This window comes from Watersipora subatra, chromosome 10 (assembly GCF_963576615.1).
Source record: "Watersipora subatra chromosome 10, tzWatSuba1.1, whole genome shotgun sequence".
Taxonomy (NCBI): domain Eukaryota; kingdom Metazoa; phylum Bryozoa; class Gymnolaemata; order Cheilostomatida; family Watersiporidae; genus Watersipora; species Watersipora subatra.
The window spans coordinates 17,920,947-17,993,035 of NC_088717.1; the positions used below are offsets into that span (position 1 = coordinate 17,920,947).

Sequence of the window (72,089 nt, forward strand, 5' to 3'; positions counted from 1 at the left end):
TGAATATGAACACTATTGCTGAATGTTCTGTACATAACTACTCTCATCATCCAATATTAACCAAAACCAGAGTACAAACTAATATGACATGTCCACCATATAGGGCCTACTTAGATTTTAGCAAGGCACTAGATGAAATATGAAAAATGTGTAAATTGGGATTTACATCAATACTGAATATGTAGAATGTAAATTATCTATAACATGCCATAGCTCAGCTATACTCTGTTTCTTTTTAGTGAATCTTTACTCAATCAGGTAAAAACCTAATATATGTAATACTGCACAATATATAGATTCTGTGAAGTGTGGCTATTTTTGGCAAAACAGGATGCATAATCTAACACCTAATACACTTTCATCTTGTCTACGTATGTGAAATTGGAAAAACCTCTAAACATGGCCTAAGCTGGACTGGTGTCCTTCTAAACAATAAAAAATTGATGATTGTTTCCTTGGTGGAGGAGCACCTTCTTATGAATTACAGTACATGCTATCTGAACATAATGTTACATGGGAATCTATCGCGACAAACAGTACCATATGCACTTGTAATGTTTTACTTAATTTTTTTAGTAACCTGGAGACACGAGTCAGCCCTACCTTCTGCCGAGAAGTGATCACTTATTGATTAGTCACCATGAAGCAGATCTTATCAATGACCCAGTTAAGAGAGCTCCACAATAAGTATGATGATGCCCTGATATCGAGAGGTATATATGATCAATACATAGCACCAGTAATGGATTGTTCATTAGTTTATTCGGAAAGATGTTCCCTTTGTGAAAAAGACAAAAATGATTTGACTTGCAGCCAATAATATTTTAAATTGATCAAAGAACTGTTGGTTTGCCAATAATAGGTAATTTACAAGCTGATCATCATACTTATTGTCTAGGTGCTCTGCAAAGATGGTATCTCACACAGAGTGAGGAAGTACTCAAAGATGCCTTTTGCTCATGTAAGGCTAGTAAATGTCAGTCTGGACAATGTGGCTGCTATATGCAGAACCTGAAATGCACTGAGTTCTGTCGGTGTTGCCACTGTGAGAATAAAGCTGGAGGAGATGACAACGACGAATGAGAAATCCAAGAGGACGACGACTTTGATACGGTAGTTTCAGTTAATACAGTAGTTTCAGTTAATACGGTAGTTTCAGTTAATACGGTAGTTTCAGTTAATACGGTAGTTTCAGTTAATACGGTAGTTTCAGTTAATACGGTAGTTTCAGTTAATACGGTAGTTTCAGTTAATACGGTAGTTTCAGTTAATACGGTAGTTTCAGTTAATACGGTAGTTTCAGTTAATACGGTAGTTTCAGTTAATACGGTAGTTTCAGTTAATACGGTAGTTTCAGTTAATACGGTAGTTTCAGTTAATACGGTAGTTTCAGTTAATACGGTAGTTTCAGTTAATACGGTAGTTTCAGTTAATACGGTAGTTTCAGTTAATACGGTAGTTTCAGTTAATACGGTAGTTTCAGTTCAGCTAATTTCAGTTTTGGTTTTTAAAATTTAGGTTTTTTGACCCAGAAACCACTTAAATTGTGTATATCCATGTAACTGGAGTGCAACTCAATTTTTAGGCCACTTTTTAGACAGTGGCTTAATTACTGACTACAGGGTTTATTTCATTATATATCAAGTCACACAACTAGTAAAAGGTATGTTTGCTGATTTACATGCGGTGTATAAGCTGCTGGTATAAACAAGGTACCAATAGTGTTATAGTAATATGTTAGATCTAGCAGTTGTATTGTTCTGTAAAATATAGCAAAACATGGTACTTTAGGAGTTGTCCCATTCCTCCTCATTAGTTGGTTGCATCGGTATGTCACCAGTCAACGCTCTGGTTTCTGCTGACTCAGTAGCGCTGGTTACTTTAGTAGAGTCTGATTGGCTGGTACTCGTACGAGGTTTCAAACGTTTAGCAGCAGATTGCAAGCATTTCCATCCAATTAAAGTACTTAAAACAATCAGGACTCCTTGAAGCTCAACAAAGGCTTGCATAGTTTTCCAAAGTACAGAAGAATTCCGTGACTGAAGTTTGTCATATAACGTAACGAAAAACAGCAAGACCCAACCTAAACCTAATGACACAGACAACTTGAAGCTTGAAATTATTTGTTTTTTCACGCGATTTTTATCCCGGCTTGAACCAACATTTCCACTTTTTGACACTTTTACTATAGCGATGGCTCCTAACACAAAATTTAGCAGAAGTAACAGGTACACGGGGGCTAAAAACAATGCGTATAAAACAATGGTTTCTCCAATGAAACAAAGAACTTCTGTTTCATAGACTCTTTTTGTAAATGTTTGAATGTCTGCAGTTGAAAGAATGTATGTAATAGATGTACAAGCGAGTGGTAAACCAAAGGAGTAGATGGTGTAACACAGAAACTCGAGGCGTGACTGTCTGTGTAAAAGGAAGGTATGAAGAGTTCTCACTATACTTATGGCCATAGAGCTACTCCAGGTCAGCGAAGATAGAAAGAAGAACTGTGTCAGAGCAGCAAGGAGTTGACAACCAATCAGATCATTAGCTGGAGGTGTGGTTATAAAAGCAAAACAAATCAGTGCTCCGAAAAGAGAACCAAGTAGAACCATCATCATTTTATCAGCAGTGGTGAGTCGTTTCCTCTTGAAAATCAACAAGTAGATGAGGTAAAAGACGATCGCTGAGAGAGACAGGGCAATGAGAATAAAGTCATCAAGGTGAAGTTTACTCCTTTTCTTCATCTTTGTTTCTGTTATGTTCTTGTAAGTGCGCAGCTACAAAAATTCACGAATACTTTCAGATCAGGTATCTGATTGGATAAACAGGTTAAACTTAACAAACAGTGATAAATAGTCTTTCTGACATCTTTATGCTACTAAATTCTTTAATACCTTTTGATGATTTGCTCTAAATCTCGTATGTGAAGAGCGAAATATATTACAAGGCAAATTTAGTTAATTTAGTCTGGATGAGCACGTGAATTTATGACATATGACCTATCGCCTATGTATATACACAACTCTTGCATGTAAATTAATTACTTTGATTTCAATTTTATAGATTACGAAGAGATGATTACAAATCAATCTTTTGGAGCTGAGTACACTTGCCTTCATACTTATGTTCACACCAGTTTTCACACTCATGTTCATACCTTTACTCACACCATTTTTTCCATTTGTGTTCACACCCGTGTTCACACTTATGTTAACATGTGTGTTTGCACTTGTGTTCACACTTGTTTTCATACCTTCACTCATACCATTATTCACACCTTTGTTCACACTTTGATCACACCTGTGTTCACATTCCTGCTCATACCTGTGTTGACACTTGTAATCACATCCGTGTTCACACTTTTTTTCACACCTGTGTTCATACTCATGTTCATATTTGCATTAGCACTATTGTTCACACCCATATTCACACTGAAGTTCACACTTGCATTCACATGCCAATTTTTAGCAAATTTACTGGGATGAAAATTATGAACAAATTTGAAAAACAAACAGATTGAATATGTTAAACCTACCTGGACATCACCGGAACCTAGCAATATTTTGTAGAAGTGGTCATCACTGCTGTTGGTAACAACCATTCTGTCAGGACAGAACCAGTAAGTTTCATTTGAGACCGATAGCCATTGCTCTTTAGTCTGCACCGCAAATGCTTGGTCACTAGCTGCAACTTTATCAGAGAAAACTCCAGCAATGACAACTGGAGTAGGCTCAGTTGAGATGTAAACATGTGGTTCGGTGTACAAATCGTCAATGCCATCGATATGGCCAATAAATGAATCAGTAACATATTCACTGATTAAAGGATACCATGTCAGTGTAGATAGTGTTGGAACTGCTGCCGTTGTTGTAGTTGTTACAAAACAGTTGACAGACACTCCGGGACAAAGATAGTTAAAGGTCATTGAATTGACTACAACATTCATTCCTACTTCATTTACTTCTGGACAATTTATATGAAAGGGAACTCTCGTGCAACCTTGATAAAATGGCAGCATCGTGCTGCCCCACTCAGAGTTGGTCAGGTTTGTAATTGGCTGGCACTGTTCACTGACGTCTGTTTTACATTTGCTACAGCAGCTTTTCGAATCATACGAAAATTGGACTCTATGGATAAGGTACCCGACTTCTCCAATGTCTGCTGGAAAAGATGTGCCAAATCTTGTGCGGCTCGGGTATGCCTCTGCAGGAGAAATCGTGGATAAATAGAGAGTGTCTCCAAGATTGCAAATGGCACAATAAGAATTTCGGTAAGTAGAATACCCAAAGTAAACAAATGACGCTGGCTTCTTCCGACAGTCTTGGTCTAGTCTCCATCCTTTGAACATATCTGGACAAGAAGATATGAACGTGGTGCCCAAAATGCATGGACAGAAAATATCCGCATGCTGGGTTGGTAAAATGTACATATGGAAAGAGCATTCACCTCTAAAACAAAAAAAGTTTATAGTAAGGTCTGCTGGATGATGGTTATTAGTGTTTTAGAGTTGTAATAACTTGCTTAATGAAATTTTGCATATATTTTAATAGTTGAAGTTGTTTCCAAAAATTTTTTTGCACCACTGAGTATTTTTATATGGCACTTCCTTTAAAGGTCTACTTGCAACAAAATTCACATTACAGTTATTTGGTATCAAAAAATTCACCATGTTTTACACTGCTGTGTTGTAGGTGCAAAATATGTGGAAATATGATTACAAGCTTTTAAAAGCTCAAAAACGAACAATTAATCGCAGCCATCATGAAAACGCCGTAGATTGGAATCCCTTTTCATAACGGTTCAAGTGGGACATAGTTGAAAACGATGGTTTCTGTTTAAACTTTTTAGAAACTTCATTTGTCAAAGTATTTTTACAAATACACTTCACGCATTCAATAAAATCATGTCTATTGTCTTTACGCGTCTATTTCATCATCATTGTAATGCTGTAACTTTGAGGACTGATATCTCAAAACCTACTGTAAAAATTTGTTTAACTTCGTAACCTTAGCTCGAAAGAGTGTATATCTGTTCAACATGACGAGCATGTTGATCTTGATCACCTGTGATAGTCGAAAATTGCTGCAGAAATTGTTTGCACCATTTGGCAAAAAGTATGGGTCACATGATCAGATTACAAATAGACGATTACACCAGGCTAAAACGAAACTGTAAAGTAGCTAGCGTTTATATTTAATATGGGCTTTCCGGTAGAACCCGAAGTGTTTGTCATAAACTAGTGCTACAAGATGTTATATATTGAGCCTTTTATTTCACATGATTACAGTCTCAAAACAATAACCACAATGTTTCAGTACGTCATCGAGATAAAGAGATTCCAAACTCTTGCATTTTTGTGATGGCTGTGATTAACTGTTCGTGTTTGAGCTTTCAAAAGCTTGTAAACATGATCAAATTTAATCTTGAAATATCCTAGCAGTCAGATCACCTAAAACATCAAAAACAATCACAAATGATGAAAAAAATACGGATGCTTTCTGATAGAATCTATTAAAATTTTGTGTAGATTTATCTTTAAAGGTCTCAATAAATTTCAAATAAAAGTTAGTTATTTCAAAGTGATTAGTAACTGGTAGTTATTACTACTTGTAGATATGAGTCATAATACTTACTAGTCACTGGTAGTTACTACTACTAGTGGATATGAGTCATAATACTTACTAGTCACTGGTAGTTACTACTAGTAGATATGAGTCATAATACTTACTAGTCACTGGTAGTCACTACTACTAGTAGATATGAGTCATAATACTTACTAGTCACTGGTAGTTACTACTGCTAGTGGATTTGAGTCATAATACTTACTAGTCACTGGTAGTTACTACTACTAGTAGATATGAGTCATAATACTTACTAGTCACTGGTAGGTAATACTACTATTAGTAGATATGAGTCATAATACTTACTAGTTACTGGTAGTTACTACTACTAGTAGATATGAGTCATAATACTTACTAGTTACTGGTAGTTACTACTACTAGTAGATATGAGTCATAATACTTACTAGTCACTGGTAGTTACTACTACTAGTGGATATGAGTCATAATACTTACTAGTCACTGGTAGTTACTACTACTAGTAGATATGAGTCATAATACTTACTAGTCACTGGTAGTTACTACTACTAGTGGATATGAGTCATAATACTTACTAGTCACTGGTAGTTACTACTACTAGTAGATATGAGTCATAATACTTACTAGTCACTGGTAGTCACTACTACTAGTGGATATGAGTCATAATACTTACTAGTCACTGGTAGTTACTACTACTAGTAGATATGAGTCATAATACTTACTAGTCACTGGTAGTCACTACTACTAGCAGATATGAGTCATAATACTTACTAGTTACTGGTAGTCACTACTCCTAGCAGATGTGAGTCATAGTACTTACTAGTCAGTGGTAGTTACTACTACTAGTGGATATGAGTCATAATACTTACTAGTCACTGGTAGTTACTACTACTGGTAGATATGAGTCATAATACTTACTAGTCACTTGTAGTCTCTACTACTAGTAGATATGAGTCATAATACTTACTAGTCAGTGGTAGTTACTACTACTAGTGGATATGAGTCATAATATTTACTAGTCACTGGTAGTTACTACTACTAGTAGATATGAGTCATAATACTTACTAGTTACTGGTGGTTACTACTACTAGTAGATATGAGTCATAATACTTGCTAGTCATTGGTAGTCACTACTACTGGTAGATATGAGTCATAATACTTACTAGTCACTGGTAGTTACTACTACTAGTAGATATGAGTCATAATACTTACGTAACTTTCCCATTAGAAGTAGAACAATCCATCAAAACATCCCAGAAGATGATATCTGATGCTCCATTGCAGCTAGCGCAGTAGATATTCTTGTACCTAAAGATGAGAGTAGCGTGTCATTGCTATAGTCTGGTTCCTAAGACTTGGCTAAATGTATTCTGCATAAAGGTACGTACAGTACTTTATGTATTGAGTCCATTTATGTCTTATTTATGGATTGGTATAGATGACAGGAAATAATCCCCAAACAGAAAAAGTTGCCAGTAGCACTGAAGCCTTGACAAAGAAATGCAAAGAAGCTAATCAGGTAAGGATATTCAAAGTTCAGTAACGAGCATAGAGTTAGAGAATACAGAGTAACTTACGAAGACATTGAATGTATGTGTGTATAAGCACAGAACAAGCCTGATGACAAACGCTTTGGGTAGTTTTTTGTAAATGTTGGTTGGGACTTAAAAATTATTTTTCAAGTTGCATGCTATGAACTTTTCTTTCATTAAATGTTGTTTTACTTTTTTAAACTTTGATTGCCATTTGAGCATTACCACAGTCCTTGATCTTACTAGTTAAACAAGCTGAGTGAAGTTGTATAAAATAGGTTGGTAAGGTGAAAGCAGCTGAAAGCTCAGTGATTTTGCTATTAATGAAAGGAATTGTGGGAGTAATCTGAGAAACCTATTGTCACTCCTTCATCTGACATTCAGTAGCATCATGTGTCTGTCAATCAATTGTCTGTTTTTTTTATAAATGGCCGCTCTACGCTTGACAATTATTTTTAAAGTTGCACCATATAGACTGTTCCTTCATTAAATGTCTCTTGCTGTTTTAAATGTTGATTATCGGTTCTTGATCTCACGAGTCAAACATATTGAGCAAATCACACGATAGATTGCTGAGCTGATAGCAGCATTCTCAGTGATTTTGCTATTAATGAAACAAATTGTATGGAATTGTCTGAAAAACTATTTTAAAACATATGACCACTTTTCACTCGGCGTTCAGTAGCATCACGTGTTTGTAAATCGATTGTTATTCAAGTTTTGAAGGAGGTCATAATGAGTAGCTTATTTTATGGATCCTGCCAGTTGATGAGTTTTAACCTTTAGCTTTGTAGGTTTACAAAAAAACTAGGAAAAGTTTTTCTTTCCTGAACGATTTAATTATTCACTAGCTTCATTTAAGGAAAAATTTATCATTTATGCCGCTCTGTACTGCATCACATGTCTGCAGAGACAACAATTTGTAAGAGTGCCGTGTTTAAAACAAAAAAACAAAACCATAACAACTACAAAAAGGCAAGAATCACTACCAGTGAATTTCCTGCTGGCAGTTAATAAATAGAAATACCGCATTTAGTTAGTGTTTAAATATATATAATATTAAATATATATCCTGTATGAGTTATCACAAAAAAGTAAAAATAAAAAATTATTATTTACAAGAAATGATGTGATGCGTTTACACCCAACACTTTGGCTGCATTGATAATTAAAAAATTCTTAGAAGATATGGGCCACAGTTGAGTTTAATATGTTGCTATTCTTAATGTAGGCTAATGGTTATGAATCCTCTGGGAGATCAAAAAATTAGCATAATTATTCCATATTTTTTTGGGAACCAGAAAGATGGTGTTTCAATCTTAATTACAAACAAAAAAATGAAATGCTCTTAAGTAAAAAATCTTTTTATAATGAGCCTGAGGTCATCACTATTTTAACATATTGATGGGCTGAGATCTTTACACCCACTTTGGTGTGTTCCAGTTGGCCAGTACATACTAGAAAATTCTAGAATAATTATATTTTACTTGGTACATTCAGTAAAAACTGTAAGAATGTATCAATTACCTCTCCTTGTCTGTAGTAGCTTATATGTAACTTTATATTCTTGTTTTCTGAAGTTAATAGTAGTTCCAGTATAATGGGGGTACTTGCTACTTGATGTCAATTATAGTTCTAGGACCATGGTAGCCACTTGCTACTAGATGTCAAGTGCAGTTCTGCTATCATAGAAATACTCGCAACTTCATTACAATAGTAGTTTAGTTATAATAGGAGATACATCTAATAGCACAAAAATGTGAAATTATATATATACAGTTTTCATTCAGCTCGACATTATGCTGCCACTAAAATAGAAAATGCTTACATTAGTTTAACTGTCTAAACTTTCCAGATACAGCTTACTTAGTTCTCTGACAAATAGCAAATAACTTACATCAATATTCCAACTAATGAAGTTTCAACTTATACTCAGTCCATATGTGTGAACATAATTCTCATTCAAGAGTATTCTTACGTTAGCTTAGTTTCCTTGTCTGATACGAGCCATCCATGTAGATCCCAGGCTCCTAGCACACCACTCTCACAAAAAGAGGCAGTCTCTGTCATGTTATCAGGACATGAGTCAATCACAATGAGGCCTTCATAGTATGAATGGTAAACATTGTAGCAGGTCCAGTCTGATTGGTCAAATGGTGTAATTGTTAGGTAAGCAGGAAGTGGAGGGGCATCTAAACAACAGTCTCCAAAGTAGTGACATCTTTGGTCACACCTATTGTAAAAATAAAACATACATTTGAGATTTCTTATGTTTACGAACATGATATAAAAAGTATAGTAAACAATTAAGATGTGTAAAATAATATAATAATATATTATTATACACAATTGTTGTACATTTTGTTGCGACAGTCAAATCTGACAAAAGTTTTGTACTGCTTTATTAAAGAATCTAATAATATAAAATACTTTAACATAATGTGTAACAGATAATAATAATAACATAACAAAATATTTTATTATTATATAGAAGTAATTTAAAGTATTTTAAAATAGATAAAAATAATATAATACAATATTATTCACTTGTATTATAGACAATTTTATGATAAAGTAATATACATTTAACACATATTATTATGTGATTTAGATAACATGATATAATGACATAAATAATAATATAAAAATGCTAGCTTGGAGTGTTCTACAGCAGGCAGTCCTTCTTGTCATGATCTTCGCTAACTGCTTTGAGTTTTTTTAGGAGGCTACTGAGGTGGGTTACCATTGCCTACCTCAGGGTTTTAGTCAGGGTTGTCTACCCTCACACAAAAGCAATTTAAAACCAGTTGCCCTCTTTGACATCCTGTAGCTGGGTTCAAACTGCTGATCACAGACCTGACAGTCCAGAGTAACCACTACTTACTGGCCACTTCTTTTTAAAAACATAGCAAGTAGGGAAACACCTTAGATGGTTCTTATAAACAATGTTAGCTAAAATTACCAACGGTAGCTATTCTAGTTAGAATCTTTATTATTGCAGCAAAATGATTCTGTCAGATTTGACTGCAACAACTAAATCTACAACAGTAACCACTACAATGATGATACCAATAACTACAATCAAGATCACAATCAATCACTTCAACAACTACAGAAAAGGAACATCAACAACAACAACACCAACAACCACAGCAACAAGTCAGTTTGGAATTATCTACTTTCTAAGGAAAGGACAAGTGATAGCAGCTAGCAGTGCAGACAACTACATACAGAGTTGAATTTTATAACACAATTGTAATCTGTTCTATCCGACAAGTGTGTGAGAGCATTTAAAAAAAATTAAATTTGGCCAAATTTCACCCAAAACACAAACTTTTTCAATATGACAGTTAATAATGTTAGTATGCAGGTTACTTTAAATTCTTTTTACAAACTCAACTTCTGGGCAAATGTCAAAAATGCTGAAACGAGAGTGCAACATTGAAACTACATAGACTATAGTTTATTTTAAAAGCAGGATGTAGAAGAGTGACCTAAAGCCCTAGTTGGCTCATATTTGGGTTAAACAATTGGTTATTACCTGCTTTTTAGCAGAGTCTCTTAAACAGAGTTTTTAACCTTCAGGGTATTGAAAGGTGTTATTGTAACTAGCTAAACTTCATATGCGTATCTGGTGACGGTTCAAAACAACTGTGGCCTGACTAGCAAAAACAATATACTGAAAGCTGTTAGGCAAGTGAAAGATAAAAACAGATTATAACAATTTAATGTTGCTATTAATTAATGGGTTCTGTCAAAAGTTGATTAAGTGTTTTGTTAGGCGCACAAACAATAGCTCTGTGCTCTTGGCTGAACATATCTGAGTCGGGTAGCAAAGGAACCTCGACTACTGGAGACATGACCAGTTGCTGAGAGCAATCATGGTTTGATGTCATTCCTGTCACTACTAGTGACCTTTTTTGAAAATTGAAACAGCTTGCGGTTTGCAGGTCTAGTAATCTAGACCAATAGATCTTTGCTAACCTATAACCAAATACCAAACATAGAAAATAATTTGTCAAAAATAAGTTTGAAATTGAGATTTTAATGTTAGCGAATAGCGGGTAATAAAAAGTTTGCATTTGTAAGCAAAAATCATAAATATACAGATAGATCTGCTGAAAACAGATTACTGTCCGCGATGTTGATAAGTTGAAAAGAAGCGATGAGTTAATACGAAAGTTTTAACAACTACCTGCAGTTTTTAAACTCAACGCCATTTTCACAGGTGCTGAGGCTTTTAGCCAACAGTGAGTCTGCCCACAGGAAACTTCTATTAAATGTACTCTCAGGATTGTAAGCGTAGCTGTCAACTTTGGCACATTTGTTGAGTAGGTCCTGTACCCTCCCCTCACCACAGCCAGGAAGAGAACACTCCCCTTCCTCAGGATACACAATAAACTCTCCACATATTCTACTGTAGTTACTCTGACATAAAATACTCCCCAAGTTCCAGAAAGCTTCATCAGCACCTGTTCATGAGATAACATATAAACAGTTTTAGGAAATGCACCAATGAATAAATTCCTTCTGTTATAATAATATATTTTATTATTATATACTATTATATGTTAAAGCCTTACATACGTGAGAAAGTTTCAAATAAAATTGGCAAATGTTACTAGCTTGTCAAAGGCTTGTTTGAACGAATGCAACTTCTTCATCATCTGAGCTGTTATTGAAACTACAGAAAGAAGTAAGAAACCTGTGATATGAACTCAAGCAGCAAACCTATTTCAAAAAATCTTTGCTTAACATTTGAACAGAAATGTGCTATTATGACTCAACTTTGTCATTTACCAAGGGTAGTGTTCTGCTAGGCCTCAACTTTGTCATATATCAAGGTTAGTGTTGTGCTAGCACTCACCTTTGTTATATACTAAGGGTAGTGTTCTGCTAGGACTCACCTTTCTCATATATTAAGGTTAGTGTTCTGCTAGGACTCACCTTTGTCATATACTAAGGGTAGTGTTCTGCTAGCACTTACATGTACCTTTGTCATATACCAGGGATAGTGTTGTGCTAGCACTCACCTCTTTCATATACCAGGGGTAATGTGTTGAGATCGTCATTATTATGTAGACTTATAAAATATCTAGGAAGATTTGGAAGAATGCTGAAGCTGTCACTTCTGAACTCAGTTACATTAGGTAGCCGCCAGCTGATTGGCTGAGCCCTCAATAGAAGGGTTCCTGAAAGCAAGATTTCAAAAATAAATTATGTAAATAAATTCAGTGTAATATGGTCCTTTTGGATGCATTATTAATTAAAGATCAGGTGATTGATTGCCACTGTGACAGCTTGTCTTAATGCCTGGTTGCGCTAAGAAGTATTTTTTACCAGTGTGAACACAGATGTTTTTGTATCACACTTCTGATGAGATAGGAAACATGGGAAACATGTTAAAAACATGATAAAATAGAAACCATACTTTGGATGACATAGGTGGGATAAGAATTACCCTACTGATAAAATAGGCAATGCAGAAAACACTCGTCTAATGATATGGGTAACACACTTCTGCTTACATATGCAGTAGTCAAGATGTGACAAAATTAGAAAACTTATTTGACGAAACTTGACTAAACCTATTTGACGAAACTTGGCAAAACTTACTTGAAGTAAACTTGCATTGCTTATTTTTTACAAGGATATTTTAACATTGAACTTTGAAAATTTATCAATGCTGATGAGTGTGCTGTGTATTTCAAAGAATTTTTCTCCTCATGCGAAAAGCTGTATAAACAAAATTTGAATGCATCACTTAGTTGATTTACTGAAACACTCATTATAATAAAAGATCGATTTGGTGAGAATAATTTGGACATGCATGCTTGGCTGATTCAGCTCGTCTACAGCCACAAATTGTTTGCTCACCTACTGACTCAGCTGTCTCTTTTTTGAGAATGTTTGGTGTTCGATTTTTCCAGCAGATCTGACAAAATACGTTTTTGTATGATTCGCTCTGACAGAAGTAGAGATCACTGCTGTTTACACAGACTTCATTGGTAGGCCCTTTGTCACACAAGTCTTTGAGATCACCTTTAGGATAGTCGTCAGGGCAGTGAGTAATGTAGTTGCCACAACCCTCGCGATAAATGCCAAGATTTGTTGGATGAAGGGTTGTCCAACATGACCTGAAGGTATAGAGTCATCAGCTGGCAGAATTATAAAGTATTGCGCCTATAGACGTTTGCAGCTATTATGGTTAGATGGCTTCATTGTAATGTGTAATATTTATCTGTTAAATATAGATAGCTTTTTAGAGTGTTACTTGCAAAATCATATATATATGAATATATATATAAATATATATATATTTACAATTTTTATATGATATTGCAAATAACAGCCAATATAGGCCTATATATATTTATTTACATATATATTTCTCAAAGTTGGTCCAGTGTGTATTTGTTCATCATTGTGATTGTCCGGCTATAATAGCTATTATAATCTTGGAGTAAAGAATCGGTATTGCAGTAGATTTGATCTCAGAACCTCTTATTGACCAGTCCAACAGTTTACTAATTAAGCCACACGAGCTTGATAAACTTTGCTAAGCATTATATTGTGCTATATGGGAGCAAATACGCTACTGCATTCCGTCACGACGCAAAGGGATGGTGCAACGTCATTAAAAGCGATAGCTTTTAGCTTTTAGCGATAGCGCTAGCTCTATTAAGCGTACTCAAATTATCCATTGGCAATGTGCCAGGCTAATAGACAGTGGCAGGCAACTCTCAACACCTCTCATTGTTTATAAGCTGATTTTTAATACCCAGGCAACGCCGGAAATCTGTCTAGTATATATATATATATATATATATATATATATATATATATAGGAAATATATACATGTATATAAATTTTTATTTATATACGAAATACATGTATATACGCATAATTTTCACCTTAATAAGAAATATATCTGCCTGTGTGTCTGTTCAAGGTCAAGCTAAGAATGCTAGGAAAAAAGATTGCAGCACATAGAAATCACACCCGGATACGGTATTTTGGTCCACTGTCTGAAAGCCAAGCCCATCGCTATGTTTCCGTGACTCGCATGATGCACAAGTTTAAGTCACTTCGCAAGAGATCCGCCTCGTGGAAATGGCAAAAATGTGCAAGTTTAGCAAAAATATTTTATTCCCAAATATTTATGGAATGTTTCACACTTGAGAATGATAGAAGCGGCATTTGAGAATGATGCGCATTAAAATATTGCGCAGACTAGTCAACTCTGAAGATTTTTACATTTCAGCCATTTTTATTTTTACTTGAGCCCTTCTGAACAAGCTAAGGTTCCAAATGTCACGTATTGACCTATAGGGTCAATAACTAGCAACACTGACAGTGTTGCTAGTTATTGACCTATAGGGTCAATAACTAGCAACACTATCCTGCCTTTTACCAACGCTCTGGCATTACATGAGATGTTCATGGAAATACTTAATTGCATAGTAACTCAACTTTCGCAGAACTCTAAATGTGAATCATGCGCGCCATGGAAACATACTGTATTACCACTAGAGTCCAAGGGTCGGCAACCTGCAGCTCCGGAGCCGCATGCGGCTCTTTCATTCCCTCGCTGCGGCTCCCTCTGACTTTGGAATTTTCTCCTTTTATTACCATATGCCAAGTAATTCATGAAAATATAGAAATTTTATTACTAGATTTTGTAATACAATTTTAAAAATGGTAAGAAGGTAAGTATGGTAATAAATCAAACATTGACACTTGCTAACTGTCGTTATTTACATTATGTTGTATTATTAGTACCGTCTCACATGATCGTCACGTGACTGTGACATAAAAGTACCCAAAAACGTACCTACTAATGATTCGCGTGGAAGGTCAGATCGCAATGAGATACCTCCTGATATTATGTCAACGAACTGGATTAATTAAACAGAAATCTAGTAAGGTTGGCCAGCCACTTAAGTCTGCAATATCTCAACAACACTACTTTCAAACAACAACAAAACTAATACAGGTACATGTAGTGCACTTCATAACAATTCATGCTCCAATAAAACCACCGAAATTATTTTATTGTTCTTTGCAAAAGTGTAACTTTGTTTTCTCAGCAATTAAATCATTATATATGCCACAACTTTACGTTTTATGGTGTAAAAATGGTATAAAAACATTAAAAGCTAAACAAAAAGTTACATGTGGTATTTATTTTTTAATTTGAAATATGAAAAGGGGGTTTGTGGCTCCCACTGCGTTCTTTCCTGTGGAAAACGGGTCCATATGGCTCTTTGAGTGGAAAAAGTTGCCGACCCTGCACTAGACCATACGTCCACCTTCCCAAATTCTGAACTGATTGTGCATATAAACATTACACTTGAACAACTTGATTTCTCACGGCGCACGGCACTGCATGCCTTTTAACACAAATGAGATGATGAGTCTGCTGCGCATGAATAAATATACCGCTGGAGCTCTTCAACTACACTCTCATCTAGAACACAACATTAAATAGTTTATTTTCTGTAATAAACTATTAATTTAGATTATTAATAGATTATAACAAATTTTATAACAAATAATAACATTAGACTGTTTAGTATAAGCAAACAAGACATGCGCAAGCCCACCTTTGTCGTAAGTGTTTCTGAAGCTCTTCTGCGGTGACAAAATATCTCTCATCACTCTCGATGAGCTCTATTGTAGCATTGTCACAATACACCTCAATAGTCCAGTACTCTAAAGCTTTCTGTGAGTCAAATACTTCAGAGATATTATTGTTTGTGACAGGAGACAGAGCTCCGTTACAAATTGCACAGTACATGTTACTGTAGGTTATCCCTGTGTAAGTTCCAGTCACCGGCCATCTAGATATACTCAAGTCTAAAAATAGAAACATCTTAAGGAATTATAGAAAATGGTTCTCAGCCAATCTCACTTCAACTAATGAAACCTCCTTTAAAAAGGATACTTGGGATCTTGTTTGATTTATTAAAACTACCATGTTCTTTTGTACTGCTCTCTAGCGCACAGAGTCGACTAACTTCTTCCTCTGTCTCTTGTGGGCAGCTATTAACCACATACCCTACAAAGCATTTGGTATATCATTAGATTATCAGCTGAAATGGTGATTGCCCAAAATATATTTTAATATTATAGACTATAAAGTGCACACTATGCAGCACTGCAGATATATCAGCAAAGTTTTCTTCAGGCTTCGCTGTAGGCCTACTCTGTGTGAAAGTGCACAAGTGTTAGCTATATAAATTGTTCAATGAAGCCTATGTGCCAACATAAAACATTAAGTTATGACCACTTGTTATTATAAATGCCCATTGAGTTGAGGGCAATAATTACAGCTAAGTTAGATTCCCAACTGGACCGAGTCGCAGACTGGCTGGTATCTAGGTTCAATAATGCCAAAAATAATAAAAATGAATTAAACAATATCAGGCACTGTTGAGCAGTTTATTTATACTTACTCTGATGATATTAACCATCTAAAACTGGAGTAAGTTTTTATTCTCAGGGGTCAATAAACTTGGTCAATCATGTTACCAGCTTTCACTCTCTAACCAATAATGGACACAGGTAAGAGTGATGAATATTACCTTGCGTAGTTCCAATATTCTGGCACTGATATGTTCCTGGCTCTAGCACTTCTCTGATTCTCACTGGATCATAGCAGCACTCCTCATAATATTTGCACTCCTCTCTGCCACTCCGCGACAGAAGTGAACAGGACATAGCGCTGTCATATCTTTCATAGATGACCACCACTGTGCCACTTTCAGTTTCTACTGGTACATGTAATACTTCTTGTTGCCAGCTAATTTGAAGTAGGTTCACCAGTAGAACCAATCGTATGTTACCCATCTGTGAGAACCAGGAGTTATATGATCAGCAACTTTCTGTAATAGTCATTAAATGTTTCCACCAATAATATAATTCAACAACAACAATTCAAAGTATCTTATGGCTACTAAAGGAATGCAAAAAGTATGTTCCTTGTGCATAGGAAACATCTGGGTTAACTGTAATAACACTATGAAGCCTACTCTTGTATACACAAGCAGGTCTCCCGATCCTAGACTGCTAACAATTGTCCATCAGCTGTGAAAGCACTTAGGAGAGCGCAACTCCTTTTAAACTCAGTATCATTATGAAGCTTCAAACTTCAAAATGTGAGCTTCAAAAGTTTCAAAGCTTTAACCAATCAGAGTAATTTTTTTCTCCCTTTTCTAAAGGACCGTTGTTTCAGAAGTAACTGAAGAAACATATTGATTACAGTATATCGAGTTTGATAGAATTATATATGAGCTGAAACCAAAAATAGTTTTGCTGAAAAACTCTTGTTGCTGACAACAAGCTTTCTCGCTTTGTCTATTTTTAAAACTTTTTCACCAAGAAGTTTCATCAAGGTGCTATAAAAAACTTATGTTCTGTCAGCAGACATTTTTCATCTCTCAGTTGATTAAAACTTGAGATATTTTTCGCAATATCTCAAGAATTAATAGAGCAAACAGTTTGAGACTTTTAAATTATACTGTTAAAATATTCCAAGAAATAGAGTCGGTAAAATATCCTAATCCCTCATGAAACGGAAGTGCGAAAAAACAAATGAAAGCTAAGCAGCAGAATTTACTCGAGTGCAGGATCAGGTGAAAAAAACAACTACTCAACTCTTTTTGGCCTCAAACTTCAAAGTGTTAGCGAGGAGATATCATGTTCTCCATATGTGTTTAGGTGTTTACTGTATCTGCAGGAGCAACCGATAGTGTAGTTCATCATATCATCATATATGATGATATGATGAACTATATCATATATCATCATATATGATGATATATCGTATATCATCATATATCATAAGTTCATCATATCAGCAAATAGTAAACATCTGTTTGAGGTTACAGTAGACGTTTAATATATCTCCATGGAGACACTGTAGGTGTAAAATTACATGTTTACTGTATCTTCATAAACAACCCCTTGCTGTGAGACTAGCCGTTTACTGCTAGTCTCACAGCCCCTGCTGTGAGACTAGCCGTTTACTTTATCTGCAGGAGCAACCTATAGTGTTAGACTAGATGTTAATTGTAATGGCATGTAATCTGTTGGAGATTATAGTATGTATTTAAAGATTGTTTGCAACATAATTCCCATTACAGTTATTTGGTATCAAAAGGTTCACCATGTTTTACTCTGCTGTGTTGTAAGTGCAAAATATATGGATATGTGATTACAAGCTCTTAAAAGCTAAAAAAAATGAACATTTAATCGCCGCCATCACAAAAAAGTCGTAGTTTGGAATCTCTTTATTTCGATGACATACTTAAACATTGTGGTTATTGTTTTGACAAATGATGCTATCATGTAAAATTAAAGGCCAATAAAAGACTTAATATAAAACGTCTCGTAGCACTAGTTTATGGCAAACACCGGGTTCTACCGGAAAGCCAGTATCAAATATAGATGCTACTACTTTACAGTTTCGTTTTAGTCTGGTCTAATCATCTAGTTGTAATTTGATCATGTGACCCATACTTTCTGCCAAATGACGCGAACAAGTTCTGCAGCATTTTCGACTATCACAGGTGACCAACAGGCCCGTCATGTTTACCAAAGGATGATATGCACTTCTTTGAGCTAAGATTAAAAAATTAAACACGTTTTTATGGTAGGTTTTGAGATATCAGTGCTCAAAGTGACAGCATTACAATGACAATGAAATGGACGCTTAAGAACAATAGACTTGGTTTTATTGAAAGCGTGAAGTATATTTGTGAAAATGTTTCAATGATTGAGGTTGCTTGAAAGTGTAAACAGAAATCATCGTGTTCAACTACGTCCCATTTGAGCCGTTTTAGAAAGGGATTCCAATCGACATCGTTTTTGTGACGGCTGCAATTAACTGTTCGTTTTTGAACTTTTAGGAGCTTTTAATCACATATCCACATATTTTGCACCTACAGCACAGCAAAGTAGGACATGGCGAACCTTTGATACCAAATAACTTTAATGTGACTTTTGTTGCAAGTCAACCTTTAATATATTTCCATGTTGACACTATTAGTGTGAAATTAGATGTTTGCTGTATTATCATATGAAACCCCTTGCTATGAAAGCATATGGACTGTAACTGTTGCATTGTATTGTCACCAGAAATATTGTATTGCAGAGGACACAGCTATCTGCTGAGCTGCCGATAGAGCTGCCGACAGTTAAAAGGAACTGACTTAGTTAGTAAGCCCATAGCTATAGGTCATTAGACAATTATGCAATTATAGCACAACTAAAAGAAAGCGTGATTGCACAGCTAATATGTAACACACGTTCCTCACTATTCTGAGTTTAGGGTTAGTCATGACCTTGCTAGAACTTAGAACTGTCAAAGTAATCAGGTCCTCTTCTCTTACGAGTAGGATATCTAGGACTTTGTACCGGTCTCTCATCAGGTACAGATTGGGCAGGTTGGATATTAAGATCGTTTGAAGCTGTGATGATATTGTCATTGGTCGATGTATCATTAACTTGAAGTCTAGCTTGTAGCTGATTGGCATGTCGTCTCCATACACCACAGTCTGTTTGCACAGCATACAGTATGTTACCCAGCTTGTTAATCATCGTTCCAGGTATCCACTTTGGTCCGGAACTATAGTTCCTTGCATAAACCGAAGAGTCTATTTCATACCGTGATGATGTAGAAGATGCTTGACCTGGTGAAAGAGTTTTCTTGTTCGGAATTGGTTTTAGCAAGGTCAGAGTATTTCTTGGTGGTCGTCCATGTAGAACTGCAGCAGGTGATTTCCAGTTCAAAGAGGGATGAGGCAAACATCTGTATGTGGCTAAAACAGTTGTAGGGCAGTCTTCACTTTCTCTCCTTCTGCACAATTCTTCTCTACAGACTGCTTAAGAGTTTGGACAAACCTCTCTGCTTCTCCATTTGATGCAGGATGGAATGCTGGTGATTTTATATGTTTAATGCCATGCATGGTGCAGAACTGGTCAAATTCATTTGACACAAATTATGGGCCGTTATCCGTAACAATAGTCCGAGGAAGACCTTCATGTACAAAGATCTGTTGTAGGACATCAATTGTGTCCTTAGAAGTAGTTTTTCCTACATCTAGCATAGCAACGTATGGATATCGGGAATGTGCATCCACACAAACCAACCACATCTGACTTTTACAAGGTCCTGCATAATCCAAATGAATTCGTTCTCATGGTAGTTGGGTGGACGGCCAACTTTGGTAAGTCTTGGCTGGGTCATTAGCACAGATTTGGCAGGGTTCACAAGCTTTGATTAGCTGTTCTATGTCTGCATTGATGCTAGGCCACCATGTGTATCGACGAGCAAGCTGTTTTACTCTTTCTACACCCCAGTGTGATGTATGCAGCAAGTCTAACACTTTACTCCTCAGAGCCTGTGGAATGACAACTCTGGTAGTGTCATAACACTGCAAAAGCACAGCCTCCCCATGAACAAAAAGAGACTCCCTCATATTCCAATATGGCTGAAAATGTTCATAGCTTGCTTTAAGCTAATTGGGGCAAAGGCCATTCCGTATCCACTCTTTCACGATCTGTAGTGAAGTGTCTTTCATGGTTTCTCGTTTAACAGCCTCATCATCAAGGGAACCATGATCGAGCTCCTCCTGTATAGTGTGTGAGACCTCAATGCTTTCCTTCTCTTTATCATGGTCAAACTTTGGGTCTGCTCCTATAGGTAGCCTGAACAAGTAGGTTTGTACCTGATGTCATACTGATAAGCCATCAGTGTGAGGGCCCATCTCTGTAGTCGCTGAGCTATTAAAACGGGAACATTCTTTTCTTGTGAAAACATGGCAACCAGGGATTTATGATCAGTAATGAGCGTAAAACGTCTCCGATATAGATGCTGTCTAAACTTAGTCACTCCATAGATGATAGAAAGCACTTCTTTCTCTATATGTGAGTAATTCTTTTGATGCACGCTTAATGTCTTTGATGCATGTGCTAGTGGTCTTTCAGCTCCATTTTCCTTTTGTAGGAATACTGCCCCAATTTCATAGTTAGATGCGTCTGTTGCTAGAACCAGCGGTTTACTCTGGTCAAATTGGGAAGTTTAGTAGCTTTAATGACACTTTCTTTAAGAACATGGAAGGCCTTCTCATACTCATCAATTCAGTCAAACTCGACATTTTTGCGAAGAAACTTGTAGAGGGCGTGGGGCTGCTTTGCTAGACAGGTCAGCAATGTATGAGCCATAGTAGTTGATCTTGCCCAAAAATGCCTGTAGGTGTTGTAAGTTGTGTGGTTGTGAAAGCTGTTCAATAGCCTCTATTACAGAGGTCGAGAGAGTCTTGCCGTTCTTGTCTGTTATGTGACCTAGGTATTCGACAGCATTCTTAAAGAAGTTACATTTCTCTCTCTGTATGCGGAGCCCGTACTCCTGTAGTCTAGCTAAGAGTTTGTCGAGATTAGACCAGTGCTCACTCTCACTGCTATCAGTGACAATCAGATCATCCAAGTATGCTATAACTCTAGGTAAGTCAGCAATCATTGAGTTCATGCATCGCTGAAACTGTGCAGGGCTTGATGCCAATCCAAAACATCCTGTTGTAGCAAAACAAACCACATTGAGTGCTGATGACACACAACTTCTTTGCATTATGATCTAACTCTAGTTGCAAGTAGGCATCTGCCAGGTCTATCTTAAAAAAGTGTACCCCGCCTCTTTACTTCTCTAGCAACTCTTCAAGGCTTGGTAATGGGTGTTGATCAATCGATATTTGTTGGTTCAACATCTTGAAATCACCACATATACGCACTCATCCATTTGGTTTGGAAACTGCTACTATTGGAGCAGCATAATCACTAAAGTCCACATTTTCCAGAATACCAGCTTCAACTAATCAATCTAGCTCTTCTTTTACAGCTTGGCATCTAGAGAATACTACACAAGGTTTAAAAAAGCTTGATGTGCTTCCTGGTTTCAAGCGTACTGATACTTTTAGCTTTTTACATCGACCAAGACCTTCCTTAAAGACATCAGAGTACTTAGAAGAGAGTGCAGCGATTTTGTCACTTAATCCATTAAGGTTACTTCCTGTGACGGTACAGGTAACATCACAACTACCCTGTGTCAATTTAGCCAGTCCTTGCTGCGAGAGACCAAATTTGTCACTCCAATCTAGACCAAAAAAGTTTGAACATTGTGTTGTGTTTACAAGAAGTTTGAGATTTTGTTTTTCCACATCCCCTACCTTCACACTAACTGATCATTGTCCTTTAATCTGTAACTCACTCTGCCCATATGCTTTAAGATGGGTACTGACAGGTAAAAAGGGGAGGGGTGATCCAAGACTTTGGTAGCCTTGCAAATCAACTATAGAGCAAGTAGCCCCTGTGTTCCATTGAAACATTGCATCATGACCATTGACAACAGTTTTGATTTAAACCTTTCTATTGACTCGTTGGAAAAGATTATTTGAAACTGCATGTACTGAATGATAAGGTTCACTTGCATCAGTGAGCACACTTAACACAGAGTTTACAACTGTCCTAGCAGACTGTTCTGTCTGACTTTGTGCTGCTGTCTTAGCTGTAACAGACAGCCTCAATGTGACCTTTGACCTCACATTTCCTGCAGACAAATGCTCTGCAGGGACAATTTTTTCTGTCATGTTTAATGTAACAGCTAGGGCAAGACTTCAACATACCTGTGTTCTGTACATTAGCTTGTTGCTTTCCCTCGGTTCGTTGACCTCGGCGTGATCTTTGCTTGTACTGACCTGACATTTTGTTTACTGTGTCTTTAATAACTGGAGAAGTTGTCTTCCCCTTGATAATTTTATTGGTCTCTGTTGTCTTGATGAATGCTGCAGCCTTCTTAAGAACATTATTAAGAGAGGGATTAGCATCAAGTAGACACTGGCGACGTACATCAGCATGTGGCGCCTCTTTAATGATTATGTCACGAATTTGTTCGTCAACATAATTAGTGCCACAGCCTGCGTTTTTGCATGTGAAAGCACGGTGCCGTGCAAGTCCACGCAGCTCTGCAGACCAATCAGCATAGGACTGACCAGTCTTCATCTTACATTGAAAAAATTCAAATCTACCTGAACATGTATGATATCTGCCTTGTGTTCATTAAGTTTCTCCGACAACTCAATAAATGACTTGCTTGTAATATCCTCTGCGCTAAATAAGTGTGACAACAAGTCGTATGTCTCAGCTCCTACCTAAGATAAAAAGCATACTTGTTTCTGACTGTCATCTACCACCCGATACACATTAAAGTGCTGATTAAAACGTTGAAAGTACTGGTTCCATTTTTCTTTACCCCTGTCGTATGCTTCAAACTCGAGTATGGCGACAGCTACTGGTGCTGAAACAGCACTATCACTCTTGGTAGCTTCAAACAAGGAGATAAACAGCTTCTGTAGATCAGCGTTTTGCTGTTGGAATTGTTGTTGCTGTTTCTGCATAGCATCAATCAAAGCTTTTATGTTGGGATCCATAGCAAGACAATAGAAAAATGCTGGCTGTGAGTTCACAATGTTCGTTCCTGACACCAGTTGTTGTATTGTATTGTCACCAGAAGTATTGTATTGCAGAAGACACAGCTAACAGGTAAGAAGCACATAAAAGGAACTGACTTAGTTAGTAAGCCCATAGCTATGGTTCATTAGACAATTATACAATTATAGCAGAACTAAAAGAAAGCGTGACTGCAAAGCTAATAATTATGTAACAGTAACTGTAGGAAACAACCCTTGATAAGAGACTGAATGTTTACTGTATCTTTGTGCTGCTAGTTTCTTGTGACATCTGGTGAGTATAAATGTCTCCTAACTAATAAATATACCAGCCAATCAAATAATGAGCTTATTAACTGTCAAACATCAGGTTCCTTTTGACTGTTAGCTGCACACAAAGATAACACAATGGATAATCCTCCCATCACCTTGATACGTGCACATACATGTGACAATTTCTGTGATTCAACGCTCATGAAAAAGCTCACACAGCTAAACATGTCTCTCAAAATTATGTTGATTATCGTACTTGGGAGTAAATCAAAAACTAATAATACAATCAATCTGAAACTTGAAATTAACTAGTAAATATACAGCCAATCAAATAACGAGTTTATTAACTATCAAAATTCAGGCTTCTATTGATTGTTAGTTAGTAACTAACGTTGTTAGGTAATACACCAAAATAACACAATAGATAATATTCTCATCACCTTGATATGTGCACATATACATGTGACAATCTCTGTGATTTTGCGCTCATAAAAAAACTAGCATAGCTAAACCCGTCTCTTGAAGTTCTCTGTCAAACATTTTGCTCAACAGTTTAAATTTCTCTCACATAATCGATGGTAACTATCTGAAGATGCCAATGCATACATGAGCTGCAGTTATTTACTCTTGAGAGCTACAGTTTTTCCTTCTAATAAATTAGAAGCTATCCTGACGACAGCAATAGCTGACTGAGCTTCAGTAGCGGCACCTGACTTCTCTAAATGTGACATCTTTATCCATGCACATGTTTAATAGAAAACATCATGCCATTAGTTTAGAGTAAGCTGCATTTTGGAACTATTCCCAAATATTTACCCAAGCGGCCTACTGATACTTAACACAAGGTTGGTCCTTTTGCAAGTTCTCCCCCTCCCTGGCTCGTCAAATTTTTACCATTCATCATTAGCCAGTCGTCTTTAAAAAACTTAAATTACCAGCCAACTACATAGATAAATTATAGACTTTATACAAAGTTTTCAAGTTTCATCTGAATAACAAGAGTCATGTGGTTAGCCTTAAAGATATCGCTTGCTCTCTTGCTACAATTAGGACAGAGAATAACACATAGTGGTACCTGTATGATATATAACTAGTACCCTGGTAGTCTAGTGTGTCGTGATAGATATCTGTTATTATACTACACACATTTTAGACGTATAAATTTTATTTTTGCCATGTAGACCTTAATTTGTGTTGTAGAAAAGAAGTTAAAAATCAATTTAAATTGACATTGATTGTGTGCACTCCATTTGAATTAATGTCAAATTACCGTAATAATGGATCCTAAACCAAGTGAAAAGGATAAAAAAACGAAAAGTTGCCGATACAAACTAATAATACCAGAGTTACTGCACAGTCATTAAATTAAAAAATTAAATTAGTTTTTCACTTTTTAAAAAGCCACATGGGGGAATTTGGAAAAATCTTTGATAAGATTAGACAATGTACATGCATTTTACTGTTTGTATAACATAAAATCTCTATATCGTAATCGGTCCTTGAATGGATTATTTGCACTGAAGGTGCGTTACTGTATTGTATGATTAGGCTTCATGACACAAGTTTAAATCAACACATCAGTTGAGTTGAAGGATATTACTAGTATTTACAAACCAGAATAAAAAGTATATACAAAAATACGCAAAGTATGTCTATGTTTTTAGCTGCAATGGTAGAGAGTAAAGTGCGGAAATGATATATTAGATTAATAATAGTGCAAAAAGCTGATTTATGCAGCCCATTCATTCTGTTTCATAAGTATCCCTCTTCAGCCAAAGTAGATTGTTAATAGTCAAATTAATAAATAAAGAAATAATTGGTACCATTGGATCATTACAAAAAAGGTTTTCACTCCAATCCTCCCTCCTGCATCAAACAAAGCGAGTTTTAGTGAAATGCTAGTGCCCATGGCATTGCCATATGTCAGAGTTGTCCTCTCAATGATTACTCATCGACTAGATGCACCGTAAACCGATGACATCGTTGAGACAGCGCTGATACTTAGGTAAAGATTTCAGCTTTTAAAAATTTCCGGTAGTTTGCCAAGCATCCATGACAGCCTGTACAATGTGCACCACCTTGGCAATGGTGATTGGCTGTCGGTGATTGCTTGATCTATATTTTCTTTCCTGACAATTGATGCTGAACTAGTATTTCATCATTTCCTGGACTACATTGTATAAGAGACTGCTACACGCAGACTATTGGATTATTACATTATTCGATTGACTACATTGTATAATTAGAACCCTTTGGACTATGGACTATTGACTGATGTAAACATGGATGAAATTGTGATAGTTTGATCATTGTTATTACAGACGATCACCAAAGTATTGTGTGATTAATTAGCAATGGCATATGGCGATTAAATGTGTGAATCAGCCTATTTAGGCAGCTATTTGTCTCATGGCTTGTGTAGCCTGTAAGGCTCACTGACGCTTGCTTGCTGATGCTTGCTGATGCTGCAAAAGGAGAATATTATGTTGACCTCTGATGCTATCTTAGCATCCGCAGTATAAGACTATCACACTGTGGGTATATGAATCCATTTGTACAGGAATGAAGCACTAGCTGTGGATTACCGTATTTGCTTATGTAAGTGGATGGTTTGTGTAACCTGTAAGGCTTGCCAAGGCTGCCGAAAGAGAATATGATGTTTACTAGTGATAAATTTTTATCATCAGCAGTGTAAGGCTGTCACGCTAGTGGGGTACATGGTTCCATTTGTATAGAAGGAAAGCACTAAGTCTAAGAGCTACACACTCTTCTACTAAATGTTTTACGAGTGCTAGCCACACCACCCCCAACAGCTTACTAGTCTTAAACTTGGATTATATTACTTTCACTGTCCGCAAAATATGCCTGGCAATGACCAGACAATGAACTCTAATCTACTGGCAGAGTGGAATGAAAACTATGTTTACAGAGAACTAGTACAGATTATTTCTGCCTCTGACCCACTGATTACTCGTCAGTAAAGCTTCGTGCAGATTTAAAAGGCTATGCAGCTGTATGTTAACAGAGTTAGCAGAAAAAATAGCTCAGAGTCTGTAGAACTTACTGAGTCCAATGGTTTGCTAATAGTAAGTTCTATACAAAGAAGCACTTGAAAGATGAGCACAGATATTACTGTCATTCAGTGTTCGTTCTGAAGATGTTTCAATCGTAACAAAATATCAAATTGTAGCTGCTGTACGTTGTGGAACGTCGATAAGAAATAATTACCCGCCATAAAATTGTGTTCTGGTAAAAACCAACCAATCGAAATGCATCTCGTTATTTCATCACGTAAAATGACTGGATGTTTTATTCTCTGAACTAACAATGTTCAAAAGTTTCAAGCGAGTTGTTAGCAATCTTATAATAATACTAGTCTCTCTTGTAAATGCCTCAGAGATATCAAAAATCATTATTGTTTCATTTCGCTAAAAATGTACAAGCTTTATTGCTCTATTCTTATGGCTGCTCTTACCTTAAAGATTGACTTGCAACAAAACTCACATTGCAGTTATTTGGTATAAAAAAATTCACCATGTCTTACTCTGCTGTGTTGTAGGTACAAAATATGTGGAAATATGATTACAAGCTCTTAAAAGCTCAAAAACGAACAGTTAATCACGGCCATCACAAAACCGCTGTAGATTGAAATCAGTTCATTTCTCTGATGTAGTCATTACATTTAGTTATTGTTTTGTCACAGGATGTTTTCATGTAAATTGAAAGGCCAAGAAAAGGCTCAATATAAAACTTCTCGTAGCACTAGTTTAGGACAAGCACTTCGGGTTTTACCGAAAAGTCCGTATCAAATACAGATGCTTGCTACTTTACAGTTTTCTTTCGGCTTGGTCTAATAATATAGTCGTAATCTGATCATGTGACCCATTCTTCGCGAATAATTTTAGCAGCATTTTCCGATTATCACAGGTGGTCAACAGGCTCATCATGTTTATCAGACAATGATATGTACTCCTTCGAGCTAAGGTTAAACAATTAAACAAATTTTCACTGTAGGTTATAAGTTATCAGTGCTGAAAGTGACAGCATTACAATGACCATGAAATAGATGCGTAAGAACAATAGACATGGTTTTATTGAATGTGTGAAGTATATTTATGAAAATATTTCGACGAATGCGGTTGCATGAAAGTGTAAACAGAAGCCATCTTGTACAACTACGTCCAATTTGAGCAGTTTTGGAAAGAGATTCTAATCTACAGCGGTCTCGTGATGGCCGCGATTAACTGTTGTTTTTTAGCTTTTAAGAGCTTGTAATCACATTTCCACATATTTTGCACCTACAACACAACAGAGTAAGACATGGTGAATCTTTTGATATCAAATAACTGTAATGTGAATTTTGTTGCAAGTCAATCTTTAAGGTAAGAGCAGCTATAAGAATAGAGCAATAAAGCTTGTACATTTTTAGCGAAATGAAACAATAAGGATTTTTGATATCTCTGAGGCATTTACAAAAGAGGTTAGTATTATTATAAGATTGCTAACGACTCGCTTGAAACTTTTGAACACTGTTAGTTCAGAGAATAAAACATCCAGTCCTTTTACGTGTAGCGTACGTATATACAGTGTTTGTAAATATTGTAAGTGTTTCTGTTATAAGTTGTAGCTGTATTTAACAACAAGTGAAAACAGATGATATTTTGGGAAGTTACTCACTCTTTGTTTTCAACTTTATATAGTAGGCCTGCCGCTTATCCTAGTAGAAATAAAAATAACTTAACTCATAGTAAAACAGAACTGTCATTTTAAATAAAAGTCTTTTTGGAACAGCTATCAGAGTCATCTGATTTAGCTATTTAATTTAGAGATTGTTATTAAACTATTGTAATAAGATAAATACTAAATACAAAAACCTTAAAAAATGCAGTTATAAATAACGCAGAAAAACATAAGCTAAATAGATTTTCAAGTCGAGCATTTGACAAGCATTGCAAGTACTTATAGAGCGTCTGACAGGTAGAGCAAGTTAATTTTAGAGTACTTGCCTATTTGTCCAGCCCTACTATGTCTATGCTCTTGTTTATCAATGCTTCCCAAGTAGTGTCAGCATCATTCTTAGCTGTAGTTTCACACCGTTTAGTTGGAGATCTAAGACACACTGTTTCTACTTGTCACTTTATTTGTAATCATAACCTTTTCAACACAAGAACCTGCTGAAGCGTGTCATTTGTTAATTTATCGCTTACTTCAGTACTTTGACCTCGCAACCAAAAGGCGAGAAGACGAATAATTTTTATAGACGGTGTTCACGCTTTCTAGTAAAACCTCTATGATCCTATTTCTCATTTGAGCTGCTGGCTCTTCACTCACACAGGTACCGGAAATCAACAAATGAAAGAAACATAAGCTGCATCTATCTCTTGCAATCAGTCATTTTGACAATGACTTTCTTATTGTTTAGACTTTACCACTAACTTCCATGCGGCTCTGTTTCTTGCTTCTCTTGCCAACTGTTGCCAAGTTCTCAGAGTTCCCATGAGCTGCATATCTATGTCTACAACTAATTCAATTATTCCTTACGATATACCAGCACTGACTACTAATAAATCTTCCACTGCCTGTAGTATATTGTGACCCTACTCTTAGACCTGTTTACCAAACTTTGCGCAGGCATATAAAGTGGGCGTGCAGTTAGAACGCCCAGACTCTCCCAGAATAACGTCATAGTCATGCATATTGTTTAAAAGTGATAAATATACAGTCTCATCATCAACTGGCACTCGCTTGTTTAGGCAGCGTTTAGGGAAAAACAATTGGACAACTGCTAACTAACCTATCTTTAAACTGTTTAAACCATCTATAGGAATATATCTGAGGCTATATTAGCAGTTTTGTTCCAGCAGTCTAAGCGAATGCAAAATAAAAAATAATATATGTCAATAGAGACATGTAACACTGCAACTTGAAAGCAATAGCCGATGTCATAACGAAAGGGACAAACAGGAAGAGCGACTACTGATGTAATTTTTGAAAAACCTTTTTTATTCTAAACGCTTTACTGTGATCAAGTTTTGCCAGTTTTAATCTTGAAATGTTCTGGCAGTCAGATCACCTAAAACAACATACAAAATCTCAAATGATAGAAAAATATCTATACTTTCTGATAAAATATATTAAAATTTGACACGACAGCGCTTTAAAAAAGCTTCCTCACTATATCACAACCTTAGTCATGCAGGTTTGACAAGGGAATGATTCAACATTGGAGTTTTGGGATACCAGCTCTGTTGATCTACTTTGATGATCAATGAACATGGAGATATACTTATCTCACTGTTGGAAGTGGAAGGGCTGGTGTGAAGCACACAGAATTAGTTGAGCTAGGAAACCAAACTGGTTATTGATGTTATTGATAAACTGGTTATGGATATTGATCAAACTTTTAGGGTATCCATTTAAGAAATTGTGGAAGGCCTCGATAGGGCCAGCCAAATTGAAGACTAAATCAACCAAAAACTATCGGTCCAGTATGGTGAAGACTAGAGTTGCCCCGATTTTGGTATCGGAATCGGTATCGGTGCCGATATGAGTGTCAAGTATCTGAATCGGTATCGGCCGATCTTTTCTTAAAAATCTGAACCTTCCGATACTTTTTACAGATCAACCATTTAGCAGAAAACTGTATTTTAGCCTGCTATACTAATAAAAAATCAATAGCTGTAAGCTTCTAACTTTTACTTAATGAATTTCAGGCCTGCCACACAATTTATTTCATGTCTGGCATGTCTATAGCCTGATCAACACAGCGAAGGAAACTTTTTAGCCAGAACGTAAACAAAAAGTGTGGTATTTCCCAATTACAGCGATAGGTTTTATTGCAAGCAATCACGAACAAGATAACAAAAATGGGAAACAAGAACGCAGTGTAATATTTCTATTTACTAGCATTACGAAAGTAATTTAAACAGTCGACGCATAAAGTTATCTATCACTCTTTTGATCCTGACGATACAATGGATCGTTTGTATTGTACAAAAAACGGTAACCCCAGTGGCGTATCGGTATGTAGCCTGTCCTCCAACATCTGTTGCAAGGGAATCCCCCTTCAGTACGCTTGGCTACATTGATAATAATGGAAGAAAAGAGACGTCTTACTGAGATAATTGAATCACTAATGGTTTTTAAAAGAAACATTGATTTGCTCTAAACTTGTACAGGCACAGCAGTTCATCCAACAATAGAAGAGGGACTTCGTTATCACAGATAGAACTGTACCGCTAACAGTAATTACCTTTATTTACAAATTACAAGAAACATGGACTGTTTTGTTACTACATGCACGGTATGTCAGTATGTGAATATGTATATATTTTTTTCCATAAATGCAAACAAATAAATACAATAATATTCATGTTTTCTTTGCATTATGTTTGTATTTGCATAATAAAATGAGCTACTATCTATGCAACACAAAAGATCTGAATCGGTATCTGAATCGGATTATTTTTCAATTAGGATCGGTATATCGGATCGGTATCTGAATCGGCTGGTGAATTTAGAATCGGGGCATCTCTAGTGAAGACTAGGTAGTCTAGGACAATGGGAGGAGCTATATCATGTGAGGGTTTAAAATAACTGGCTCCGCCTCCATTCAGTGCATAGAGGAAGACAAATGAAGGAAGAGAGACCTACTCATAAATGCTATTAGGACCTACTTATAAATTATTCATTGTTGCACAATGTATTCATAGGATAAACATATATTGATATTACCACACACACTGATGTTATATTGATGGGGTTAAGTCAAGGGTTAGTCTGAAATTCTTTACAAAATGGCAAAGGAGGTGCCACGCAAAGGTGACAAGAATTGCTACAAAGTTGTACTAGAAGTACGTAGGAAATAGAGAGGTATCATGCTGCTGTACTAGAAGTACGTAGGAAATAGAGAGGTATCATGCTGCTGTACTAGAAGTACGTAGGAAATAGAGAGGTATCATGCTGCTGTACTAGAAGTACGTAGGAAATAGAGAGGTATCATGCTGCTGTACTAGAAGTACGTAGGAAATAGAGAGGTATCATGCTGCTGTACTAGAAGTACGTAGGAAATAGAGAGGTATCATGCTGCTGTACTAGAAGTACGTAGGAAATAGAGAGGTATCATGCTGCTGTACTAGAAGTACGTAGGAAATAGAGAGGTATCATGCTGCTGTACTAGAAGTACGTAGGAAATAGAGAGGTATCATGCTCGAAGTGCAAACAAAATAAATACAAAAGAGCTAAGAAGTGATATTTTGAGCAAAATTTAAGAGACGGACAAAAGAGCAATTAAACTAGAAAGATTACATGTTGAAATAAAAAATACAACAGAAAAACTAAAAAGGAAGACATCATATTTTTCTCAAGTCTATGCTTGAGTAGTCACTGAATAACTACATTTAAAAAAATAAGTTTGACCTTGACAATCTGAGTGTAATAACAGGAAAAATATCAATAGAAAAAATAGTTTAAATGTTAAATCTAAAAAATTAATTTTATATGCTTATAAGCATCTGAAGTTTTAAAAAAATTCTAAAAGCTAGGATAGTTTACTAATGAAGGGTGCGTGCATAGATATAGTAAACCCTAGATTGGCGAATAGCTATCAATACAATGGAGCAAAAGTGAGGCCTATAATTGGCTGTTGTTTTCACGACGTTACGTCGTAGTGATGTGCATCACAGCATCAAAGCCTTCATTTGAGCAATAAGTTTAGTAGTGGAAGCACGCTTGGCATGCTAGTTTTTAAGTCATAAACATAACAATAAGACCAAATTCTTAGTGAAATGACATCAGAAGAGACCACAACACCCCAGGTATATCCTGAATTGCCCATAACAAAACAGAACTTCAACTCAAAACGAGAAGTTCTCAACAATATCATAAGCTATCTATGCCGATTAAAGACACCAAGCTGAAAGCTGCTAGTGAAAAATAATAGGAAAATCATCATCATTTCGTCATTGGTTTTGAGTCAGCAGCCAAATCTGTACATGACATTGCTCAATATCTTTTCAGCAACTACCCTTACATCAACTACTTCCTAACCTTTAAGATCAACCAGGATCACATTGAGATTCTGTTTTCCACAATACGATCTAAGGGTGACTATAACAATAACCCGGATGTGCAGTGCTTTAGATCTGCACTTCGAGCTCTGTTCATAAAAGCAGATATCACACCAAACCCCAATGTTAACAGTATTGATCTGGATGTGAGCAGGGCTGAAAAAACTGGCCAACTCCTGCTACATTCTCTGGCTAGAAAGAAAAAGAAAGAAGAGACAAAAGCTGAGGAAGGTGAAGATGAGGAGTTCGGTGATGAGGATTTTTTCTAACTCAAATGTGATGAGCGTATCAAGTTCTTGACTGATGTCGAAGTAGTGGGAAGTAGAAATAGTGATGACATAACCCTAATCTCAGTTAAAAACAGAGGAGGATTGGTGACCAGATTGATAGGCCGAATATGAATTGCTGCAGAAAAGTGCCTACGTTCACACATGGAGAGCTGTGGTATCACACAGAGAGCTGTTAAACAAGTAACATCACAGACAGTAACATATATGTTTTATTACATAACCTCCATCAAGGTTTTACATGTACAGTGCATGCCAACAGTCTACTCAAAACTATAGTAAATCGCTATACTAAAATCAGAAAACACTATGCCGCTTCAAAGCAGGAATCTAGCTCAACCAACCTTAGACAAAAACTATCTCATCTAGTTATTTTAAGTCATGTCTAATGGGTGTTTAATACAGGGGTCCAGCGTAACTGCTTCTAAACCTCATTTGATTCATTAGTTTGTTATTAGTTTAATTTCTATTTGGTCACTCTTTGTATTATCAATGATATAGAAGCTTCTAAATCATTGGTATTATTCATTACCATGTGTGTAAGATTCTTGCCTTTCTCATCCAAAGTCATTACAGTCATACATCGACTTACGAGCTTAATGCGTTCAGAGACTGAGCTTGTATGTCAATTTACTCGCATGTTGGTGCAATTTATTTATATATAGAACAATTAAATATATATTGATAGGTTTTCATACTATGAAAATGCAAATAAAACACTCAAAACAATATATTGTAACAGAAAGAACATGTTGGTTATTGGCCTAACTTACCACATGCTTTTAAAAAGCAACAAATAAAAATAATGCAAGGAAATGTGATTAATTAAAATGTAAAATTAAATACATACAATAGCAGCTAACGCTAGCATTTGCCAGAGAGGGAGAGATAAGTTATCCTTCATTACAACAGTTGACTTTGATAAATTTAGATTTTATCCAAGTCTTAAAAGACAAACTTAAAAGCAAACCTAAAAGCAAACTTTAATCTTTAACTTAACGCAATTAAAGTTTCTTCGGCGTTCATAGTTTTAAGTTTCTCGCTGGTTAGCTAATTTTTCTTTTGTTTCGCTCTCACAACCAGCCGGCCGTTTTAGGAGAAACCTATCTAAGGACGTTTGCCTTTGTCGCCCTTTCAACATGTTGCGATCAGGATGAACACAGGTGTTGTCACCAAGGGTTAATGCACGATCGCTAGCCAACTTGTCTGAATGTCTATTTTTTATAGTCTTGATAGATAGCACCGGCCATTTTACGTAGCATCGTTTCAGTTACGCAGTCACCGGCCAATTGTTTGTCTTTTATCCAAAACCTGAGTAGTCTCTCCATCAGTGGTCGTGAAGATCGCTGCATCGTTTAGAAACTATGGTTAGTCCTTTTGCAAACTAAATGCCTTGAATATAATCCTTGTGTTTGATAATTGTGGATGTATTTCTGTTATATTGTTGAGCAAGCTCAATCACACCTACATCTTTTGCATATTTTTCAATAATTTTCCATTTAATATCAGTTGTTATCATTCGCTTTTTCTTTGCACTATCTATCCTTTTACTGGCAAACTTTCGGTCTACGCACGGTACTTTTAATTCACATAATTCTGCACTGAAAATCGCGCACAAAAAACATGGTACAAAAGTATAATCTGAGCAGTTGAAAAATACAGAGTGATGCTGTTCTCATAAAACACCTCCGACATACTTGGCAACTGTCTCATGTGCTTGTATCTCAAACATGGCTCGTATTTTAGTGCTAAAACTTGCTTAAAAGCTGGCTCGTACCTCAAGTTTTTCGTACGTTAGAGCACTCGTAAGTTGAAGTATTACTGCATATAAGTTTTACATATTTTCAATAAAATATGCAGTCTCAGATGCACAAGCTATGGAAAAATTGAGCAGTTTTTAGTGCTAAGTCAATAGGAGTTAATAGATCAGCTGATTCGCTTTGCACATCACCATGACGTTGCGTCATGCTAATTATAGGCCTCACTTGTTTTGATTATTCGCATATCTAGGGTTTACTATATCTATGGGTGCGTGTGAGCAGTCGTAGACCACACAATAGACATTAGTCAGCAATATGATTTTGTGTTGCTGAAGAACTCATTAGGCCTACTACTTTTGAAGCTGTAAGGGGCTCACCACCAGTTAGACCACAGTTTTGTATCCACCAGGAATCCAGGAAATAGTAGAGATGAAAGGGAACACAACTCCTGTGAAATGGGTGGCCATCAGAACTGCCGAGGGATGATACAGGATATCGTGAGGAGGCATTATTTATACCGGAAACCATGGGAGAAACAGCTGCCATATTGATGGTGCGCAACAGACAAGAGCCTGCTGACGTACATAGACTGTTTATTGTATTAAGTCTATGGTATCTGTAGTTTGTATGAATTTTGCAATTGTTATGACTCATTCTCTCTTTTTGTAAAACTCTATTGAAGATTTGGTTGTACTCCACACGCTTACATCACCAACTAATAAGATCACTAAAGTTTAAACTAGCTAAAGACAAATGGGATTGAACTAATCCCCCTCAACAAAAGTTATTTAAGGAGGCAGATTTCCATTGTCCAGCAGAATATGTTTGCCTTGCGTATCGGCATCATATTCTCACATACTAGCTTTGAGTATTGGTTTGTTAAAGTTGTATTTCCTACCCAGGCAATAACTGAGGACCATGAGTCTTAAAAACTGGCAAAGCCGTTTATCAACTCTCCCTCCAGCCTAGACTGGTAGAGCCCTGTCTATCAACTCTCCTCCACCTTAGACTGGCGTGCCCGCAGCATGAAAACTTAACATATACATTTAAATGGCTGACTTGTTGTGAATATTGTTTTTACTTATACCTCCTATTGTAAATATTGTGGATCAGTATATATGCAATCACCTTGACCCGAGCCATCTCTTAATGTATATGGACAATACAAACTATTAAATTTTTGACATCACATGATGCTCACTTGTTGGGTAGTATGCTGATAGAGTTGTCAACATTTGGAACCAAAGACACATTCCTTTCGGAGACACTTGTGAGTTTAGTGAGCGGAGTTTGCTGATGATCAGCACCCTTGAAAGGAAATATGTAATCCACCTAGCCTAGTACAAAAGTGACACACAAGAACAAGTGAGGTGTCTGCCTATGAGGTCTGCAACTCTTAGCAATAGTAATCAGTGAGACATTTGTACATGTGTTTTTAGAGACTACAAATTATACGATTAATTCTTGTGCAGGTAGCTCAGATTAGCTTTTTGGGCTATTTTTATGTTTCAATTTTAAATTTTTGCTATAATAAAAGTCCTGTTTGTTCATCTGAAGCCACGCTATGAGCGTTAGAAAAGAATTGCATCCCACCAAATCAAATACGGAAATTCGCATTTCAAGTCAAGCGTGCTATCCATTGCACCACAATGCCATATTGAATAGTTGTGCTTATATTTATTACACATGACATACTCTCATGTCAAATGGGACTACTATTAATATATAATATTCAATCTTTTTAGTGATTCTATAAATTTACATCTGATATGATTAATTATGAATAATTTATGATTAAGCTTCCTATGAGATGATAACTCCAGCAAATTCACTTGCATGCTGTAACTGGAGAGAACTGTGTTGAGACCCAGAAATGATTCGTCTCACTATCTCCACACTTTGTTATTTAAGTATGCATCTGGAAGGTTTGTAGCTATCTCTAACATCCTGATTATGACATTGAGTTACTGCCAGGCAATGTTGGTCAAAGCTGTAGGGTTTCTAGAATACAACATGACATATCATTTATATCAATATGTATCGTCCAATAACTGTGGTTTTACAATAAATTGCATGCTGCTATGTCTTACTTAGTCAAACAGTTAGTTTGACAAAAATTAAATCTATCAATCCAAGTTTAAAAGTGTTTTTGCATTTGCTGATTCTAAATTGAATACTTTAAATATGAATACTTTAAATACTCTAAATGAATGTTTTAAATAATTAATTTTGAAATTCCTTGACTAATAAGACAAGTTAGTAGAAGAAAGTACAGAAGTTGTTAACATGTATTTGCTTGATTTCTATACACATGGAATATTACAATGTAAAAATCAGTAAACTAGTTCTACAACAGAAGTTGTGTATCTTTTTTTATGAATGAATCATTAGCTTATTGCTGTTCTTATTACTGCTTATTTTTAAAGTATAATCAATAAATTTAAATTTATTAGTAAAAGAATTATCATAAATTAAATTGCATTAATTTTTTCCACGTTTTATCATTTTAGCATCGTCTAGACTAACTTTCACAAGTATTTACACCATTTATAAACAAACTGTTTCAGTTATTCGTTTCATTAGCTTATAATTGGGCCTAAATTTGGAGTAATTTTAATTCACCACCAGATGTCTGACCATATTTTTCCTTGAATCCTGTGAGTGATACGGTCAAAGGTCTTTACAATATTATCATATTATATTGTATAATATATTATATTATATAACACAACCAAATTAAAAAAAAATATTCATGAAAAAATTTAGTCATAAATAGCATGTTGCAGGTTTTTATCAAAGAAGAGATCAAGCCCGGTCAACTCGCAGAAAGTAAAAACAAGGAAATATTGGCGCCGTTTTTATGCTTATCCTGATAAGTAGCCTCAAACATACGCTGTATTAAAATGCTGAGGTAAAAAATTCATTTGGATTAGTCATAATACAATCCCCATCATGTACATAGTTATATCTAAACTTTGAGGAAGTACCAGATCAATCTATAAACAATCAATAACCTTAGAGATGCCCCACGCTAGTATCTTGTCTTCCTGCCACCAGGTTAATCCTTGGAGGAAGACAACCGGAGCAGGATGCAGCTTGCAAGACGTGGGAATCTGTCACTTATATAAACCTCTTCTAAAATTTATAGCTAACATTTGCATAAACTTTCCTTAGCAGCTTATGAAAATGGAGAGCAAAGAATGCAAAGACTCGCATTATAACGACAGCGCAGAACAGCGCTCGATCAAGACTTGCGGTTACAACAGCTACGGGAAATTCGTGATAACTGTAGCGGGCTGGCTGTGTATCTCACTATGTCTGGCTTTTTTGATGAGTGATAGTTACATCACTAGACAGAAAATTGAATCTCTCAGACAGGACACAGAGCTGCTTCAAAGTCAACTACAGCACTTCAGGCTCCTTCAACAAAGCTATCATTCAGTAAGTTTGGCAAAAACTTTCTTTTATAAACCTTTTTGTAATTTCATGTTGCTAAAATCTTTGTATCTGTATTTCTGGTATCCTGAGAGTTCATTTTGTTTAACAGTAAATTTAAACAATTATTACATGATAAGCACCAATATTTATTGACTTTTATCTGTTGTTTGGTAGACCTTATAATATGCAAACAGTTAGCCCAGCGAGGCCCAGGAACTTCAATCAGATAATCCGGAAGCTGGTTCTTAGTTACCAGATACTGCTTCTAAACTATATATCTTAGTGACTTGGTGGAAGGTATAATTGTGTGAAGTTTGCATGAAATTAGCCAAAAATCGAAAAAATTTATAGCGTTTAAGCGGAATAACAACACACATGCATGCACACACCCATGCGCACACACGCACGTGCACATGCGCGCACGCACGTGCATGCACACACACGCATGCACACACACTCACGCACGCACACACAGGCAGGCACATGCACACCTTCACGATGATAACATGGGATTTATTAATATGGATTAGAAACCAAAAACTCCTCTAATATTTTACAAATTGAGTTAGTCATAGCTCTTGAGAAAAACAATTTTATTAATAAATATAACTGAATATACAGTAATTCTATACCGCTTTTTCGAATCAAATTGATTTTCATTTAAATTTTCTACGGCACCTTTAGCAAACAGCTCATTATCTGTATCTACAATGTTTAAATCTCATTGTTTGTCATCTGGATGTCCAGTTATAGCAATTAAATTAAAAAAAACCCCCTTTGCACTGGACTTGAACGCGGAACCTCCAGTTTTAAAGTCAGGCGTACTGCCTACTACACTACTCATCTAATTGGTGGTACTAGTTAATAATTGTACACATACTTATGCATCGCTTGTGAAAATACTATTGGCCGGCTTGAGATTATGCGTAACATCATTCCGTATAACATTAAGCTGGCTTCACCACTCGTATTATAGTAAAGATTTAGATAATCTTAATTTACTAGCTAAGTTACTCAAATTCATTTAATAACTATTTTATTACACGTGCAACACAAGCCATTCAGTTAGTCTTATTATACTATTCAGCAACAGCAACAGATGACCACATCATGCTGCATATCATGAAATTTCTCATGTTGTAAATCTTTTAACCAGTACAAACAAGGTATAAACCGGTAGAAACACCGTACATATCACAGGAGACCCAGGCTTGAGTATACAGTACCACTTGCTTAGGTAAACCAGGGTGAGAAAACTATTTTATATATACATATTCGTTTCCTCATCCTGGTTATATAAATATATGTATAATTATATATATAATAATATATTATGTATCTAAATATATAAATATATGTATAATTATATATATAATAATATATTATGTATCTAAAATTGCTTATGTATATATTTATAAAATCATATATATATATATATATATATATATATATATATATATATATATATATATATATATATATATATATATATATAAGTTAGAATGGCAAATTTTGTTATAATTATGTTAAATACAAATCAATTTTCTGTCCAAATACGTTTCTATTACCCGGGCAACGCCGGGTAGCACAGTTGGCGTATATATATATACATAAATTCATATATAATATATATATATATATACATATATATATATATATATATATACGCCAGCTGTGCTACCCGGCGTTGCCCGGTTAATAGAAACGTATTTGGACAGAAAATTGATTTGTATTTAACGTAATTATAACAAAATTTGCCATTCTAACTTTCAAATTACATATCATGAGAAAAAATTTTTTCTTATAAACAATGAGAAGTAATGAGATTCACTTGCTATTAGCCTGACACACTGTCAATGGAAAATTTGAGTAAGCTTAATAATGTGAGCCAACAGCTTTTGATGACGTTATGCAATGACCCGTGTCGTGTCGTATGCAAAGCCGCTGTGTATTTGCTTTCAAATAATGACCTTTATTGGCAACCTAACAACACAATCTCATTGGCCTAAAGGGTATGGCTTCAGATTTGTGAACGGTTGGGTCCCAGTTTAAACCTTTTTCGCTACAGATTCTTTATTCCAAGATTTTAAGATCTATAGCTGGAATGCGTACAGATATACATACGACAACAGAAAACAGAAAACATACTTTTAAAAATGTATATATATCTATATATACATTTCTCAAAGTATGTCCGTGTGTCGTCGTATGTCGTGTATCGTATATCTGTCCGTTTTCCGGCTATAGATCTTAAAATCTTGATTTTCCACAATCTGATGGATTTGAACTCACGACGATTTTCTCATCAATAAGGGTTTTATCCGGATGCTCTACCACTGAGCTGAAACACCATAGTAATATATATATATTTAAGATAATATATATAATAACATGTATATACTAGTTGAATGCCCGGCACTGCACTGGTATTAAAAGTTAATGTAGTGTCCTGCTACTTGCTATTAGCCTGGCACGTTGCTAATGACTACTTTAAGTAAGCTAGTATCCGTATCGCTAAACTCAACTTTCATTGCCAGATACAAATCGCTATAGCTGGACAGACTGAACTACAGACAACAAACTTTGAGATATATATACAATGATAATGATATACATGGTTATATATAACCAGGGTGAGAAAACCAATTTATATAATATATACACGTATATAAAATGGTTTCTTTACCCTGGTTTACCAAAGCAAGTGGTACATCTACTGAAGCCTGAATCTCCTTCTAGAGACCTAGGATTTCTAGCACTCACCTCGAGATTTTGACCGTGAAGCGTGCAAAACAATTCATCAATCAAAATGCCACGCGGAGCGTGGCATATGTTGGTTGATGAATTGTTTTGCATCAATGTGCATCAGGCATTTTCTATGACATACATTTTCTAAAATGACATGGTATGAATCAAACTAACATTGTAGTGCAACGACTGTCAACTAAATTAAAGAGTGCGAATTTTGTCTGTAAGCCGCTTCTTCTATCTTTCCTCAAAATCTGTTTAGTAAAATTTGGATGATTGTTACAGCATATAAAATCTGTTGTTATTTGATATTTTATAAATTACTAGCCAAATGCCCGGCGTTGCACGGGTAATAAAATAATTACTCAATAAATTTGAGTAACTTATCTCGTAAGATAGTAGCCTAAATCTTTACTAAAACAATAGCAGTGCTTGAAACCAGCTTAATAATTGTTACATTACACGTAACAAACAGACGTGGTAGTTGATAACTCCAATACTATAAGCTTGAGTATCTTAACCAATAACATTAATGTAATGAATGACATCACAGTCATTCATCGCTGCGATCGATTCAATGATCATAATGCAGCAGTTTAGATGGCTGGTCTTCAGACATGAAGTGCTGATATCACATCCTCTGTGGAGTAGATTTCTTATTGCTAGGTTTAATCACTATAACTGAACAAATAGACTGACAGACCAACAAACAAAAGGCAAAACTCGAGATTTATATGTAGACACGAGAGAAAAAACTTGCTTTACACTAAAATATGCAATTATCACACATGAGGACATTGCATTGTTTATGGCTTTATTAAACATGTACAAGTGCTTCGCTGTCATATATACTTAATTAGCAAAGGTTTTAATTCTACTGCTTCTCTATACTTCCAAACTTATCTCAACTAGAAAAGCTAGATCTGAGGAATTAGCTATGTAAACTGTAAACGCGATCTTTAGTTTTCAAAGTTGCCAGGAGCTCAGCAAGTGCCTTCTCTTCATCTATTCTCTCATAAGAAGGTAAACTAACAGGGTTTATACTTTTCTTGTTTTGGACAATTAGTTGAAACAAATTGTTACTTTCGCAAGAGTCATGTCTAGTCGTCTGTCAAAAGCCATGCTGAAAGAGTAGGAAAAATATCACTCTAAGCAGCTCTCGAACTCGCAGCTTTCAGCTTAGTAGACCAAAACTCTACCACCAACAACATTCGACTGCCCTGCCAAACTATGGAATAATTGTGCTGTTGGTTATTACTCTGACAGTCTCTCACAGCACACCAGGTTTCCAAGATACCAGTACTGATTGATAGTAAAAAATAATTGTATTTTAAAAAATGAAGCTTCTTCAAAATGCATTCTCTTCTTTCAATAAAGACTCATTAAAACTTTTTTTATCAAGCAATATCATGTTTTTAGCTGCTTTGAGTTTCTTTTTATATTATGCAAGTGTTTTATATAAATTAGGCAGATAAAGCCAGACGAAAGAGGTCTTCAAACTCAAACCCTGATTTGGTTGGAGTGGTCGGCAAGGACATGCGTGGACCAGTAAAACCAGAGCTTAGCAGAACGACAATATTTCCTGTCACAACTGCATCACCAGGTATAAAGACTACATCTGGTATTCAAGCTACTCAGGCTACTACAGTCGCTGAAAGATCTACAAATGTTCGTTACAACACCTCGCCTGTCTCTACTGTTTATGTAACTGATGAGTACCACAAACGGTAAGCAGAAACATCATAGTCCAAGCATGGATATTGTTTGTTGCTTCTCAGACTCATACATAATCCTAACAACCTTTTTAGTAGGTTTCAATACAGCGGTAAAGTAGTAGCACATCATGACATCACAACAGCCGTGTTGTTCTCATTCTGTCGTGATTCATTGTCACTGTTTAGAAGCAAAACACTTGTGGCGAGAGGCTATCTGCGTGCTATGAAAACGGCTTTAGCGAGCATCAGTGTCGCACTTGTGTGTACACTTGCTACAACGGTTTTTCGTTCCTGCTACTTCATATGTCAAATTTTTTGTAGTTGAAATGTAACAGATGTGAACCCTAACGTGCAAATGTAAATGTTGAAAAAAGGCACCGCTCAACCATCGCTCTTAATAAAGGCTCTATGGAAACATGATCTGTTTGTCGGCCGAGCGGATCTCTTCAGCAGTATATAAAGACTTACTATGTATGGCAAACAGATGAGAAAAGTTACAAACTAATTCCATTGTCAGTCATCTTTAACATTTCATTCTCAAATTTTGAATTACTCCAAACATTTTCTAAAGCTATTTTTATGATTTGTATTGTGCAATGCCTAAAGATGTAGTAAATGTGTGAGAAAAAAATATCTCATCGGAGCATCCAAATTGCCTTTCTATTTAGAGTTATAGCCGTTTTGTTCCGTCATAATCAACAGTTGTGTTCTAAGCCCTATTAAAAGTTTTGGACATGAGTGCACGAGTGCATGTGCATACGCGCATGTGCATGTGTACTCACACATTTATGAGTATGCATGCAAGTATGCATGTGAGTAAATGTGTTCGAACGATTGTGTGCATGTGTGTGCTTGCATACATGTGCACTCAACTTATCTAAAGCGAAAACTGACCAGAGACTGTTAATCGAGACACAATTAAAACTGATTAATGATGTCGTGCATTTTATGCTGCCACATATTTTAACTCATATGGTTAAGGGGCTCTCAGTAGGCAACTGACGAAATGACTGACTCATATGACCGTTGTGTGAAGTTTGACTTTACCTCATAAAAGCTTGAAAATATTTATCATCTTAAAGTTGTCTGCCTTTCTACAAACTAAATCCATTTAAATTAGTTCACAGGCTTTCATATTTGATGTGGTCGCATCTTTCGAATAGGCTCGGAGTTGCTTGCTGCCGACAATTTTTCACGCTACCTTTTTAAAGGTTTGGAGTTGCACTATAGATCTTTCCTCAACTCGAGGTGTTTCCCTCAAAGCCAAACTAGTTAGAGTAGACAAGCCTTTAGATTACAAGTAGTCACATTGGTCTCCATTACCAGATCTAAAAAGGTAATTATTTTGTTATCCTAATACAAGCAACTCATCCTTGTAATGTAAATCTTATTGTAAAGGCAATAGGTCAAGCAACTCCGAACTTATTTAAGCATAGAAATGCAGTGATTCCCGGCAAACTCAGCCAAGTTTAGTATCAGCTAATATAAAACATAGTTGATACGGTACATGTATCTATTCATTTTATAATTATGAAGCACCATCGAATAGACCATGAACAATTGACGGCCCAAAGACACATTCCTTTACGAAGCCAGCACAACTTTCCAAAACCACAATGTTTTTAGCATCATTATTATCATTATTGTAGGAGTACATTGAGTATTTTGATAACAAGTGATTCAAACAAGCTTTTAATATAGCCACAGGAAAGTTTGACAAAGCTCTGCAAAATTAAGTTGATAGCTTTATTCCCAGGTTAGAGTTGCCTGCCCCTGCGCACCGTAGTACCAACCTTGTCCTTAGTCAAGAAACTCGTGTGATTCTAAAGAACAACTCTACTATTGGTTCTGGTCATTATGGTAGTTCAACTAGTAGAAGCACAGGCTACAGCAATGATGGTCAGGTACAAAGAAACAGGGCCATTTCCATTGACAATAGAGATGGTCACAATAAAGATGTTATGGGAAATATTGACTACAATGACAGTGGTCTAAATGTCAATGGCAACAACAGAGATAATTTTAATTACAATTATAAATTTAGCTACGATGGGAGTGGAAACGCTAACGGCAATGGGAACATCGATGCTAATGAAAATGGAAATAATAACCAAGGTAGTAGCAATGGAAACATCAATGGCAATATCAACGGTCGAGCTACTTCAAGTCCAAAATCAAGTCAGAGATCATATTCAGGTTTGTAGCCATTACATATGCTAAAAATCTTTTAGTAGCAATATTGTGTGTCTGATGTAACAATAATTGATGAGTACAGTGACTTCTGCATGTGGTTCATCCACCAATATCGTCAGAGGTAGATTAGTAGATAAGTACATTATTTGGTCAGTTAGTAGGAACTTGATCTTGCAGATGACCTCAGTTTAAAAGCATACAATAAAATGCACATTTTAAATTGTGACGTTTGGAAATAGGTACAACAAAATTTTATGGCTGCATAAAATTATATAGCGGCTGAATCAGATTTTTTGGGTTTTGTAAAATAAAGATTTTCATATTTTTAAAAGGTTCGAGAAGCGAAACAGTTGACAAAATATACATGTATTTCCAAAATATTTTGTTGTTGTTCATTTTTTGTGAATTTAAAAAGCTTGATGACAGAAATTGCTAAAGTTTGCTAAAAAAAGTTTTCACACAGGCAATTATGAAATACCATATTAATATGCTTGAATTAAATTCATCTGAGTTATTCTTAGTTAATCTTACACTAGTTAGATTTGCTTTATCTTAGCTAATATTAGTTAGCCTTACTTAATCTTAGCCATTCTTTGTTGGTCTTACTTAACCTTAGCCAATCATAGTAAGTCTTACATAATCTTAGCCAATCCTAGTTAGCCTTACTTAATCTTAGCCAATCTTAGTTGGTTTTACTTAATCTTAGCCAATCTTAGTAAGGCTTACATAATCTTAGCCAATCCTAGCTAGCTTACTTAATCTTAGCCAATCTTACTTAGCCTTTCTTAATCTTAGCCAATCTTAGTCATGCTTAACTTTAGCCAATCTTAGTTAGCCTTATTTAACCTTAGCCAATTTTAGTTATTCCTTTGGGTTATCAATTATTATTAGCTAATATTTCATGTTTTTGTACGAGATTATGTGCCATTTTCTACATAAAATTTAAGTAGAAGGTTGAAAGTCTACACAAGCCTATCAGTGTTGTTGTACTTTATTGCTTTTGCTATTTAAATTGCAGGGGATGGATTGATCTTCACTAGATGGGGAAGAGTTGTCTGCCCTCAAACAGCAACTTTAGTATACTCAGGTGAGTGAATGTTCAGAATCTGTTGTCTGTATATGACAAGTCTAAATAAAACCCATTGTAAACTCATAGTAAAACTAAAAAAAAATGTAACTCAATGAGGCTAAATTTCATACTGCTGTCTACCCACTGCTACTCCCTGGAAGATTCATTAAAGATCTCAGTCACTTTTGTAAATGTTACAGGCTATGCAGCTGCAGCCAATCCTGTTCTTGGAATGGGTGGCTCGACGGAACTAGAATGTCTCTCAACCTATCCTTCCTGGCACGCTAACTCTCCCACATCTCTTCAGACTTCAACTAAAATATTTGCTGCTAAGTTCTCTCTAGGTTAGAATTTTTGTACGCTGGTGCTAAATGTCTCAAGCTATAGTGTGAAAAGCTTTCCGTAGATGTTTGACTTTTAAAACTATGTATACATTTTAAAGGTTATAAATACTTCTTAAGTTATATGATACACAATGTAACATAATACGTATATTAAGTATACTATGGTAAAAGGGCTATAGTACATATTAGTTATTAATACATAATAGCTGAATGTCTGGCGTTGTCCGGGTAATAAAAAAGTCTTTGCATAGAAAGTTTTCTTTTTTTTAACATATAGCAACAGCTATAATTTTAACTTGCAAACTTCATATCATAAAAAAGTGATTTGTGCAATTTAAATAAATTATAGTAAAGCATAAAACAACTGTGAAAGCATTTAAATGTAAATGTGAAATAATTAGCAAATAGTGGCTAAATAAAGCCTGTTTTGTTGCAATTACAATGAAAAATAATTTGATATACAATTATATAATTTTAATTCATTTCATTGCTGGCATCGTAAGGTGAAAATGAGTGTATATTATATAACATAATAAAGTATTATATAATATGATATAGATAATCAGAAAGGCTGCTATAAAGCATAGGTTGGGTTTGGAGAGCTTTTGCTTATTATATCCAAGATTCACTAGCTGGCTGCCCTAATTACCTCAAAGGTAGAGTAGTAAGTTTGCGAAGGCATTTCAGACATTTAAAACAATCTCAGGCTTCTACATGGTAGATCGATATCAAGTGTTTACTAAAAAAATATCTCTTTATGGCATAAATTCTATAATTGTTAAGCTCCATGCCTCTGTTGAACAGGTTCACATACGGGCATATTTCACCAGGCAGCAGACAATTCTGTCATCACCTGCGCTGTCTGCTTGTCCAATAACTCTCCTGTGGTGAGTTAATGTTATCATCAATTTAGACCTGGTTAATTTATCCTTCTTTACAAATATAGTCTATAATTTATAAAGGCTTGTCTCTGTATGGGCATAGGCAGGGCTAAAATGAGAAATTTGAAAATAATGCTTACATGATTGGCTCTGATTGGAACCAGTTTATAAAAAAACTCGAACTTAAAAAATTATTTTTAAAAGTTTTACGGCGCCAACAGTAGCGGCTCTAGCTAGTCAACATATGTACCTGACTACTCTCCATTGATGTCATTCTTTTTACTGTGAATTCATTCTCCGGAACTGCCTGTAATGCTTTGTAAAGCTCTATGTTAACCAATATTTTCTCACAGTCAAGTAACCTAGCTCATGTAAAAAGTTATTTCCATTTCAGGTTACCATCCCAGGACGAGTTGACTGCCCAAGTACATGGTTGAGAGAATACAATGGATATATGATGTCGACCCCAGGTAATGATATTATTTTAATGACTAAAATTATATTTGCTGTATAGAAGAATTTATAGTGCATTTCAGTGTATGCAGGATATGAAATTCAAACACTTGATGATTTGATAAAAATTGAAATTTCCCATTCTGTTCTACATAATGGCCAAAGTAACATTGGGTATGCAACTCATTATTTAAAAGAATGAAACCTCTCAGATGTGAAATTTTAAGTATTTTGGAATTTTGAAGTTAGCTTTAGAAATTTTGAAGTTGTAGTTCTTTAATTCCAATCTTCAATAATTCAGTTTTTCCCTGTTTCTGATGGTTATTACTGTTCTTGTCTAACTTAGTGGTTTGGTTGGTAATTAATATATTTACATGTAAACAAAGGTAAATGTGAGAAAAACTAGATGGTGTCTGGTAAATCTTTGGCCATAGATAGCTATTGGTATAGTTATCTTGCAATCACCTTTCTTCTGCCTTTCTTCTATTAAACCATAAATAAAATTTTGAATACTGTTTTTTTATCCCCGCATTGTTCTTTAATTTTAGTCAGAAAAATACTCATACTTCCAAGATCATTATTTTCAAAGTATATTCAATTCGGCAAACTGCTGATGAAAAACAATTTATTTAATGAATAAAATTTTTGCACAAAGTTTAAATGGTGTCAGGTCCAAAACGATGTCTTTTCTCATTGATTTTGCTTTGTTTGACTGTTCTTTGCGCAAATAGATTTGATGTCAGCCTTAACTTGCGACAGCAATAAACATATTGAAGGTTACAGAAAAATGAAGTTTTAAAAGTATTAACATAATATGTTATATGTTGTATGTTATAACATATTATGATATTTATCCCATTTGTAATCAAGATTCCCTTACAGCAATAGTGGCAAGTCAAGTTAAGTTTAAAATAAACCCTACCAGTGTGGTTCCTCTTAAGGTTTGACGAACCAGATGTTCTTCTCTTCCCGGAATTATTGCGTGGATAGAAGTCCGGACTACTACACTGGACACAACAACAACAAGGGCCTAAAGCTAACTTTCCTGCAGGCTGGTAGCTGTTATCAGAACAGACACCCGTGTAAAAACTACCGAGAGAACCACAGGCTAGCTTGTGTAGTCTGCTCAAAAGTTCTTTAACCACCGAAGCTGACTTTCCCGCTGAACATTGCTGACTCAGGGTTTTACCTGCAGACCAGTATGGCTCAACCTTCTAGACTACGTTACACAGAAAAGTGTGACAAACCTTGGTTTTACTTGTGTGCTTAAAATTAATCTACACAAAATTTTAGTAGGTTTTATCAGAAAGTGTCGGTATTATTCTGTCATTTGCAATTGTTTCCAATGTTTGAAACTATGTGACTGCCAGGATGTTTTAAGATTAAAATAGATAAAACTTGAACGCGGTTACAATGCTCAGAAGAAAAATATGTGCAAGTTGACATCACTAGTTGCTATCATTGCTATAGTTGATATCAACTATTGTGGTGAAGTTGCAGCGTTACACATACCCATTTTGTCAGTCTCTTTCATCCATAGACATCGTAATCGCACTGTTGCTTGAATCTGACCATTTTACCTGTGATCAAGTTTTGTTGATTTTAATCTTGAAACATTTTAGCAGTAAGATCACCTCAAACATCAAAAACAATTACAAATAATAGAAAAATGCCGATACTTGTAGATAAAGCATACAAAAAACTTAGTGCAAGTTTATCTTTAAATTCAAAAAATGACAAACTCTAGCGAGTGCACCATAAATCCATCTCAAATGACTTTTATAAAGTTTTTGCTAATGAGATGTTCACTGCTGAGATATGTTCTGTTATCTTGTGTAGATGATCAGTTTTACTGTCAAGCAAATAAAAATCTTTCATTCTTGTACCTTTCAAGATGGAGACCATTTTCAAAAACTACAAATTAGGATATTATCTTTACTATGATAAGATCCGTGTTCATCCATTCTTCAGTTTGATGCCATGCTACAAGCGTTAAGAAAAAATTGCGTTAAGAACAAGCTATGCTACGAGCGCTAGGAAAAGAATTGCCTCGCACGACAATCGAACCCAGATACTTGAATTCGAAGCCAAGAACTTCCACTGCCCCAATTGTCCACCTTGCTGTATCACGGAATCGCTATGCTAATAGTTATTACACAAGATGATCTTTTACGTGCCATAATGTTAGTCTTTACTATAGTAAGAGTCGTGTCAGTCCATCTGTCTGTCTGTCTGAACCATGGTTGAGGGTTGGGAAAAGAGATTGTACTGTACAGGGTTCTACCCACCAACAATCCGCTTTGCCACTCGACAATATTTCCTGCGGTAATCATTCACCTTGTTGGATTTTAGAATTGCGGTGCATATAGATATTTGCTGTGTTTTAATAGATTTAAATATATTATATAAACACACGCATGAACACACGCACACATATATATATGTGTATAATATATATATATATATGTGTATATATATAAATATATATATATATCATTGTTTCCTCACCCCGGATACCCTGTATGGGTGGTAAATTCTGCTCTAACTCGGGTCTCCTACCAGAAACCTGGGAGTTTGAGCACTCGCCTCAAGATCTTAGCTGTTCCCAATAGCGCACTTTTCTGCAAATCACCTGAGTTGATTGCTGTTGGTATTTGGGCAAGCCACATTTTATGCGCCGGTGTTAATGCGCCCAGTGCCCCAATGACTACTCTAATAATATATAAATATATATATTAATATATAATTAGTGATATATATATTAATATATATATATTGATATATATTTATTGATATATACAGAATAGCATAATATATAAATAAATATATAAATGAATAAAAAGGTATAACATAAAGATATTTATATATGTAGATCTAACAAGATAAATATATTTTTTATACCTTTTTATGATACAATTGTACACTCAAATAAGCACTATTTAAGTATGATATATCCGAAAGCATTCTCCTTCACAAAGGCCTACATCACAGTCTTTGCACCATGTGCTTATTCTTGTCTTTTTGTACCCATCACATAGCAACTACTGGAGTAAATACTGGGCATAGGTCACTGCTACAAACTGATGAATTGTTGGAGATTTATCTCTCTTCATATTGGTAATATTCTTCCAGGCACTGACATCACCCCTACCATCCTCATCATCATTACTGCTACTAGTTTCCTCGTCAATATCACTTCCAAATGTAAAATCATTCCAATCTGAACCTGATTCACTGTCATCTCTGGCTACTAAATTTAAAAAGTCACTGTCAGTTGTGATTTTCTCAGCAACTCTGGTGCTAGCAGGCCCACTTGCTGTATTTGAATAATCTCGGATAGTTCTCTTAGAAGTTGCCATGACGATAAACTAAATTAAAAGTCTCGAAGCTTTCAGTAAATAACGGTTAAAGCCGAACCCAAAAGAAAAAAGTTTAAAAATTGTTTAGAACAATTTTCTATTTTTTTCGCAATTTTTTTCATTTATCACTGCTTAAAATGATCGTTTTGCGCAAATGAAAACTTTATTTTCGAGGCTAACCGAAGTCAATATATCATAGCTTGTTATCGGTAAAAAAAACGGCATTTAGCTAACAGAAAATTGCAATAAAAGAAATATGTTACTGTTGCGACAAAAACATCGCTCCTCCCATTTGAAGAAGTATTGCAAAGCGACAAAAACAGCACTTTGCCTGCGAAAAGCTTAAAGGTCGTTCTGCGAAATTAACATTAAAACTATTTGGTATCAAAATATTCACCATGTCTCACTATGCTGTGTTGTAGGTGCAAAATCTGTGGAAAAATATGCAAAAATATATAGGTTGAAAGGTTTAATCTGTTTACTGGACAATGTTTTAGTCTATGGTTCGGACCTACCAAAACATTGGGCGAGACTCCACCAACTTTTCAAAAGAAGAGAAAGCTCTAGGATGACTTTAAAAAAGAAAAAAAGTGAATTTGGTATAACGGAAATAAGATATTTTGGACATGTGGTTACTGGGACTACTATTAAGTCAAATCCTGGCAAAATAGGAGCTATAGTTAAAATACTGCCTCCTAATAAAACTGAAGCGAGGCATTTCACAGGAATGGTTTTCCAATGAAATTCAGCAAAAATTAGCTGGACTTTATACCGCCATTTACAAAGTTGCTTGCTCTAAATCTAAATGCTATTGAGATCAACAACAGGCTTTTGAAGACATAAAAGAAGAAATGATTAAAATCCAGGTTGATGTACATTTGATTTGAAATCTGAACACTGGGTGTCTGCAGATGCCAGTAAAATAGCTTTCGATGCCGTTCTATCCATCGTTTTTTTGACAACATCAGTCCGTTTGCACATGCGCTCGCTGGTGAAAACACCGCCATATTTGTAGAAAACACCCGTCATTCTCTTGTTTAATAGTTTTTTTTGGTGTTGTTTTAACACTATAATGAAAAAACTGCAAACAAAAGCATCATTCGCAAAACTTAATTGCACAAGCTTTGTTATGCCACGATAAAATGTGTCTACAAAGATGGGAGACAACGATAGAATGACGTCACGAGAAAACCAAGGATTGTAACTTGCGGGTGAAAATGCTTGGCCACCAGTTCTCTGTTTGTAAATAGCTTCTATAAACTACATGTACTATAGAGTGCACCCTCACAATACGCTTACCCTGATATACAATTTGTTCACCTTCCAAGGTTAAACATCGTGAGGTCTGTACCTCATCATACAAGTTTTATTTCATCATACGAATTCAAGAAAATCTTTGCCTGAGTTAAAATTTGGTAGTCGACGTGCTTATTATGCGCGTCAAAATAACAAAGACACCGTAATTTACTTTGCCGAAAACATTTTCACAAAGTTTAGAAGAGACATGATGATCGACTTCTATCAGGTCAGCATTCCATGTGGAAAGTTTTGGGAAAAGTACATAAGCGAGAGCAAATATTCATTTTAGTGTTATACTCACTTTACTATAAACTTTTATTCGGCATACGTATATAACTACAAGTATCTTTATTTGATTCATTTGCTATGGAATTTGAGACTAATACAAATGTTACAAGACGAAGGGAAAAATGATTTTCATGACAACAAAGTTGGAGACTCTAAATAATTAGGAAAAAGGCATATTGTTAATATAGCCAAGGAATATGGTCGCAACCAATCAGCAATGGCATTTATTATTAAAAACAGGAAATCTATTAAAGCAGGCACAAGGTAAAGCTGACGACTTGAATGAGTCAGAAATCATGCATGAGATCAACATTTAAGGTTTACTTAGTAAATCTTCGACGCTCTGCTTGCAGGATAATTTTTTCTATTGTTCGTTCCTGCAGTCGTTAGATTCCTGCAGTCAGTTGTTCCTGCAGTATCCACAGCGGTTGTCTTCTCTTTCGTTCTATGGTTCCACTTCACAGCTATTAAAGTGATACAATAAATAGAGTCAACTAAGATAAGTATTATCTATACCTTATACAATCATCATCTTTTGTAAATATGGTATTGCTCAGAATCAATAGTAAATTTCTTATCCTATAATTCTTTGCTAAAGCAAAACCTTGGTTCTTGCAGATTTTTTTTAAATACTTCAGTCAAGCAGACTTGTTATTTGCTATATTTTACCCAGGGAAACATACTATCACCAAAAAAGGTTAGGTTAAAATTAATAGAAGCTTTTTAAAACGGTTAAAAAAGTATTTTATTGATTCCTTGTGGAATGTACACATTAGGTGTGTTCCAAAAGTAACAAGAAAGTATATTGTAGAAATTCTACGTAAACTGGTGGCGTCCTAAAAATTCTGAGCTTACATATCAGTTTGCAAGCAATTGCTGTTGTCCCCGATAATACTCGAGTTCATAATCCATTTTACAGTCATATTTTATTTGCTGCATATTTACTGCCTATTTGCTGTCCTATTCCTGCTGCCTATGCTAACTGGTATTACCAAATTTCTCAGGTAAAAAAACTCTTCAAAATGTTTTGGGTAACAAACTCTAACTTTGTAAATAGCGACGCTAACAAAGAAAACAAAAGATAGGATTCAATTGATCTTTCCTGATCTTGATAAATGTTTTTAATTATATTATATTTTCATTGCAGAAGACAATGTCTGGAATGACAAACAGATAGAATTGTTGTAATAAAATCTTTTGCGAATGCTGCAGTTACAAATTCTGGAAAAGTTTTATCACCACAAATCGTGAGTGTTATTTGCTTTATTGATGCTAATCTTAGCATGTAACTAACCAAATTCCATGGTTTTTACTTGGCAGCTTTTTAACAGTAATATCGCAAAAACCTAATCAATTTTGAGAAAAAAAATTCTTTTCTTAGCTAATGCTTTTATGCTAGCCTCATTTCATACTGCTTTAAAAACAAAAAGCTCTCAACTACAAAGAGCTACTGCGGACAGTTTTAAAGCTATTGTGTTTTTAGTTTTGACTAACTTAATATATATGACTAGCTGTGCTACCTGGCATTGCCCGGATAATAAAAAGTCTTTGGACAGAAAATTGATTTGTATTTAACGTAAAGCGACATTTCCCATTCTAACTTTCCAACTACATATCATGAGAGAAGTGTTTTGTGTTGTTGAAATAAATTAGGAGAAAAATAAAAACAACTGTAAAGGTTTTAAAACTTTGTCACAGAACTAATTTTTAAGCTATTAGCCTGGCACTTTGCTAATGGAAAATTCCACTAAGCTAGTTAATACCTGTGCTAGGCTTCTAATTAGAGATGCCCCGATTATAAATTCACCAGCCGATTCAGATACCAATCCAACATAACGATTCATACAGAAACATAATCCGATTCAGATAACGAATCAGATATTTTGTCTTGTATAGATAATTGTTCATTTTATTATAGAAAACATAAATACTAATGTGTTTATTTGTTTGTCTTTATTTATGAAAAAAAGATAGGTATATATCTATATATTCATATACTGACATACCATGCGTGTAGTAATAAAACAGTCCATGTTTCTTGTAATGTGTAAGTAATAATAGTAATTTGTTTTTTCAATTAATAAAATTAATTGTTGTTTCTGTTTTTGTCAACAAAAACAACAACAGTGTTAGTGACACCTCTGAAGCAACAGAGTTTTTAATTTATAGTAAAACCTGCAATAGTTTACTCACAAAAACTAGCTCATCAAATGATCTGTAGGACCATAATTATTTAGACAAACTTCAAAAGTTAATGCGTCAATAAATATAATAAAAGAGAGAAACAAATTACATTCACAAACCAAACGAGAACAACCCAACAAACAAGCTAAGTATCGTCAGGATCAGGGATCAAGAAGCGATAGATAACTTAATTCATCGGCTGTTAAAATTACTTTTGTAATGCTAGTTAATTGAAATATTACACTGCATTCTTGTTGTCTTTCTTTGTTATCTTGTTCGTGGTTGACTGCAATAAATCTCATCGCTATAATTTAAAAATACCACATTTTTTGATCATGTTCTAACTAAAGCAAAAACGTTCCTCAGCTGTGTTGATGTTGATCAGGCTATCGACGTGAAATAAATAGTGTGACAGGCCCAGAATTTATTAGGTAAGAGTAAGGAACTTGCAGCCGATGATCTTCATTAGTGTAGCAGGTTAAAATACTGTTTTCTGCTAAATAATTGATCTGTAAAAAGTATTTGAAGTTGTAGATTTTTTAAAGAAAACATCAGCCGATACCGATTCAAATACTTAAAACTCATATCGGCAGCGATTCCGATACCAATATCGGGGCAACTCTACTTCTAATACCGTACTCCATGACCTTGCATCAGTATTGTCCAGCTAGCCTATTCTAATAATATTTATAGCTGGAGGGGCACACATACATACTTTGAGAAATATATAGATAGAATATTCTTCCAGTTGTGATCTTATAAGGGGGATATATCAGAGCCTGGCATTGTTTGATTGTGACAAGCTCCTTTCTGAGACAGTAATCTTAGTATTCAAGCTCGTATTCTTTTCAAAAAAAAAATTTTAATAGCTAACAAGTTTAACATTTTAATTATTCTTTTAACTCATTTGCACCCGACTAATTTCTAAGCGATAGCCCATAAATAGCGCTGATTTTTCAGAAAGCTGCCATAATTCAAATTACTACTACAAGAAACAGAAATGAGATAATTTACTTATTCAAGTCGCACAAGAGCCAGCCAAATGATATTTTATTCATATAGACAACTTAAATCTCTTTTACGCAGATCTGTGTCTCAAAGAAGGTAGTGTCAGAATGTTTCCAATTTTGAAAAAAAATTTTGTTTGCCGAAACAAAATTAGACTTGAACCATACAAATTGCAAAATATACTTAATTTGAAAAAAAATGCTTATTCATTACATACAATACACAGATATGAATATTATTTATGCATATATAGCTAGTCATGAACATGAAAATTATGAAACTCTAATTTCGAGCTTTTCCTCGCGAGTATCATCCCTCAAACCAAAACATAGCTAATCTACATGCTGATATAACTCAAATAAACTGTCATAAACATTATTTAAATTATAAAAATATGTTCCATAACTCTGCTCTTGACTTTTCAGACTTTGTACACTGCTCTAAGAATTAATATGAGGATATTAAAAGTGAATGATATCTTTAGGCTGACTACGGCTGACAACCTAAAAGGTGTATTTTTAGTCGAGCATAACAATTCAAATTAGCAAAATTAAAAATTAATAAAAACTTTGAAACATTTAAACTAATGTTTTGATTTGATTTAAGCAGTCTTTCAAGTTCTTACCACTTGTGAATCTGCATATTTACTTTTGGAGTTGAAAAAGATTAATTTTATCACGAATGATAAAATTTAAAGTCAGCATGATGATTTCCGGTCTAGGTAGATGTCGATATGGATGTACTATTTTGGGCATAACTTTAGCCAAAAACATCATTGAGGCATCAATACATCAATACCATCAATACACTACCATATTTTTATTACGGTACCTTGAATATTTGGCAGTAACTACCAAAACTTTCCATTCTCAAAGCTCAGCAGCCCCTTCATCTACAGCATCAAATCCAGATGCAGAGCACAGCTCGATGAAACCATTCAGAGACTACGCCAATTATCATACCATCAAAGCGTATTTCTTATCTCTACTATGACCAATACAACTCGACTCTTCAACTAATATACGGCCTCGACTCGACTTGTAGAACGAGGCGACCCATACAACCACTTCGATTAGAATGATGGATAAGTTTACTCAAACAGAAACTAATTTGAATAACACGGAAACAATGACTGACAACGTGACTACCGAGAGACTGACTTTGATGTACTGAGATCTGCCAATAGTTCATTTTTGTTTGTCCTCGTTCATCACTTTAGGTGTTTCTCCAAAAATAACAAAAATGCACAAATTATATGCTAGGAATTCTATGTAAACTGGTGATGTCACAGAATATTCTAGGTTTACATATCAGTTTGCTTGCAGTTGCTGTTAACCGATAGTATTAAAGTTAATACTCTATTTTAACAGTCCTCTTCGCTGACTATTCACTGCCTCTTTGCTGTCAATTTTACAGCCTACATTGTATTCGCTGTCCTATTCTCACTGCCTAAGTTAACTGTAAGTATTACGAAGTGGCTCTGTTACAGAAACTGTTTGTAATGTCTTGGGTAATAAACTCCTTACTTTGTTAACAGCGACGCTGACAAGAGAAACAGAAATGTGGCTCAATTAATCTTTAGAATTCTTGATTAATAATATTAATGATGTTATTTTCCTACTGTAGATGACAATGTCTGGAATGACAGGTAGATGCAGTTGCTGTCATGACCCCTTTTGCCATTGTTGCAACTTTAAATTTAGAAGAACATTTAACGGCACGAAATGTGAGTGTTATTTACATCACTGTTGCTAATCTTAACTCGTAACCAAGCAAGTTCTATAGTTTTTACTTGGCAGCCTATTAATAGTAATATAACAAAAATATTTAATTAAAAATAACATTTTTTCATAACTAATTCTTGGATACTAGCCTCATTTCATACTGCTTTTAAAACAAAACGCTCTTAACTACAGAGAGCTACTGCGGACATTTATAAAGTTTTTGTGTTTTTATTTTTAACTAGCTTTATAAATATGATGAAATATTCCTCTAGTAGTGATCTTATAAGGGAGATATATCAGAGCCTGACAATATTGAATCGTGACAAGCTACCTTCTGGGACAGTAATCTTAGTATTCAGTCCTGCGTTTCCTTTTCAAAGTTAACATTTCAGTAGCTAATGTGTTCAATATTTTAATTATCGTTTTGATATATTTCGTTTTAATCTTGGACTTCTGTTCATAGCCCTGGCTGCAGTTAACCGGTTGTCGACGTTTCAGTCAATTTTGAGACACTGCTTTTATAATTTTAATTCATGATTTACAGCAAGATAACTAATCATACATAAATAGAAAATAGTGGAGTGCTTTCATAAGGTGATACACTAAATAATAATCAGTTGAGACCGAGTACAGAACCATCAATACACTACCATATTTTTGATAGGGTACCTTGAAGATGCTGCAATATCTACGGAGACTTTTGATTCTCCAGCTTCATCAACCACTTCACTTACTTCAACTTCAAATCCACCAGCGGCAGAGCCCAGCGCCATGAAACCATTCCGAGACTACGCCAATGACAATAACTTCCAAGCATACATTTTATCCCTGCCACAACCAATACAACTCGACTCTTCGACAAATACACGACCACGACTAGACTTGTGGAACGAGACTACCCAAACGACCACTACAAATACAATGACGAGTAATTCCACACAAACAGACACAAACATTACTGACAAGGCGACAACAACTGACAACGTGACTACTGACAGACTGACTTTGACGAACTGGGCTCTGCCAATAATTCATTTTTGTCTGTCCTTGTTCATCACTTCGCTGCTATAAAATATACTTATTCTCCACCCTCACACTAACTAGAGTACTCTTGTTTCTGACCATTATTAATTATAGACTTCAATGTACCAGTCAGTGCTAATTACTTACCACAATCTTTCAAAACCAAGCAGAACGAATGCTCAGACAAATGGTTTCCTATCAACCGATCAAACAAATATTGAAAAAATGCTCTAAAAAATGCAATCTAATTTGATATGTGGAAGGATTTTTTGGTGTAAAATTTAGCTAATATCAAAAGTGAATGCAGCAATAAAAGCGCTATATAATGGGCAGTTGGTGATCAAATGGGCATCAACAATCAAGAAGCCATATTTTTAAATTACCATTCAAGTTACCATTCAAAAGCAACTAGCTCCTAGCTTTTGATTTTGCATCGATCGCTGTTACAGGCTGAAATTTTAAAATTCGCAAACTGGTTATGTGACCGTCTGCCTGAGTATTTTCCTTCTTTTCGATTGGTGATTTTCTTAAAACGAAACTGTAGCTTTCCAAAGGCATTCTTTAGTTATGACTGTTTAACAGTACATTGGCTGTTACATAAACAATGATTATTAGTTATTCTTGGTAGGCAGCAACAGAAAATGCTTTCTTTTAGATGGAATATTGATTACCAGACTTGGTAACGGCAGGTATCCAAGTCGCTCAAGAGGTAGATATTGTGGTAACAAGAGACATAATGTATGTGCTACAGTGTAAATAATGACCTTGACAGCCATGGACTATTTAGAGATAAGTTAATTGGAAACAAAATAATCATCCCCAGAGTTTATCTTGTGCATAAGTAATGGAGATGGTTCAGTGTGCAGATTCCTTGTAAAATTATCAAATTGGTTATCAGTATTGGAGTATATTGCATGACCTGAAAGAAAAAAGGCTGACTCACTTCTTGCTCTATTGGGCTGTCAATCTGTTTACGGAAAGTTATTCGGCAAATATCAAAAAGTATCGGTATTATTCTATCATTTGCGATTGTTTCCGATGTTTGAAAATACCTGACTGCCAGGATGTTTCAAGATTAAAATTGACAAAACTTGAACGCGGTTAAAATGCTCAGAAGAAAAATTTGACAGGTGCAAGTTGACATCACTAGTAGCTATCATTGCTACAGTTGATATCAACTATTGTGTTGAAGTTGCAGCGTTACACATACCCATTATGTCAGTCTCTTTCAGCCATAGACATCGTAATCGCACTATTGCTTGGATCTGACCATTTTAACTGTGATCAAGTTTTGTCGATTTTAATCTTGAAACATCTTAGCAGTCGGATCACCTCAAACATCAAAAACAATTACAAATAATAGAAAAATGCCGATACTTGTAGATAAAGTATACCGAAAACTTAGTGCAAGTTTATCTTTGAATTCAGAAAATGACAAACTCTAGCGAGTGCACCATACATCCATCTCAAATGACTTTTATAGTTTTTTGCTAATGAGATGTTTACTGCTGATATATGTTCTGTTATCTTGTGTAGATGATCAGATTAACTGTCAAACTGTCAAACTGTTTAACTGTCTTTCATTCTTGTACATTTCAAGATGGAGACTATTTTCAAAAACTATAATATAATATATTATTTTTACTATGATAAGATCCGTGTTCATCTATCCTTTGGTCTGAAGCTATGCTACGAGCATTATGAAGAAATTGCTTTGCACGGCTATCAAACCCAGATACTTGGATTCAAAGCCAAGTACTGCCACTGCCCCAATTGACCACCTTGTTGTATCACGGAGTCGCTATGCAAATGCCTATTAGACAAGATGATCTTTTACGTGCCATAATGTTAGTTTTTAATATAGTAGGAGTCGTGTCAGTTCGTCTGCCTGTCCATCTGAATTATGGTTGAAATTAATACATTAAGCTTTACATACACTGATGATGCTGCCTTTGTTAGACATCAAAAATATGTCCAAGTTCTTGAGGTAAACCGCATTCTCATCAAGCAAATTATCAGCAATCGGTGTACTTCAAATCCCAGCATAACCAATCTATAAAAACTGTATTTTCTTTTTTATAACAGTAATGTAAATCCCTGAAACAGCTTTACTCCTAAGGTTCCCAGTCAATTCATTATTTGTAGACGTGAGACAAAATTGCAAGAATTTGTTTTGACAGATCGACTCTCTTGGAGTAAGCATATTGACACTATTTGTGACGAGGTCCCTAATTCATTTATTCTACTCTGCTTTTGCAGGCCAAACAACAACTCAAAATCTGTTATTGCATTTCATTATCAGTTTATCTTTTGCCACATTATTTATGGTATACGCATTTATTAATCTAGCTCCAAGATACATCACAAATTACTTATTGTTGTTGCAAATAAAATCGTGCCAACTATTTGTAAATCTACATCATATTCCAGCACATCTTATTCCAACGATGATCTTTCCAAATCTTTGTGCGTTAATGTGTTACCTATGCTAAATGATTATTTTATGTCAGTTATAGGTTTCAAGATCTTCAATGGTCTGTTTCCTCTTTTTTCATGACAGTTACAGGTTTACAACTCAGTTCAAGCCACGCATTATGAAGCAATTGCATACAACCTCTAACAGTTATTTTCAAAATATTACCAGCTGCTTTAACAATCTTACACCTGATACCCGATCTCTTAGCAGAGTAATTATATAATAAAAATATTAAACTGTTTCTTTGATTTTAGTACATAACTGTTGGCCTTTTTTTTGTTTTGTTGTTGTTGTTTGGCATTATTTGTAAAACATTTCTGTTTGAAATGAAATTACACATACTGCCAATGATGGAGTACTATATATATATATATATATATATATATATATATATATATATATATATATATATATATATATATACATATATATATATTTATATATATAAATATATATTTATATATTTATATATATAAATATATATATATTAATATATAGGCCTATATTAATAGATATATATATATTAATACATATATATTGATATATATTTATTGATATATACAGAATAGCATAATATATAAATAAATATATAAATGAATAAAAAGGTATAACATAAAGATATTTATATATGTAGATCTAGCAAGATAAATATATATTTTATACCTTTTTATGATACAAGTGTACACTCAAATAAGCACTATTTACGTATGTTATATCCGAAAGCATTCTTCTTTACAATGGACTACATAACAGTCTTTGCACCATGGGCTTATTCTTGTCTTTTCGTACCCATCACGCAGCAACTATTGGAGTATATACTGGACCTGTCACCGCTACAAACCGATATATTGTTGGAGATTTATCTCTCTCCATATTAGTAATATTCTTCCAGGCACTGACATCACCCCCACCACCGTCATCATCATTACTGCTACTAGCTTCTTCGTCAATATCACTTCCAAATGTAAAATCATTCCAATCTGAACCTGATTCACTGTCATCTCTGGCTACTAAATTTAAAAAGTCACTGTCAGTTGTGATTTTCTCAGCAACTCTGGTGCTAGCAGGCCCACTTGCTGTATTTGAATAATCTCGGATAGTTCTCTTAGAAGTTGCCATGACGATAAACTAAATTACAACTTTTGAAGCTTTCAGTAAATAACGGCTGAAGCCGAACCAAAAAGAAAAAAGTTTAAAAATTGTTTAGAACACTTTTCTATTTTTTTCGCAATTTTTTCTTTTATCACTGCTTAAAATGATCGTTTTGCGCGAATGAAAAATTTATTGTAACTTATAATGGAAATAAGATATTTTGGACATGTGGTTACTGGGACTACTATTAAGTCAAATCCTGGCAAAATAGAAGCTATATATAGTTAAAATACTGCCTCCTAATTAAACTGAAGCGAGGCATTTCACAGGAATGGTTAATTATCCAATGAAATTCAGCAAAAATTAGCTGGACTTTGTACCCCTATTTACAAAGTTGCTGGAACAGGCTTTTGAAGACATAGAAGAAGAAGTGATTAAAATCCAGGTTGATGTACATTTAATTTGAAATCTGAACACTGGGTGTCTGCAGATGCCAGTAAATGGCTCTTGATGCCGTTCTATCTATCGTTTTTTTGACGTCATCAGTCCGTTTGCACATGCACTCCTTGGTGAAAACACCGCCATATTTGTAGAAAACATCCGTCATTCTCTTGTTTAATAGTATTTTTTGGGTTGTTTTAACACTATAATGAAAAAATTGCAAACAAAAGCATCATTCGCAAAACTTAATTGCGCAAGCTTTGTTTTGCCACGATAAAATGATGATCGACTTCTATCAGGCCAGCATTCCATGTGGAAAGTTTTGGAAAAAGTACATAAGCGAGAGCAAATATTCATTTTAGTGTTATACTCACTTTAATATAAACTTTTATTCAGCACACATATATGACTACAATTATCTTTATTTGATTCATTAGCTATGGAATCTGAGATTAATACAAACGTTGCAAGACGAAGGGAAAAATGATAATCATGACAATGAAGTTGGAGACTAAATAATTAGGAAAAAGGCATATTGTTAGTATAACCAAGGAATATGGTCGCAACCAATCAGCAATGGCATCTATTATTAAAAACAGGAAATCTATTAAAGCAGGCACAAGGTAGAGTTGATGACTTGAATGAGTCAGAAATCATGCATGGGATCAACATTTAAGATTTACTTAGTAAATCTTCGACGCTCTGCTTGCAGGATAATTTTTTCTATTGTTCGTTCCTGCAGTCGTTAGATTCCTGCAGTCAGTTGTTCCTGCAGTATCCACAGCGGTTGCCTTCTCTTCCGTTCTATGGTTCAACTTCACAGCTATTAAAGTGATACAATAAATAGAGTCAACTAAGATAAGTATTATCTACGCCTACAATCATCATCTTTTGTAAATATATGGTATTGCTCAGAATCAATAGTAAATTTTTTATCCTATAATTCTTTGCTAAAGCAAAACCTTGGTTCTCGCAGATTTTTTTTAAATACTTCAGTCGAGCAGACTTGTTATTTGCTAGATTTTACCCAGAGAAACATACTATTACCAAAAAATGTTATGTTAAAATTAATGGAAGCTTTTTAAAACGGTTGAAAAAGTATTTTATTAATTCCTTTTGGAATGTACACATTGTGTGTGTTCCAAAAGTAACAAGAAAGAATGTTGTAGAATTTCTACGTAAACTGGTGGCGTCCTAAAAATTCTAAGCTTATATATCAGTTTGCAAGCAACTGCCGTTGTCCCTGATAATACTCGAGTTCATAATCCATTTTTACAGTCATATTTTATTTGCTGCATATTTACTGCCTATTTGCTGTCCTATTCCTGCTGCCTATGCTAACTGGTATTACCAAATTGCTCAGGTAAAAAACTCTTCAAACTGTTTTGGGTAACAAACTCTAACTTTAAAAATAGCGACGCTGACAAAGAAAACAAAAAATAGGACTCAATTGATCTTTCCTGATCTTGATGAATGTTTTAATTATATTATCTTTTCATTGCAGAAGACAATGTCTGGAATGACAAACAGATAGAATTGTTGTAATAAAATCTTTTGCGAATGCTGCAATGACATCTTTTGCGAATGCCGCAGTTACAAATTCTGGGTAAGTTTCAGCGCCACAAATCGTGAGTGTTATTTGCTTTATTGATGCTAATCTTGGTATGTAACTAACCAAATTCCATGGTTTTTACTTGACAGCTTATTAACAGTAATATCGCAAAACCTAATCAATTTTGAGAAAAAGAATTCTTTTCTTAGTTAATGCTTTTATGCTAGCCTCATTTTATACCGCTTTAAAAACAAAAAGCTCTCAACTACAGAGAGCTACTGCGGACAGTTATAAAGTTATTGTGTTTTTATTTTTAACTAACTTACTATATATGACTAGCTGTGCTACCTGGCATTGCCCGGATAATAAAAAGTCTTTGGACAGAAAATTGATTTGTATTTAACATATAACAACATTTCCCATTCTAACTTTCCAACTACATATCACGAGAGAAGTGTTTTGTGTAATTGAAATAAATTAGGAGAAAAATAAAAACAACTGTAGGCTGAAGGTTTTAAAACTTTGTCACAGAACTAATTTTCAAGCTATTAGCCTGGCACATTGCTAATGAAAAATTCCACTAAGCTAGTTAATACCTGTGCTAGGCTTCTAATTAGAGATGCCCGATTATAAATTCACCAGCCGATTCAGATACCGATCCAACATAACAATTCATATAGAAACATAATCCGATTCAGATACCGTTTCAGATATTTTGTCTTGTATAGATAATTGTTCATTTTATTATAGAAAACATAAATACTAATGTGTTTATTTGTTTGTCTTTATTTATGAAAAAAAAAGATATGTATATATCTATATATTCATATACAGACATACCATGCGTGTAGTAATAAAACAGTCCATGTTTCTTGTAATGTGTAAGTAATAATAGAAATTTGTTTTTTAATTAATAGAAGTAATTTTTGTTTCTGTTTTTGTCAACAAAAACAAGCGTTAGCAGCACTTGTGAAGGATCAGCGGTTTTTAATTTATAGTAAGACCTGCAATAGTTTACTCACAAAACCAGCTCATCAAATGGTCTGTAGGACCATAATTATTTAGACAAACTTCAAAAGTTAATGTGTCAATAAATAAAGTAAAAAAGAGAAACAAATAAATTGTAATTATAAATGTAATTATTACAGTCGCAAACCAAACGAGAACTACCCAACAACCCAGCTAAGTATCGTCAGGATCAGGGATCAAGAAAGCGATTGATAACTTAATTAATCGGCTGTTAAAATTACTTTCGGAATGCCAGATAATTGAAATATTACACTGCATTCTTGTTTCCTTTCTTTGTTATCTTGTTTGTGGTTGGCTGCAATAAATCTCATCGCTATAATTTAAAAATACCACATTTTTTGATCATGTCCTAACTAAAGCAAAAACGTTCCTCAGCTGTGTTGATGTTGATCAGGCTATCGACATGAAATAAATAGTGTGACAGGCCAAGAATTCATTAGGTAAGAGTAAGGAACTTGCAGCCGATGATCTTCGTTAGTGTAGCAGGTTTAAATACTGTTTACTGCTAAATAATTGATCTGTAAAAAGTATCTGAAGTTGTAGATTTTTTAAGAAAACATCAGCCGATACCGATTCAGATACTTAAAACCCATATCGGCGGCGATTCTGATACCAAAATCGGGGCAACTCTACTTCTAATACCGTACTCCATGACCTTGCGTCAGTAATGTCGAGCGAGCCTATTCTAATAATATTTATAGCTGGAGGGACACACATACATACTTTGAGAAATATAGATTGAATATTCTTCTAGTTGTGATCTTATAAGGGGGAGATATCAGAGCCTGACAATGTTGGATCATGACAAGCTCCCTTCTGGGACAATAATCTTAGTATTCAGGCTCGTTTTTTCTTTTCGAAAAAAAACTTTTAATAGCTAACGAGTTTAACATTTTAATTATCTTTTTAACTCATTTGCACCCGACTAATTTCCAGGCGATAATCTCCAAATACCGCTGATTTTTCAGAAAGTTGCCATAATTCAAATTACTACTACAATAGACAGACATGAGATAATTTACTCATTCAAGTTGCACAAGAACCAGCCAAGTCTCCTCTTTCAAATGATATTACATCCATATACACAACTTAAATCTCTTTACGCAGATCTGTGTTTCAAAGAAGGTAGTGTCAGAAAGTTCCCAATTTTGAAAAAGATTTTGTTTGCCGAAACAAAATTAGACTTGAACCATACAAATTGCAAAATATACTTAATTTGAAAAAAATGCTTATTCATTACATAAAAAACACAGATATGAATATTATTTATGCATATATAGCTAGTCATGAACATGAAAATTATGAAACTCTAATTTCGAGCTTTTCCTCGCGAGTATCATCCCTCAAACCAAAACATAGCTAATTTACATGCTAATATAACTCAAATAAACTGTCATAAACATTATTTAAATTATAAAAATATGTTCCATAACTCTGCTCTTGACTTTTCAGACTCTGTACACCGCTTTAAGAATCAATATGAGGATATTGAAAGTGAATGATATCTTTAGGCTGACTACGGCTGACAACCTAAAAGGTGTATTTTTAGTCGAGCATAACAATTCAAATTAGCGAAATTAAAAGTTAATAAAAACTTTGAAACATTTAAACTAATGTTTTGATTTGATTGACGCAGTCTTCCAATTTCTCACTACTTGTTAATCTGCATATTTACTTTTGGAGTTGAAAAAAATTTATCGCGAACGATAAAATTTAAAGTCAGCATGATGATTTCCGGTCTAGGTAGATGTCGATATGGATGTACTATTTTGGGCATAACTTTAGCCAAAAAAATCATTGAGGCATCAATACATCAATACCATCAATACACTACCATATTTTTATTACGGTACCTTGAATATTTGACAGTAACTGCCGAAAATTTCCATTCTCAAAGCTCAGCAGCCACTTCATCTATATCATCAAATCCAGATGCAGAGCACAGCTCGATGAAACCATTCAGAGACTACGCCAATGACCATACCATTGAAGCGTATATCTTATCTCTACTACGACCAATACAACTCGACTCTTCGATGAATGCACGACCACGACTAGACTTGTGGAACGAGGCAACCCATACAACCACTTTGATTAGAATGATGAATAACTTTACTCAAACAGAAACTAATTTGAATAACAAGGAAACAATGACTGACAATGTGACTACCGACAGACTGACTTTGGTGGACTGGGCTATGCCAATAGTTCATTTTTGTTTGTCCTCGTTCATCACTTTGTTACCATAAAATATAAGCTACTTGTTGTCTACCCTCACACAAACTCAATATATATATATATATATATATATATATATATATATATATATATATATAATGGTTTCGTGGCAGGAAGTCAACTCTCATGGGTAATGGGATTTGTGTTCCTTGCCTAAGCTCTGAGCTGCACTGATGAGGCTTCAATAGCCGAAACAGTACTGTCTGTAGCATGAGTATATGCTCCCTCACTTTGGATATATATATATATATATATATATATATATATATATATATATGGGTTACTGCTGGGTTATATGTATATATATATATATATATATATATATATATATATATATATATATATATATATATATATATATATATATGGCCATTCTATGCTCACAGATAGCCTAAGAATGCCAAATAGTAGGCTACCATCAAAGATATAGAAGAAGGGTACAAGTACTTGGGGATTATGCAAAGCAACATCAACCACGAAGCCGAGGTACGTCACAAAGCCCTTACCGAATATAAGAAACGCCTTCGGCAGGTCTTACGGAGACAGCTCAATGCCAAGAACCAAGTCATGGCAATAAATACCTACACACTGCCAGTAATAAGATATCCAGCAGGCATAATAAAGTGGACTGAGGAAGCCATCAAAGAAACAGATATAGCAACTCGTAAACTGCTAACCATGAATGGACACTTCACCCAAAATCTGATACTGCTAGATTGTATCTCGATAGAAAAGATGGGGTAGGGGACTCAAAAGTGTACAGCAGACAGTGAAAGAGGAGGAGCAAAGCATCAAAGCATATGCAGCCTCCATGGCTACCTCAGATAAGTTGCTAGCTGAATTTCAATCGGCTGCTCCTACAACGAACTTACGCCCTGATGATGAGGAAATTGACTGGCACACGAAACCTCTTCATGGTGCTTACCACCAAAAAATATCTAAGGTTGGCGATCTTCACCAGACATATATGTGCCTGAACAAAGGAAACCTAACAGCCAATACAGAGTCGCTAATCATGGCAGCCCAGGAGCAAGTGCTCCCAACAAGGCAACTCTAAACGAAAATCTATCACACTAGAGACGATCCTAGATGCAGACTGTGCAAAGATGCTCCTGAGACCATCCAACACTTTATCAGTGGATGCAAGCAGCTAGCAGGAAATGCATACACTGAGCGGCATAACCATGTCGCAGGTGTTGTGTATAGAAGTCTATGTGATGAGTATGGCCTTAATAAACCACAACACTGGTGGGAAGCTCCTGGTAAGGTGAATGAAAATGACCGCGCTAAGATCCTCTGGGACTTTTACATCCGAACTGACAAGCATGCCCTAGCAAACCAACCAGATATAGTGGTGGTAGACAAGGAGAACAAGAGGGCTACTATAATAGATATAGCAGTAACCAATAACTACAATATAGTCATCACAGAAAAAGAAAAGGTAGAGAAATATCTCCCTCTTGGAGAAGAGATCGAAAAATGCTGGGTATCCGGGGTGAGGAAACAATTTTATATATATATATATATATATATGCAAAATATATTTATATTAATACATATATATTGATATATATTTATTAATATATACAGAATAGGATAATATGTAAATAAATATATAAATGAATAAAAAGGTATAACATAAAGATATTTATATATGTAGATCTAACAAGATAAATATATATTTTATACCTGTTTATGATACAAGTGTACACTCAAATAAGCACTATTTACATATGATATATCCGAAAGCATTCTCCTTTCCAAAGGACTGCATCACAGTCTTTGCACCATGTGCTTATTCTTGTCTTTTTGTGCCCATCACACAGCAACTACTGGAGTAAATACTGGACCTGTCACTGCTACAAACTGATGAATCGTTGGAGATTTATCTCTCTTCGTATTAGTAATATTCTTCCAGGCACTGACATCACCCTCACCACCCTCATCATCATTACTGCTACTAGCTTCTTCGTCAATATCACTTCCAAATGTAAAATCATTCCAATCTGAACCTGATTCACTGTCATCTCTAGCTACTAAATCTAAAAAGTCACTGTCAGCTGTGAATCTCTGAGCAACTCTGGTGCTAACAGGCCCACTTGCTGTATTCGAATAATCTCGGATAGTTCTCTTAGAAGACGCCAGGACGATAAACTAAATTAAAACTTTCGAAGCTTTCAGTAAATAATGGCTAAAACCGAACCAAAAAGAAAAAAGTTTAAAAATTGTTTAGAACAATTTTCTATGTTTTTCGCAATTTTTTTCATTTATCACTGCTTAAAACGATCGTTTTGCGCGAATGAAAAATTTATTTTTCATGCAAACCGAAGTCAATATATCATAGCTTGTTATTGGTAAAAAAACGACATTTAGCTAACAGAAAATTGCAATAAAAGAAATATGTTACTAATGCGACAAAAAACATCGCTCCTCCCATTTGAAAGAGTATTGCAAAGCGACAAAAACAACACTTTGCCTGCGAAAAGGTTAAAGGTCGTTCTGCAAAATTAACATTAAAACTATTTGGTATCAAAATATTCAGCATGTCTCACTATGCTGTGTTATAGGTGCAAAATCTATGGAAAAATATGCAAAAATATATAGGTTGAAAGGTTTAATCTGTTTACTGGACAATGTTTTAGTCTATGGTTCGGACCTACCACAACATTGGACGAGACTCCACCAACTTTTCAAAAGAAGAGAAAGATTTAGGATGACTTTAAGAAAGAAAACAAGTGAATTTGGTATAACGGAAATAAGATATTTTGGACATGTGGTTACTGGGACAACTATTAAGTCAGATCCTGGCAAAATAGAAGCTATAGTTAAAATACTGCCTCCTAATAAAACTGAAGCGAGGCATTTCACAGGAGTGGTTGATTATCCAATGAAATTCAGCAAAAATTAGCTGGACTTTATACTCCTATTTACAAAGTTTCTGGCTCTAAATCTGAATGGTATTGAGATCAACAATAGGCTTTTGAAGACATAAAAGAAGAAGTGATTAAAATCCAGGTTGATGTACATTTGATTTGAAAACTGAACACTGGGTGTCTGCAGATGCCAGTAAAATAGCTCTTGATGCCGTTCTATCTATCGCTTTTTTTGACGCCATCATTCCGTTTGCAAATGCTATCGTTGTGTAAAACACCGCCATATTTGTAGAAAACATCCATCATTCTCTTGTTTAATAGTATTTTTTGGTGTTGTTTTAACACTATAATCAAAAAATTGCAAACAAAAGCATCATTCGCAAAAATTAATTGCCCAAGCTTTGTTTTGCCACGATAAAATGTGTCTTCAAAGATCGGAGACAACGATAGAATGACGTCACGAAAAAACCAAGGATTGCAACTTGCGGGTGAAAATGATGGCAACCAGTTCTCTGTTTGTAAATAGCTTCTATAAACTACATGTACTTTAGAGTGCACCCTCACAATGCGCTTACCTTGATATACAATTTGTTCACCTTACAAGGTTGAACATCGTGAGGTCTGTACCTCATCATACAAGTTTTATTTCATCATACGAATTCAAGAAAATCTTTGCCTGAGTTAAGATTTGGTAGTCGACGTGCTTCTTATGCACGTCGAAATAACAAAGACAGCGAAATTTAGTTTGCCGAAAACATTTTCACAACGTTTAGAAGAGACATGATGATCGACTTCTATCAGATCAGCATTCCATGTGGAAAGTTTTGGAAAAAGTACATAAGCGAGAGCAAATATTCATTTTAGTGTTATACTCACTTTAATATAAACTTTTATTCAGCATACATATATAACTACAAGTATCTTTATTTGATTTATTAGCTATGGAATCTGAGGCTAATACAAATGTTACAAGACAAAGGGAAGAATGATTTTCATGACAACAAAGTTGGAGACTCTAAATAATTAGGAAAAAGGCATATTGGTAATATAGCCAAGGAATATGGTCGCAACCAATCAGCAATGGCATTTATTATTAAAAACAGGAAACCTATTAAAGCAGGAACAAGGTAGAGTTGACGACTTGAATGAGTCAGAAATCATGCATGGGATCAACATTTAAGGTTTACTTAGTAAATCTTCGACGCTCTGCTTGCAGGATAATTTTTTCTATTGTTTGTTCCTGCAGTCGTTAGATTCCTGCAGTCAGTCGTTCCTGCAGTATCCACAGCGGTTGTCTTCTCTTCCATTCTATGGTTCCACTTCACAGCTATTAAAGTGACAAAATAAACAGAGTCAACTAACATAAGTATTATCTACGCCTTTTACAATCCTCATCTTTTGTAAATATTGTATTGCTCTGAATCAATAGTAAATTTCTTATCCTATAATTCTTTGCTAAAGCAAAACCTTGGTTCTTGCAGATTTCTTTTAAATACTTCAGTCAAGCAGACTTGTTATTTGCTAGATTTTACCCAGGGAAACATACTATTAACCAAAAAATGTTATGTTAAAATTAATGGAAGCTTTTTAAAACGGTTGAAAAAGTATTTTATTGATTACTTGTGGAATGTAAACATTAGGT

General features: G+C 35.1%; 2 protein-coding genes across 3 annotated transcripts; one reads left to right on the forward strand and one right to left on the reverse strand.

The window, feature by feature from the left end:
* Positions 1-1,625: 1,625 nt before the first annotated feature.
* On the reverse strand, positions 1,626-29,009 carry LOC137406828 (uncharacterized). The gene is made up of 11 exons (XM_068093440.1): positions 28,908-29,009; positions 16,715-17,010; positions 16,105-16,188; positions 15,734-15,986; positions 13,004-13,263; positions 12,160-12,318; positions 11,322-11,598; positions 9,105-9,359; positions 6,807-6,902; positions 3,533-4,445; positions 1,626-2,774 (listed from the first exon to the last, which is right to left on the reverse strand). Exons 2-11 carry the CDS (start codon positions 16,977-16,979, stop codon positions 1,788-1,790), a joined length of 3,549 nt encoding a protein of 1,182 aa, XP_067949541.1. The 5' UTR covers positions 16,980-17,010; positions 28,908-29,009; the 3' UTR covers positions 1,626-1,787.
* Positions 29,010-38,268: 9,259 nt separating this feature from the next.
* Positions 38,269-60,191, forward strand: LOC137406366 (uncharacterized). 2 transcript variants are annotated; one of them, XR_010979860.1, is made up of 9 exons: positions 38,269-38,461; positions 42,674-42,933; positions 44,966-45,117; positions 46,133-46,201; positions 46,384-46,527; positions 47,332-47,414; positions 47,803-47,878; positions 48,803-49,573; positions 60,158-60,191. XR_010979860.1 is itself a non-coding variant. In XM_068092936.1 (8 exons), exons 1-8 carry the CDS (start codon positions 38,351-38,353, stop codon positions 49,000-49,002), a joined length of 1,095 nt encoding a protein of 364 aa, XP_067949037.1. In that variant the 5' UTR covers positions 38,269-38,350; the 3' UTR covers positions 49,003-49,716. The 2 variants fall into 2 exon arrangements, 1 of the variants encoding a protein (XP_067949037.1); XM_068092936.1 differs by lacking the exon at positions 60,158-60,191 and having other exon boundaries at positions 48,803-49,716.
* The last annotated feature ends 11,898 nt before the right edge of the window (positions 60,192-72,089 follow it).

What these genes read in the sequence shown, in the direction of transcription:
- LOC137406828 (XM_068093440.1), bottom strand. Translation starts at nt 16,979, where the DNA reads ATGGGTAACATACGATTGGTTCTACTGGTGAACCTACTTCAAATTAGC. An exon ending in ACCCCTGGTATATGAAAGAG is followed by an intron (nt 11,599 to 12,159) that starts GTGAGTGCTAGC and finishes TCTCATGAACAG; the next exon opens with GTGCTGATGAAGCTTTCTGG. An exon ending in TAGGTTCCGGTGATGTCCAG is followed by an intron (nt 2,775 to 3,532) that starts GTAGGTTTAACA and finishes GAATTTTTGTAG; the next exon opens with CTGCGCACTTACAAGAACAT.
- LOC137406366 (XM_068092936.1), top strand. Translation starts at nt 38,351, where the DNA reads ATGAGTGATAGTTACATCACTAGACAGAAAATTGAATCTCTCAGACAG. An exon ending in AAGTCAGAGATCATATTCAG is followed by an intron (nt 45,118 to 46,132) that starts GTTTGTAGCCAT and finishes TTTAAATTGCAG; the next exon opens with GGGATGGATTGATCTTCACT. An exon ending in TGTCCAATAACTCTCCTGTG is followed by an intron (nt 47,415 to 47,802) that starts GTGAGTTAATGT and finishes TTTCCATTTCAG; the next exon opens with GTTACCATCCCAGGACGAGT.